General features: G+C 41.5%; 2 protein-coding genes across 8 annotated transcripts; both read right to left on the bottom strand.

Annotated features, from left to right (window-relative positions):
* Positions 1 to 3,026: 3,026 nt before the first annotated feature.
* On the bottom strand, positions 3,027 to 31,948 carry LOC128154004 (pre-mRNA 3'-end-processing factor FIP1-like). Its single transcript, XM_052814017.1, is given in 17 exon segments — positions 3,027 to 4,114; positions 7,029 to 7,187; positions 9,161 to 9,359; positions 10,745 to 10,800; positions 11,381 to 11,438; positions 13,939 to 13,965; positions 15,945 to 16,143; positions 17,591 to 17,696; positions 19,768 to 19,892; positions 20,690 to 20,820; positions 23,453 to 23,563; positions 24,630 to 24,688; positions 25,766 to 25,872; positions 27,332 to 27,416; positions 30,434 to 30,473; positions 31,392 to 31,782; positions 31,784 to 31,948. Coding segments are annotated over 17 exon segments (2,151 nt in total). The 3' UTR covers positions 3,027 to 3,981.
* Positions 31,949 to 33,066: 1,118 nt separating this feature from the next.
* On the bottom strand, positions 33,067 to 58,656 carry CHIC1 (cysteine rich hydrophobic domain 1). Of its 7 annotated transcripts, none has more exons than XM_052814020.1 (7): positions 58,483 to 58,656; positions 51,234 to 51,288; positions 44,274 to 44,429; positions 41,605 to 41,661; positions 41,308 to 41,367; positions 35,070 to 35,124; positions 33,067 to 33,140 (listed from the first exon to the last, which is right to left on the bottom strand). In XM_052814020.1, exons 1-6 carry the CDS (start codon positions 58,647 to 58,649, stop codon positions 35,092 to 35,094), a joined length of 528 nt encoding a protein of 175 aa, XP_052669980.1. In that variant the 5' UTR covers positions 58,650 to 58,656; the 3' UTR covers positions 33,067 to 33,140; positions 35,070 to 35,091. The 7 variants fall into 7 exon arrangements, 6 of the variants coding, with proteins under 6 accessions (XP_052669980.1, XP_052669982.1, XP_052669981.1 ...); XR_008239207.1 differs by lacking the exons at positions 33,067 to 33,140; positions 35,070 to 35,124 and adding exons at positions 36,260 to 38,452; positions 39,092 to 39,170; XM_052814022.1 differs by lacking the exons at positions 33,067 to 33,140; positions 35,070 to 35,124 and adding an exon at positions 36,260 to 39,170.
* Between the last annotated feature and the right edge of the window lie 2,342 nt (positions 58,657 to 60,998).

The raw sequence follows: 60,998 nt of genomic DNA, 5'->3' as shown, positions 1-60,998 counted from the left end.
GTTGTTCCTACTGACCGCTGAGAGTAAAATAATTCACAAAAGTCAGAAAGGTGCCTGTGGAAAACTAGTCACTCGACCTCCGTCTGACACAAAGGAACAGAAAAACCTGAAGCAATTTTTGTCTCTTTCCAATCAATGTGCAGACCCTGTGCCTGGTATGGAACAGTAAATATTTATGTAGATAGAGAGAGGGCAATTCCTACTGTTAGTACCAAATGTCACTTGTATAAAGCACAGTAGGAAAAAGCCATGCAGCTGGTGGTCAGACAGTTTAAGTGAAGAGGATGCTGCAGAAGGCAGCATGATTTTTACTATTACTCCAACTCTTTTGCAAGGTGCCTTCAACTTCACCAAAACGTCCTAGTAATTTAAGTATTGTTTCCAAGATCAGCTTGTTAATAGATGTTGAATTTGTTTTGATGCCTTCATAAATTATTTTAATATTACTGAAAAACATGTATTATCTGTGGTTTTTTAACCTGTCTTTCCAGTGTATCAGCTAATGCCCCCAGAACAGGTCACCTCAACAACAGCCACTCCTCCAAGAAACTGACCTTGTGAGGCAGGAAATAGAGTAATTGCCTTCTGCTTCTCCCAGGAAAGGGGCTGGACTATCCTGAAATATATTACGGCTGTGACTGGGAAAAAAACCTGAACAAAAGTAAATCCCACACAGCCCCTTCCCCTCAGCTGTGCCCCCACTCCTGTCTGTGAGACTGGCTGCAGCCCACTGGTGCCTGTGGGGCTCAGCATTGACTGGACTGAAAAGCTAACCCGGAGAAGAAATAAAGCTTTATTTAATGAGGCTTAACTCCCTGATTCGGTGTGCTGCACAGCTCAGCAGCTAAGAGGCAACGCCGCGACTGCCGCTGTTGCTCCCACAGGAACTGCGCATCCAGGCTGGGGGCTGGGTTCGCTTTTGTTGTGATTTCTACTACTGCAGCGCAGGCAGCACAAAACATCCCCGACCCTGATGGTCTGGGAGAAAGACATCATTGCCATTAACTATACGCTGCACAACCATAACGAAGTTAGCCTCTCTCCTCCTTAAAGCTGTGCCCTTTTCATACTGTCAGGAGCTGAACACCTGCCCGAGGTTCCCCAAGATGCCTTACACCTTCTCTCCACATGAAGCTGGCTCGCGCTTGCGTAGTAACGCTTGTGCAAGTGCTCCTCTCTGGCTGTGGAGTTCACCCTCTCGGCAATACTTGGCACCTGGGGCGTTCTGCACTCGGTAATGCACAGGCCCACGTCTCAGCTCCAGCTTTGGTCCAGTACAAGTACCGATGCCACCAGTCCAAGAACTGGCCTCTTTTCTGAGAATTATTAGAGTCGCCATTCAGTACCCCCAGCAAACACAACCATGACACCTGCAGTAGTTACCTGATGCAAGTAAAGATTATTTCCAAGGCCCCACCTTTAGAATTCTCTATATACGTTAAAGGCAAACATTTCACCTGTATTTATTTCATTAAAATAAAACCATTTCAAACTATTTCCCTTAAATTCACAGCCTGCTAACATCAGTGAAGGATTCGGGTCCATCTGTAAAAACATTCAAATAAAACACAAGAGGAAGTTGCAGCCCTGACTCGTCAATACAACATTCTCCGTCCCCTCTCCCACACCACCACCAATAAGCCCAGGTGCAGAGGGATGCAGACTCGATGTCATCACCATTAATTATGCCTATTTACAGCTTGAGTAGCTTCTGTCACCTCCACAAGCAGAGCAAGAGACTAGGGGAGTGGATGTAGGATAGCTCTATCCACCTGTGGAGAGGCACCACATACACCTCAGCATGCAAAAATGGAAGTAATACTACTGCCTGGGGGCCAAACCCTAGACTTACCTTAGTGTAAAACCCTACTGCCAGCATTTTCCCAATTCAAGACAGGCAAAAACCAGCCCAGACTGGTCTGGGGGGCACTGCCTGGCCTTTCCTTTGGTGCTAGCTGCCAGAGTTCATGTTTTGGAAAAAAAATATACCAGATTTCCTAATTACAGAATACAGGCTCTTTATGGAGGCACAGACAAGGATGCTTGGCCCCTCTCCCACTTGACGCTCCCATGTCGTGCAAGTGAGCCTGTGCTCTGGAAATGGGGAGTGGGCACATTTGTCATTGCACTGCAGGCAAGTGTTTCCAGGGGGCACGTACCAAGCACTCTCGAATCCTTCTCACCAGTTTTGTTTTGATTTCTCCTCCGCCCACACCATGCCACAACTGGATAAAAGCAAGTTCATCCCAAGTTCCTGAAAGTGATCGGGCAACCAATCACAGCTGAAACCCGCCACCCTGACCCCGGGAGAAGCACGCCAGGAGGTTTCCCCTCGCTCCGCCCGCTCAGTGCCAGGAGCTGGGATTCCTGCAGCTCGCCTCTCAGCGAGGCACCGCTGCCCTCGTCTGATGCCCAAACAGGCGACCGGCGAGAGATGCCGTATTCCTAAATCGTGGTGTTCTACCAGAACTGTGACATGGCTGCAGAGGGAGGAATACTCTGAAGCCCGATTCCAAGCCCTGCCCTTTAACTTGGGTTCAGTGCACACACCACCCCACTGCACGCATGTTTCCCATGATCTCAAAGCACGTATACACAGCTACATTAAAAACTAAAAACAAACAAAAATCCCACTCTTTTTTCTTCTCCCCACAGGTTTTGCAGTTAGTGACTCATCAAATGCACTGTCATAGCATATAAGCTGTTATCATAGTGCTATACTGGCTCAAGTCTCTAAGGTTGTAAGCTTCATATGACACTCGGACTTGCGAGATTACAATACAAAAAAACCCGTAACATTTCAGAACCATAAGATTTTAGGGCAAACATTTAAGACAGTTTTAAATAACAAGTCTAGCTAGTGGAAGATACTTAAAAATAAGTCACTTGTGGACTCACACAAACAGAAGTGCAGAATCCTAAGTACTAGACAGACCAAAACCCCTCAGAATTTATTTCCCCTGTTCTTCCCACCCAGAAACATCACTGTTGCCGTCCTCCCCAACCAATACTAAGTCCGAACAAACTTTGGAATTTGACTGTATTTATTTCGAGATCTAGGGGGAAGGAATGCATTGCACAGGAGTGTTGGTGATAACCAAATAGAAATAAGCCAAACCCATGAGGGCAAACTGCTAGATGGGACTTCATGTTCTCTACTGTGCTAGACTATTTAGCTCAACTCTTAAGAAAAAAGTTAGTCAAAACTAATAAAAGAGACACTCATGCTCTTACTGTGGGTCTTCCACTGATTTCCCACTTCCAGGTGTAATATATGATAGAACTATTTTTGCAATGGATAAAAAAAAAAAAGGTAGGTTTGAAGTCTTTGCATACCCTGCGTAAACACACATGACAGCTTCTCAAAGCCATCAGACCAAAGCAGGACCCTGTGACCCACCAGTAAAAGCAGTTCCTCCTCACATGCTGCCCGGCTGGCCACAGAGAGATCAGAAGATATTTTTGTAGCTATAAAGAAATTTATTTGGGGATGAGACTTTTCACTACTAGAGGCCAGACTCTAAGCTGGCTCTCAGGATCTAAATCACACTCTTCTTTGGACAATAAATTTCAAGTCACACTTACTGTCCTATTTTTCAAAAAGGAATGATGATGACAAAAAAATAAACAAAAACTATTACCTAAATGCGTTAGTTTCAGCTGAAGCCATCTTCCATCAGAAACCATAGGATCTGATACAACAAAGTTCTCCCTAGGGATGTTTATGAGTAGAGTAGCTCAGTGCTTTGTATACTAGTACTGCTGTATTTTGTCTCGTATCAAAAAAAAAAAAAAAAAGTTTAACTGCATGTGCAGCCTCAGCTCTCAAACCACTGCAACATGCTTCACTGCTCACCCAGAGTCAGCCTCTCTTCCCTTGGAAAGAAAAAAAAAAAATCAACCCCCCGAAACAAAACATCACCAATGCCACGCTGGTTCAAAAGGAGTAAGTTCCTCCTGACGGCTGACGGTGGGCCCGGGTTACTCCTTGGCATCCTGCTCCTCTCCCTCCTGGGCACCATCTTCACTGGCCTCCTTCTCCTCTTTGCTACGCTTGTTCTTTTTGTGCTTGTGACGCCGATGACTCTCCCCCTCCTCGCTCTCATGCTGCTTGCTGTGGTGGGGAACAAAGGGGAGAAGAAAGTTACATCAGAGCCTGCATCAGCACCGCTCTGCCACAGAAGAGACCCGAACGCACTGACTACGGCACGCGCGAGGACGGAGCGCTTTGATCTACAATAAACAGGAGGCCGATCAGAAGTGCTGAGGGCATCACGGTGCCAGTGAAAGGCTTCATCATGTTTATTTGGGACGATCTGATATCGCATGTGGCTGAACCAAGGGCAGGTTATGCAAGCCGCTGGAGGTGGCTGCTTTACACCACACGCTGCATCAGCACACGGCCTAGGCAGGCAGCATTCTACACAGACTGCTGTCAGAATAATTTTCGGATAGTTTTTATAAGCAACATCTCTGTGTCCTTCCCACTCCTAAGGGAGCTCTAACGATTTTGATGCATCTCAAGCTTCAATGTGAAGCACTGAGGCTGCTGAGAGAAGGAAGCGTCCTAAATCTGAGAGATGTTTGACACTCACTCCTCTGAGTATCTTGGGGAAATCCCTGGACTAGAGGCAAGAAAGGGATCAACGTAGCTAGACAAACGCGGGTTTCCTAATGAGAGGCAGGTCCTGTTTCTACTTCTGCTTACACATAAATGACCTGGCACTTCACTAGCTTTGTGCTTTAAAACTCCTCTATCTCCTCACCCAGAATTGTCTTCCAGACATAGCTGGACAGCTGTGGACATTCATGCAGGATTTCTGTGATTTGAGAGAAATCCCAGCCAGAATTAACTCTGACTAGGTTGTGCATGCCTCTGAGCCCTGCACCACCGACCACAGCCAGCTGCACCGCGTACGCACAGCATGCCGGACACAACCCCCCTGCACCGAGCTCAGCCTCTGTCTCCCATCTGGGAAAGTGGGAAGGTGGGAGCTCTGGTTTTGCCCACTCTGGTTCTCGGCCCCTCCTGGGAAAAGATTTTCTGAGTCTTCTCAAACGTGCAATTATTTCTCCTCATAGGCTGAAAATCAAGTAAGCTGCTGACCATGGTGTGAAGGTGGCGGAATTAAAACACAGCACAGAGTACAGGAAAAAGCAGATTAAATTTATCACAGGAAGACGTACAGTCACACAGTACGGACACACAGCTCCACGAGTGGGGACAGAGTCAGGTGTAGAGACAAATTCTTACCACAGCTGGAATACCAGTTTAGCAGCAGAGACACCTAACTGGCTGAACCACCGAAGCTCCGGCTGAAAAGCTCCTGGCTTCAAGTAATTTTCTGACTTGTTTAATAAATGGTTTCACAGTCATTAAAATGAAAAAAAAAACCCCAACCAAAAAAAGAAAAAAAACCCCAAAACCAATCAAAAAACCCCCAAAACCAAAACCCAAAAACCAAAGGAGGAAAAAAAAAGGCTGCTGCCTCTCCTCAACACATCTTCAGCCACCTTGTGGACAGTAACGTGGCACTGGTTTATGCTTGAACAATGCGACTGTCCTTTAATATTTAAACGAGCGTCAGTGATTTCCTTCAGACTGGACAATTTGCAGTAAACTGGAAACTACAACGGAACCCTTTCATCTTTCTGCAAATGCCTTAAACAGGCTCAAATCTCAAAGTGCCTCAAGCAGGGACTCTGATATGCACTCAAAGTGCCCTTACACAAAAAGTATTCCTCCACTTGCTTTCGCTAAAAAACACTTCCCATCCTACCACTCTGAGCAAGACAGAGAGCACCTGTGTGTGGTTTAAGGAGCAGAGGAAAAGTCAGCTCATTCCCACCTCGTGCAGTAGCCCAGTTCTATGAATCGAGCTCTCAAGCAGATTCTGACATTGTTTTGGTGAATTCCATCCTGTTCATGCAGTCAGGGATCTCATACTAGATTTCAGTTCTGATAGAGGAAGCTGAGAAATAACCCTTAAAGCTATCGGCTTGTTAGTCTGGTATCAGCTCAACTTCCATTTGTTTTGCATTCAATTTTGATTATGGTCCTGGCCTTTCTTCCCATCACTTTGTTTCCAACCCTTCAGCAATCAGTCCTTGCTTGAAAACTTATTCATCTCCTTAAGGATGAGAACAGCCTTTTACCTCCAGTCACTACGTAGGAGTTTTTCTGATACCAATTTCAAAATAAGGGCAATTACCTAGAGAGCTGACATGAATTTCATCTAAAAGAAGGAACTAAGATGAAGGACCAAAAAAAAAAAAAAAAAAAAAAAAAAGAGCAAGTCTGCTCATCATTACCAGGATGTAAACTCACACAGCAACTGGGCACTGCCTCAGACCAGAGACCAGACCTGTTACTTCGCTAGAAGAATGCTCTCACAGGAAGATCATCTGTAGCAAATACATTTTCTCCAGAAAACCTGGGATTTTAGGACATCCTGCTCTGCTCCAAAAGTTTCACCTTTGTCCAGATCATCATCAACCTCACTATCAGAAGCACTGGGCACAGAGCTCTCATCAAGCAGTGCTCAGCCTCCTGCTCCAAAAGGAAATTTCAGATTACAGGCTGAAGAGAGCTCCTGTCTTCTGCACAAGAACACATAATACTGAAAGCTGATGCTTCTGTTAGGGTTTTGCATTTTACTTTGTGCGTACCTTCTTAGCAGTGGGAGCTATGCTGTTCTGACGTGATGGTTAGCACAGGTTAACCTCTCCTTTGTCAATCAGAGCTGCAATTTTGTTGGCAGTGATTCGACATCCTGCCAGCTGCCTTACCGAGAACTTACAAACACCAAGGGCTCCTCTCCCTACTACAGATAGTTTTGTCTCCTGCCCAGGTACATGCCCGAGAGCACTTTCTCTGCCTGGGCGCCACGTCTCAGGACATCAGCAAGCAGGTCACAGGAAGCCAGTATGACCCAGGGTGACAGTTCACTCTGAGAACATCAAGCTTCTTGTCTACAGCTAAGGTGTGTTCCCATCAACAGCCCAGTTCAACCCTAGACAGCTCTTACCGTCTTGAAGACTTATGCTTGCTGCTCTCCTCTTTGTCTCTGTGCCTGCGCTCTCGGTGTCGATCCTCTCGCTCCCTGCTGCGATCTCGACTCCGGCGGTAGTCACGTTCAAAGTCGTAGCTGCGCTCTCGGCTGTAGTAGCGGTATCGTTCATCATCACTTAAGAAGAGAAAGGAGAAGTGAGGCAGAGGAACGCACCACTCGTGGACCTGAAAGTCAGGAGCTATGTTTACAGGACTGTAGAACCCCACCCTCACCAGCAAAATCTGTCACCTCTTACTCTACCAACAGGCTGAGGTATTCGTGATGCTCCTGAAAAACAACCTGTAACAATAAGTTGCTGCTGCTTATTGAACCCAAGCTGCAACCCAATCCCAGTTTCTAACCACAGTGAAATAACTTTCTCCATTTGCCTATTACATCGCTCGTAAGCCCAAAAAATTGAATATCATGGCTTTTTCCTACCCTCTCAATGCAAAGGGTTTACAAAATTTGTTCTCTGGATTTGCCAAGGGAGTACCTTAGCACCAGGCATGTGGCCAATGTCTCAGGGCTTTTGCCCTCACAATCCTTCTGGCATATGTCCAGGACATCCAGCTTCCTTGCTCAAAAACAACAGAAACGTGCTCCTCATCATTCTGCCTCCCCTGGTGCTGGATTTTACCTCACAACACTATTGTCCCAGAAAACCTGTAATTCTTTTGTGTAAGTTAGACTAAGGGACAATTTGCTTCCTCACGAGTTCAAAGACTCAAATTGCGAGTACAGCTGACATGGTCTTTCCACCTATACCTAACTATCTGCTCAAGGTAGCTCGTTCAATCCACATACAGGAGTGGGCACGATGTACCCCAAATTCAGATACACCCCACGCTCCCCTCTACATCTCATAGTCCCTATTCAACTTCTGAAAGCCCAAAATCTAAAGGGTTAACAAGTCCCACTGTGGGAAACAATATTCAGACTCAGAGAAAGGAAGTCTGAAACATCATCCTAACACAAGCTAGACAAACAAATGTCCAGTATCAATTGTCTGGGAGTGCTCCAAAGGACTCCACTGAGCACAGCTACTTGCCCTGCTTTGGCAAGCACAATCTTAGAGGTCGGCATGCTCGAAAGCACCCAGAAATGCTAACAATGTGCACAGGAGTGCTGATCACAGGACTTGGCTGCAGCATGAACCTGCTCAGGAAGTGTGGGAGTCTGAGCTCTTCAAACTGTAGCAAGTTTGTCTTCTGTCCTGTTCCTCCCCCTTCCACCCACAGTGCCCACAAGCTTGTAAGGAAAAAAAAAAGGGGGGGCGGGGGGAAGGTTAGGAAAACGTTGTCCTGTTTGCTCACCCCCTGGGAGGGGAAGTTCCCCAGCAGGCAGCACCCCTCTGCTGGGAATGCGCATTCTGATCATGTTTTGAATGACTATTGGTATTTCTGACCCTGAGGTCTGCAAAACACTGACGCTGCCTGTGACAGAACAAAAAAGTGATGGGTTTAGAAAGAGTCTTTGCAGCGTAGCCTTCACTTTAGCTCTCTAGATTAACACTGGGAGGCTGAAAGCCTCCTTTCCCAAGTGCTCCCAGCACTGCTGTCACCAGAGATCACATCAGTTCCCACCAAGGTGGTTGTCTCCAGCACTGCTCGCAGAAATGCCTGGTTAAGGATTTACATTTCATGGCTGACTCCTGGTGAAGGGCACTCCTTGCCCTGAAAGCCTCTAAAGGAGAGCTGAGCAAAGCACGGGTGGTTTTTCCTTTGATCTGACAGTTGCATTTAGAAGACAAGAAACAGCAGCTTCTATGGCCAATGTTTCACACTGAGCCGTGAAATACCTAGTAAACAAAGAGGGGCTATTTCATTTACTGGCCTCACTTTACAGGTGGGAGAGCAAGTGTAACTGGTTCTACTGGATTTAAACAAAAAAAAAAACAGACACAGGAAATCAGCCAGTGACATTGGCTCCTAGTTTGTCCTCTAGTTATTGATCCAAAGTACCTCTTCCCCAGACATTGCAGAAAATTAAACTGGTATAAATCTACAATCCCAGCCCTTGACCAAACACCTTCTTGCGCTCCAGGGCAAGGCCAGAGCTTCCTACTGGGTAGCTGTGAGCAGAAGCTGCTGAAAAACAGCACTCACTTGTTGTATTCACTAGTGGTCGGAGTGCGGTCTCTGTCTCTCTCCCTTTCCCTTTCCCGCTCACGTTCCCGCTCCCTCTCACGCCTCGAGCCTGAGTACTCCCAATGGCTGCTGCTGGAACTGCTTGTGCCTTTGTCCACCGTCGTCACCCAGGGCGTGTGGGACGTGGAGATGGGTGGGTAGCTGATGAAACCTGAATCTGCAGTGAGAGAGCGCAGAATCCTTGCTCATCTGAAGCATTAACAGCATCCTCCCTGTCCCTCCCTTCCCAAAGATACCCTTTGGAGGTACAGCTGAATCCGAGGAGACAATGGCCCAGCTCCCTCCTGTCCTCACTCTCCCGTTTTACTGCCAGCAGTTTGCTAAGAACATGTCAACACCTTTTCCCTGAGGAAGATGCAAGCAAGACCACATATTTACAGACGTCACTGCAAAATCTCCCTAGCCCCTCACACAGCACATTACTGCAAGTGCTGTGCACTCCCCCAGCTCTTGCTCTCTATAGGTCCTGCTATATAGGGCATGCTGTAAGGTCTCCACTGAGAAGTTTCAATCCATCCCTCCCAGACGTCCTGTCTTAGAGGGCAAAGGTGCCTGCATCGCTGAGGCAGCCCTCTCCTGCTGCTGAGCCAGCTGTGTTTAGTTAGCCCTAGGCCCTTGGCCACCCTTACAAGGTCTCACTTCTCACCAGGTACCTTTTCACCTAAGGTGGCAGCTGGGGAGGGCTGGGGGCACGAGCTGTTAATGACGGATGCCACCTGATGAGCGCAGAGCCACCAGCACATCCCCATACAGATGCTGGCCTGCTGGGGCCTGCTCAGCTGGGCCAGCGAGGTCATATCCCCAGGCGGTACCAGCTGCTGAAACGCTGCACGTATGACAGCACTTGAGGGTCCTGTTCCTCAGGAAGGCCTCACGCTGCCCACTCCTCCAACCACCTCCTGCAAAGGAGACAGTGCAGTGCTGCCGGCGATTCTGCCTGCTCAGCATAGCGAGGAGGTGCCACTCCAAGTGCTGGTCACTCAGAAAATGGGAAAGGACACGGATGTTGCTGGCAGGGCTACAACAGGGAAGGAAATTTGCTGAAATTCTGGCACTGCCTCTTCCATTACAAAACAAAAGGAGACAGATGCCTGCACATGCCTGTAGGCAAGGAAGACGATAAAGCGAGGGAGGAGGGCATTCAAAAGCTCAGGGAGATGTGAAGCTGAGGGTGGGGGAAAAGGAAGAGTGTGAGTGAGCATGAGCAAGTATGTGTGCAAACAAGGACAAGAACATGTTGCTGAGGCACATGGGGGAAGCTTCTCTGTTGCTGCGTATCTGCATTGAAAACGGTCATCTGTGGCTTAGCGCTCAACTACAAAATTGCATTCACCATTGCTGCAAAACATTCAGCTTTCCAAACACCTTATGATGTAGTCAAACTCAGCGTGTGTGCCTAGTGACTGGGATAGTTTGGGGCACAGGCAAGACCCTAAAGTTAAAGCAAGCATGATGTCCATCAGCTTAAGAAAAGCCCAAACTACCCAATACCAGAGAAGAGAGATATAAGCAGTCTGACTGTTTGTTATCTTCAGTGCTCACCTGCAGAGTTGTAGCCAAATGGAGGAGGCTGCCTGTTATTGTAGCTGGCTGGCTGGCTTTGGAGAGAGAGAAAAGGATGCAAGTTACTAACTCCAGTGACCCCTTGCAGGTATGTCTGTGCTGCAAGTTTACCCCATTTTTTCTGAAGGTCTGTGGAACATCCTCATGGGAAACCCATGGTTTCAGGGAATCCCTTTCACTTTGCACTGCAAACTATCAGAAATGCATACAGGTGCAGCTGCTTTGCCACAGCTTCTGAAACTTCTGTAACTCAATTGCTTGGCCTGCTTTACCCCTCCCTTCTGTAAATCAGGCAGGCTTCCTGGGCAATAACCAGTGCTTAGAAAGCACCTGGATAATCTTTACAGAAAACATCTGGAGTAACATAACACACTATCAAGTGCTCTGCACTAGACCTAAGTACATGCCAAGATTTTATTGACTCCTTCCTGCGTCATGAATATGACAAATCATGGTAAATGCACAGAGGATTCCCTACGGACTCTGCTCTCACCCCCCCCCCCCCTCCAATCCAAGACCAGACTAAGAATTACCAGCACTGGTTTTAGACCTATCCTCCACCCTTTCTCACTACAGAGGAGCTGTACCAATGCCTCAGCCCAGGTGTGGTCTTACCCATCCAAGGTTGGAATGAGGAGAGCTGGTGGTGGTGCCAGAGGAGGCGGGAACAACCCTAGACAAAGAAGCATAAGTCATCACAAAGATCTCACAGCTTGCCATGAGGCAACAAGACTTCATTGCTGTTTACAGTTAAAAGCAGTTGAAGCATCTTTTTACTCTAAACAAGGCCCTGTTTGAAATGGAATCATTTTCCTTCAGGGTTGCATCTCCTACCACAATTAAAACCCTACAGCTATGTCAGTTCTGTAGGGGCATGGGAAGAAAAATAAAGGAAGAACTACCTTCTATTTTGGCTTATTCATCTTAAACATAAGATTCATTAAAGAGTAAACATTAACCCTTACAGTCCTGTGGAAGACAGAAAAGTCTGGTTCTTGGGATGCAGACGTTGCAACTACAGCAAAGGTTTTATTGCTCCTTGATTAAAATGAGTAACTTTGTCTCCTACAAAGCACGTAACATACAATTCACCCATTTTTGTTTGTTTTTAAAGAAAGCCAATTTTCTGAGCACATATACATTTAAAAACCATGAGAAGACATAGCACCAACAATGCAGAGAGTTGTCTGAAAGGTCTGACACTTTTAAAATGGGCCCAATGTCCAACACATGAAGAGTTATTATACAAAACCACAAGGCAGCTATCTTCAAGAAAGCAGAATTAAGCAGAATTTTATGAAGGCCACTTCCAGAAGTGACATAAGCCTTGGAAGCCAAAGTCCTCAGCCTTGACCAATCTGAAAGCGAGGAGGACATGATGACTGCTCCTACAGGGAACTTCTTAAACTTGTATCCATAACTATAAGCAACCATTACTTCTATAGGCAGTTACCAATGCCAACAAGAACAGACTAACCACTCATTGGCTTAACTTTGCATAAAAATTCCTGTTTATCATTAAACAAACAAACAAAAAAAGAAGCAAACTGTATGGATACAAAGGATAGGATCTGACTAACTGCAGTCATTTACATTGAAGCTAGCCACTCCAGGTTCCTTTTCAAGTCAATGGAGATTGAGCCAGCATAGTCAGTGGAACCGTGGGACAATTCATCACCTCTTACTGTGAACACCTAAAATGGGTCAGGAGAACTTCTCCCTAGAAGCATGTCACTGCAGAAAGAGGTAGCCTGAAGTCTCCAGCTCAGCTAGTGGAGATGTAAGCTGCAAACAAGTTGGGGGACATGTCTCAGATGCTTCCCCCCCCCTCCTTTTCCTAAGATCTTCCAATAAAATGCAATGCCTAGAGCATTTCAATCACACCTGCTCACTAAGAGCGAGTACTTCAAAGCACTACTGTTATAAACGCCTAACTCTAATGGTGGTGGATCACCATCATTATCATAATTAACATGTATTCTCCCTCATCTCCCTTTCCAACCCAGTTACCTGAAGTGGAAGTTCTTTGCAACAGCCTGGTCATTTCGTCCACCTTGCTCCTCCCAGACAACTTTAATCTAAATGCACTTGACTAGCAGCTGGGCGCTGCAATGTCTACAATCAAGACCAGTTTGCATCCAGTTTCACTACGATATAGTTATTCTAAATCCAAGCTTACTACAAGGGGGTTCCTTCTAGTACAACAACAAAACCCAGCTCTACAATATTATCGTACATTGAGAGGAGCATGAAAAGCGACATTTTAACAAACACGGGAATTTTCTTGGTCTGAGGGACAGCCCAGCTAGTGTAGGTTTTCCATATTTCCATTTGGGAAGCCCAGGGCAGAGTATGAATACAAAAGCATGGACACAAAAGCTGTGAATCAAGTCCAACATGTCTGACGCATAGTAAGGACAAGCACATCAAGCCCAAAGTGCTTTGGGTACAGACCTATTCCAAGTACATGAATCAAGTATACAGTATAACACAAAGGCAGTGGCCTGACTGCATGTACATGGTCACCATCGGCCTTGGATTTTCAGATGTACAGCATACAGTCAGAACTATCGCTCCAAATGGTCTGCTACAGAAACAGCTAAATTTGTTTTCCCTGGACTAGGCAAAATTTCCAGTAGAAAAAAAAATTACAGCTAGAGGAAACTCAGTTCTATAGTAGGTCTGAATTAGTGGGGTTCTTAACTTATGCACAAGATTGGTTGTTATATTTCTTTATTAGTATTCACCATCCCTACTGCACACCAGGGAGCAAAGGCTTCTGAAGGAAATGGCATTTGTTCTGCTCAGTCTCACACTCCAAATTCCTATACAAAGCACTGATTTGTCACTCAGACTTCTGCTGTGCAAATGCCATAACAAGAACTAAACCATTTCAAATCTAATTGGCTTCTGCCATCTGAAGTTCTCCACTTTCTAGATTGGTCTTCAGAGACAAAACAAGATAGTATTAAGCAGCCATACAGATTATTATTTAGGTCCAGAATATAAGATAAGCAGCTGGAGTTCCAACCCTGCATTGGAGTTTATTAGCCTTAAAGTAACTGTGCTCTAAAATGGGTCTTGGTATCATCCTATCTCGTGGATCCAAATGCTCAGATAGGGCCATCTGTGTTCAGAATCACTGCTGTTATTAAGAGCAAGTTAACACCTACCTGGAATAGGACCGGGTGGTGGCAGACCTACAGAAATAAACAAGCAAGCAAAACAAGTGAGGACAACAGGCAAAGCATGTCATCTCTGTACCTCAAGCTAAACCTGAAAGCACACCTGTGAATAAATTTCACATATTTGCACAAACAGACCAGCAGAAAAACTGGTGCTATTAAGCAGTAACTACCCTACAAACTATATAATTTTCCCAAATGATGATCTCTTTACCTTTATTATATTATAATTTTAAATGTTGCTGCTCTCTTACACTGGAGAATTCCTTTTTCTAAGTGTCAACACACGAACAATTGATCTGGACTTCAGAACAACTGAAGGAGCTGGAGAGGAGAACCTGCTGCAGGCGCCAGTGTGCCCTTTTGCTTGTTTGTTGTTGGTTGGTTTTTTTAAAAAAAATGTCAATCATAACTGCATGGTGAAATCAGATACCCTAGTCCACAACCAAAAGAACGAGTGAATTTATCTTGATTTTGCCAATCATTTTAATGAAAGGCAGTAGGAAAAGCTACCACGGTCCACCAGCAAGTACTGCAGTAATAATCCCCCTCAGATTAAAAACCTTGACTATATTTTTTATTACGTATCTTCTGCATCCGGAGCCAGTGCAAAATATAGGAGTTACTGCATGACATGCTCCTGGTGACTTCTCAGAGTCTGGCTGCTGCCTACAGGACCAGGGAAAGCCCAGAGTGTGGCCTTCGCATCAACCTCAATGCACTATTCAAGCCCAAAGCAACAGGGGCACAGACACAACTCGTGTTGGATCAGAAGATGCGCAGACTTAGTAGGAAGTGAAGACAGAAAAGCGTGTCTTAGGCCATGGCCAGTATGTCTGTAAACTTGCACTGGAAAGGATCAACGTTAAAACGACCCTATGCCACCTGGGAAAGGCCACATGAGTGTGCATAGTCGGCCTTTTCAGTTGCAAAGTTCTTTGTTCTCTCCACCAGTATTGCCCTATTTTGCCTGGTGCCCAGAAATAGTACTACCGGCCTTCATGTTGCAGATGCATTAAGAAACCTTGTGGAAACTGAGTTATTACATGCACAGAAGAGATGAGACTGTTCTGCAACATGGTGCTCAAGACAACAAAGTAGAAAAAAATTAGAAATTTTACCTTTGCTGTCTCAATAGGTTTCAGGACTCTGTAACTGCAGGGGCAAAGGGCATTCCTGCAGACACAGGACTTATCTCGACAGCATCTCCTCAAGTGCCAAGTACTCTTAGCACAATACAAACCCATCTGGTTATTGGTAAGAGCACACAAACTTGTGAATGCTGAGGACCGACCACACCCAATGGGCTAGAAACCCATGGTAAAGATCTCATTTATGTTATTTATATTTTGCTTTTAAAATGAAGCATTGCTCTAATGTCTGCACTGGACACTAGAGTCTTCTAGGAGCAGCAAGAATCATCCTGCAGTGGCAATCAGTACAATAAAATGCACAGAAACAAACACAGAAAGATACAAATCTTGTTATTTCAAGGCACAAACCAACCGAGAACTGACCTGGATTAGGAGGAAAGTTGTTTGTTAGAGCTGCTGTTGCAGAATTGCCAATTCCAGCATCACCCTTGAAACATTTGGAATCGGTCATAGCCAGACAGGATCCTGAGCTAAACAGCCTGCTGATCTGACACAGGATAGCAATTCCTATGTTCTTAGCTTCCTCCACAGATAAACAGGAACCCATTTCTTTACATTTATCAATAAAGCAAATGGATCGGTAGCACCCAAAGGCACTCTCACAGAAACAAAGCCTCGAGGTTTTTTTCAAGGAACAGCTGCCATTTTTCAAGCATTCAAGGGCAAAAGTTAAATAGTCTGATGGAGACACTGAACAAAGATTGGCCAGGTCTAAGGACCTGTTACCCGATTGCTCAACTGTCCCATAGCATTTAACGATTAAACCTTTGATTTGCTCCAAGCCTGGGATGTCCTAACTCGCAGCTTCCGACTGCCATACATTGCTGTGTGAACACATACCTGGAGGATGCAGGGGAGGTGGAACAGAAGTAACTGGTGGAGGAGGGTGGAGGAAGTGTGGTGGAGGTGGCCCAGCGAGCGGGGGAGGCGGTGGGCCTGCTGGTGGTGCAAACGGCTGTTGCTGAGGTGGCTGTTGGGGCTGTGATGGCTGCTGGGGCTGCTGTGGGGGTTGTGGCTTACTTCCGTGGTCTCCAAGGACCTTAGAAGGCAGAGGAATGAGAAGAGAGCATTTTAATCTCTTTGCTCCTGCACCTAGGACTTCACTGTGCTGGCATAAAGGGAGCATATCACCAAAATAGGAAGCACTGCAATACCTGGAAAGACCAGGCTATGCTATACCCAGGGGATAGCATCTTTTGGAGAGGACGGAAGGTTGATCAAAGAAATCAATATGCTTAGCAAGATATCTTCTCTTACGCAGAACAGCAGCAAGACTAGATTCTAGCTGTATACGCAGCTGTGCAAGACAGCTGACATTTCAGTGTTATGAACACCTTTTGTTCGTGGGAACTGCCGCTGGTACAGGCTTCAGATTAAAAGCTGTCGTATTTGAGGGCGACACAGTAGTGCTTCCTTATTTTACTTAACCCAATTTATCTTTCCCAAGGGCAGCAAGAGGCCAAATTCTGCTCTAGATTGTGCCCACGCAGGTCAAAGGAAGACTGGATTCACATCTGTCTGACAAAAGCAGGTCACATACCCACTATGGCTGAAGGAGTGATCAATACGCAGAGATACCAGAATGACCTGGAAATACAGGTATCAATGCCTGTAAGTGGGAGGAACAACAACCATTTCTCAGCAAATTCTTTCTCTTTGGCAAACTCTTTTTTGGGCCATTGTTGGCAAAATTTGGAAAATTCACCACTACAAAAATAAGCAGACCACAAAACCACATGTAAAAACAAAACCAGGAACTGTGTCTAGGCAGGGGAAAGGTTCCATATTTGGTTTTTTTTTTTTGATGAGTTAGGAGTGGTTGGTAGGAGGAATGTGGTGAAGAGAAGAGCTCTCAGCAGATGGTCCTCAAACCCTACACATAGCACCTTCCTACCTAGAAGCTAACCAGAACATTATGGTCATACACTGGACATGCAAGATCAGAACTGAGTCCAGTTTTAAACCCCAGGCTTTTATTTCCTATAAGGAACAAGATCCAGTAACACAGGCCCACCCTAAGTCTGAAGCATGGGCTGCATCTAATGATGCTTAGACTAAATATTATTTCAAAGCAAAAAGAAACACAAGCCCCAGGTAGAAGTCCTCCACCGCAGAACTGGAGATTCCAACCTGACAGTAGAAGGGAAGGGAATAATCCACATAAGAGCCTCCCAGCTACGCACCCCAAGGAATACTTTGTGAGAGCTGACGAGAAAAGGAGCTTGGGCCTTACCATTCAGGTGGGAAGGCTAGTCTTTAAAGGACAATCCCTAGCTCCTAGCAAGATAAAGCTTTTAACACAGAAGTTAACTCAACCTGCAGAAGGGAATGATACATGCATACACCTTGATAGGGTTGATATACTACCTACTGCTTTGCAGCTAGAAACTGTGACATGGGAGGTCAGGAATGCACAGACAGTTGCTCAGGGTTCACTAGAAGTGCAATAAAATCAGAAATTTGTCAAGATGGTGCAAAACATTTACCTGAATTGGGTTTTCCTCAGAGGCATGCTTATCACGACGTCTTCCTTCTACTCTCCTAATTGTGCCTGCCTGGCCACCGATCACATCAATTGTTCCACCCAGCTTCCTGGTACAAAGCAGATGCATCTTTTTAGTCTCAAAGACATTAGAAGGAGCAGTTTTCCCCACTATTAGACAGACTTCTCTCGTACATTCTTTTCCACCAGGGAAAAGTCTCTAGAGGCAGCACTCAAATTGGACAAGAGGTGGATAAGAAGTCCTTTTTCACTTTTGAGCAATTTGAGCTCTGCTGGCAGGGGTGAATTAGGTCTCTCTGAACATCCGGAAACATGATCCAAAGAATCACCACATAAGGCTGTAATAACACGGATTGCAGGCTCTGGTTCACAGCTGAAATCCTTTACTCACTCTCCAGATTTGAATAATCATTCCCAGATCAGGCTCAGAGAAAGTGGAGAATATTTATCGGGAGAAGCCTTTAATGTTATCAGCCCAAATTTTTCCTACTTTCTGTCCAATATTCCAAGTGTTGCTGATACCACTGAAGTTATTTACAAATCAGATTCTCAGACACTTTCTAGCCCACCTCCTTGGAGTCTACTCTGTTTCTATTAAAGTCAAAAGTTTCGCCACTGCCTTCAATGAAATCAAGGCTGGATCCTTGAAAAAAAAAAATTAATGTAGCCAAAAAACAGTGCTGTCTATGCACCAGTGGAAATCAGTCACAGAACCTACAATTTTCCATGTTCTTTTATCTCCATGCCCAGGTCACTCTTAGGGGAAGAACATTTTTATAGTAGCTTGTTTTAAGGTCATCACAAGTAAAGATTTGTGAGAGAGAGAAGCACCCACAACTGAAGTTTAAGAATCCCTCATCCTATACTCATGCAACAATTGATCTGTGTAAGTATAGCCTTAGACATGTTTTCCTGCAGTTAGGACAGAAAAACATCAGCACTTTTTCAAGTTAGACTGCAGAATTTTCTATCTCAGTAGGAAATTTAGACAAAGTGGATATAAAAATGCTGGCTAGTTGTCGAGATAAAGTTTTCTCACTGAAATCTTTGTTTAACAAAAAAACCCCAAACCCAACAACTCATTGCTAAGCCCATAGTTTTGATGCTGCTGCAGTGTATGAAGATCCTCATTCTGGTCCTGACCAAAAGCTCTGCTGCAGGAACAGAATCTCGTGTGTCAATACTTTCAAAACCACACTTCAAGTTAAAATGGACAAAAATACCATATAGTTACAATAGCATCAGCTTATTTTGCAGCGGTGTAAATTTTTTAAAGTCTCAGGAGACAGGAATAACAGCTGGAAACAAACCTGACTGACCTGATGGCACTATGAAGGGGGACAGAAATGCCACCAAATGCAAACAGACTAAGTAGAGCTTTAAAGCTTATACTTGAAGCATATAGTTGGTTCTCCCTCAAAGTGGAAAGTTGGAATGCAAGACTGATTTCTGCAAGCCAGGTGTGCAAAAGATATGCGAATAAAGCAATAGAAACACCCAGATCCCAAAGCTCTGGCTCTTCTGGTTTCACATAGCTTTGTTTTTCTGAAGCTTTTGATAAAAACCCATCAACCTCATAAGGTCAAAGTGGTTTTCCCAGCAGAAGCTGCCAATCAAAATGACTCAATTGTTTTGCTTTATCCAGCTTTGTGGATCCTCTCTCTCATTGGAAAAAATAACTAATTAGCATGCATCAAGCAGCATAGCATACAGATTCAGAAACCAATAGCTCCTCTTATCAGCTGCCAAACATGTAATCCACTTCCACTTAAGGAGGCAAAGATTAAGATCGTGGGAGTAAGAATAAGCCAAGTAAGCACAAGCAGCCAGCAATATAAGCCCTCAAAGCTGAGGTATTTGCCTTTTTTTCTTCTACTCCCAGAGATGTGTCCCTTCAGCTAGGATATAGGTTTCCCTCTCTGTGCAGTACTATACTGAGGAGGTCACCAAGGAGAGCTAAATGGGTAGGTAGGGGTTGCACAACCCTCAGGAGAGCACTGCTGAACAGAACAGTTAACGAGTCACTACAGCAGCTTCCCATAAAGTTCAAAAGCTTCTTCTGTTTCAGGCTTGAGGAGATTCAGATACGGCCCAGGTGGATCCCAGCACCCCTATGCAGAACACAGTGCACCCAGGCTTTACGTCTGCATCATCCCTTACCTATTAGGAGGAGGCCCAGCCTTCATGCGCCCTCCCACCAGAGCCAAGAAGTCTGTTTTGAATTCTGTTTTGATGATGTTGTTTTCCACTTCTTTTTCAGCATTTCCTGTTCTTCCTTGCTGAACCTATGGAAGGCAATATATAACACGCAGGTTTAATGCCCTTACTTGCAACTGAATGTAGCATCAGAGATTAACCCTCAGCAAAGAATTTTCCCTTGAGGAACAATCACAGAGCTCTTGCAAACAAGCAAACCTATTCTTCAGTCAAGGCAGCAGACATTTCTGTAAACTAGTTGGCTAATCCAGCCTCAGCCTGCTGTCCACTGTTCCCATTAGAAGTCCACAAGTTTAATAATCTCATATCCTTTTTCATGTAGTCCTTAAGTCAAAACTGGAAATAGTAATACTATTACTAGTAATAGTAATACTAGTAATCCAATACAAATACTGTATTGACTCTTTGGCTGAAGTTCTGATTAACACTGGTTGGCCCCCTGATGGACTTCTGCAAAAGTTGATGGCTAAAGCAGCCTCCAAGCACAAAAGGCAGCCACACAACTGCAACAGTCAACAGCAACAAGCAAAACAGCCATGGATGCCCAGCTCCCCTCTCTACACCTCTCACATCCACAGGATCTTCCAACCAGACACCCCTATAGCTGGGTAGCCTCAAAGTCAACTGGAAATTCACTCAAGTCTTGCTAGTGTAGTGGTTGAAACCTGTCAGGCAGCTGGAACTGTTCGTTCAATAAAGATTTTTAGCAGAGAGATTTAATCATTAAAGATATATTTTTGTATTTCTCATCACTGAAAGGAACATAGAACAGTTAAGTATTAAGGTATCTTCTGCTCTTACACGCTCATCTCTGTGATTAAAAAACAGTTTTATTGTAGCCATATCCAGGAGTAACGTCACCTACTGTGATCTTATTTTCAGTGCTGATGGGAGGAGCAGGATCCAGTCCAAGCTGAAGCCGTCGCTGCTTTTCACAATAAGCTTTCCATGTTTCTTCATTGAATCCGTAATTAAAGTAATCAGAAAGATCAGCACCTGACAAAGGGAGCAGAAGTTCACATAGGGATTCTAGCAGACTTGCATTCTCTAATTGTCCTTTAACTGCTTAAATTAAGAGTTAAGAAAACAAAAATCTTCTAGAGAGCACAGCTTAATCTCAGTTTCATTCTGTCAGAAAGCTGCTGAATGCCACAGAGGAGATGGCTGCATCTTTCGGTGGGAGGGGGACTACAGCCTGAACAGCAGTGGGACCATTTGGGACATAAAATACAGCACATATGCAGGCTATTAAAAGAGATGCTTGCAACCACTTACTCACCAACCAGATTTTTTCAGACTGGTTTCTTGCAATTGTCCAAATGAGCCAAGTGCTGGGGACAGCACAGGAATGACTGTTCCAGCTACAGCCACAAAAATGGGATGGTGCCACAGAACCTTTTTCTTGGCAGAGCTAAACCAACATGTTCTGCTCCTGACCATCATTGCCTTCGCTGTTTTGAGAAGAGATTCCAGGACTTACCCAGTTTGTGAAACAGGGCTAAAGTGGAAGTTTCTTATTGATATGTCTCAGACTACACAAGTAATTACAGTTCAGTCACGATCCTAACTATAGCCTTCCAAGATTGTTACCTTACTTGACAGTCTTCTGTGAAATGTGCCAATTCAGCACGAGCACTTCTGAATAACAGAAGTGGCCACAAACTGCTTGCCAAGAAAACGTAGATGCAGAGGGACAGAGCTGCAACTAACTCTGTAAGGCATACCTCACAACAGGAAGCATTACAAAGCATCTCCTAGCCCTGCTGAGGTGTCCCTCAAACATCCCCCTCGCAAAGGTATTCCTAGACAGACCAATTCTTAAACAAGGAGCTGATACGTAACGGCTAAGCAAAACACTGTGACCATGCCGAGCTTGGATCTACATAGCGAGGTTTAAGTTTATCTTCTAGGTAGGCCGCTCTTCCTGTTGTACCACCCAAATATGCAAATTGCACCAACACAGACTCAGCAACATGACATTTGCACATCTATTTTATCAGCCTATATTTCAGCCCTCTATCAGTTCTTCCACACCGTATTTCTTCTTCCTCTCCCTCACTCAAAGAGATACCAACTTGCAATTAACTGTAAAGGATATAAACCCGAAAGGCTGTTGAGTAACAAGCTGCTTGCCATCTAAAATAAACTTAAAGGCCATACACCTCTGTGGACATCTTTCCTCTATTTGTACTTCAACACCGTTTTAAGGCTAGCTGGCTTCATTCTGGTCCAGGGATGTCAGCATGACCACAACGATTTCTACGCTTCATCTCTGAACTTCATTGTTTTCCTTCTAACTTATTTTCTTCCCAGACCCCTCTTTCTCACTTCACAAACAATGGGAAATCCCCTGCAGGAGAAAGGCTACATTTTCTGTTATGTCTGTACTAGCTACTGTTCATCACAAGAGTGCTTTAGTGCTGGTTTGATACCATGACACATCCATGTAGTTATCAGCACTGTTATGTACTCTGATGCCCTTCATTTCAGGTGGGCAAGAGATCCCAAAACCACACCGCAGACCACCTTATAAAAGCACTGCTTAGCATAGCAGTATTTCTGGAAGATAAATAAAGTACAGGGGCTGGTAGGGAGAATTATTTCTGAGAAGAGGCAACTGGATTTTTTGCTTCAGTTAACGTTTCATCATAGCATATTTTGTGAGAGTAGCACAACAAAAATTTGTATCTCTTTGGTTCCTTCATTTACTTTTGTATCAAATTCAGATGAAAAACAGAAGTTTATTCGCAGCATCCTACAGCTGTCATGCAAAAATGGCTTCCGAGTAGAAATCTCCCTAATACTAATCAGGAAGACAAAAGAGACCATGTACATATTAAAACCTGCTGTGCAAGTACTATTTGTCCGGACACAGTCTAGATAATACTGTCCAGAAGAAATAAGTGGGGGACTGCTCACTCACAGTTACGCACCTAGGGGCAGAATCTAGCAAAGGATTAGGCAATGCAGCTTTTCTAAAAGAAAAATCCTAGCCTTTCTTGTAAGACTAGCCAGTGTTTTCCACCCTTTTATTCAACTGTTTGCAGCCGGAGATTTCAACACAAAAAGATGGCTTTCCTATCATGACATGCACTCAAGTGGTAATTCCCACCATCGTTGCCCTCTGCAAGTGGTACTTTCCTGCAGAAGTGTGGACATCCCCAGGACCCAAATGAGAAGGGTGCATGGGGATGACTCTGAGCTTGGCCATGGTGAGACAGAATAAGCAAGCTGCTGCACATGAAGAGGAGACCACACGTTGTCAACAACGAAATCTTGATCCTACTCAATTGACTTAAAGGCCAACAAACATTATTGTATTGATATCAGTGCAATATTTTCCGGAACTAGGGAATTAATAAAATAGAACATTAAAGAAAAGGAGTTGTTCCCTTTAGGGAAGTGAAATTAATAGAGTAAATGCAACCCAATTTTAGGTAGAAGCATGGCTTGATCAATCGGTAAATGTCACTGGTTGTCTAGACAAGCATTAGAAGCTGAGCAATAAGCATTGTTCTGACTTTCCTGTTGCCTGGCAGCAATAAATGGACAGAAATTACACGTGAAATTAAAGAGAGAGAACTAAAACTGCAGAAAATATTTACCACAAGAAACTGTGAGGCCCCACCTGGTTTCCTCCACGGTTTGTCTTCAAATGAATCTAAATCCACTTCTATAACAGGCAATCCATTTATATTCCCTGCGGCATCCAAGTCAATACCTTTGGGCTGCAACTTGGCTTTGGAGAGAAAGAAACCGTTACTACTTTTAATGCAATGCCTTTAATCCACTAATTTGCTGAGCAAATTATTCCAGTCAAAAATAAAGCGCTACTGTGAATTCATTGCTGGCTTTATAGCATGTAGGTAACCACAATCAACTTCTTAATAAAAATTACTTCAGTCACTCTACAAATAAATAGCCAGGGTATACAGCACTTGCAGTTGAACAGCAGAGAAGCAAATTCAACCCAGATTGGTACTACAGACAGACAGAGTAAATTATTAGAGCATGCATGAAATTTACCCCAAATGAAAAAAATTTATTTTTCTCCCCAGGCAAAATAGTAATTTTTCCCTCCCAAGATACACACATTTTCTCATAACACAAGATGTTTTCAGGATCAGTCTTAAGTGGACCGTGTACTAACTGGAGTCAGCAAAAATCTGTTGCGTACAGCATCTTCAAGGGGAATTTGTTCTTATTTTCCCAATCAGAAGATAAGTCATTTCCATAAAGAAATTAACGGAAGGAAGTATATGAAGCCCATGAAAGGACAGTCTCACACATGAGGAAGGACAGAATCCAAGTCTCAATACATAGTATAAACTAAACTGAACAGTGGGGAAAATTTCATCTGCAGAAATATGCATAGCTTATACGCAAGGCCAGAGTTTGTTTCTTTTAGTATCTTACACTGCAAGTAGCTCAGTGTACTGACCACGGAGTTAAAGTTCTTCTCCAGGCAATTTACAAAGTTTGGCCCCAGTGCAACAATATAGTTCAGAAATATTCTGGTTTTTTACTATGAAAGTAATAATCAATGTATATTTTTTTCTAGTTTAAACAGAATTATAATCAACTTGTTCAGTGATGGGTAATTAAATCATTCCATTGCACCCTGGACCCCCAGACTGTCCCAGGAGCGCTTATCTTTAAGAAATGCACTTACTAATCCTAGTTTAAATAAGATGCACTAATTTTATATCCTTCCAAACAGAGACCAAGACTCGCAGCTGCTCCAGCTGTCAGTGCCAGATAAGTGAAATACTGCAAAAGGTGAAGGATAAAAATAACAGCAATACCTGAAGCAGATGCTCCATAGCCTCTACCCGTTTTTAAGTTTAGATTCATAGGAGTTCCCCTATATGGAAAAGAATCACTACATTGGTATTTGAACAAATTACTTGGTGAGGATTTTCATGCAAAATATATTCAAGCCCTGACACCCTTCAGAAGATACTTACTTCACTTGGGTTTATTCGTGCCTCTCTACGATTTTTAGTACTAAGTTTCAACACCTCAAAAGTGAGATTCATCTGCCACGTAAGTTTCTCTAACCCTACAGAAACCCAGCAAACAAACTTACTGACCAACAACAGAATACAAGAGGATTGTCTTGAATATGAAGGGAAAGGTTATTTCAAAGAGTGGTAGTTACCATTCTGCCCAGGAAGGTACTCAGTATTTAAATGGAACTGAACAACATGGAAAGCATAGCTGCACATAGATCACAGAATGAGGAAAGGTGAAAGCAGCAGATTTTGAAAAGGATAGCAGGTCTACTAGATTTTGCAGACAACGGATGGAGCATTGCTATTCAGAGTAATCCATCAGACTGAAACCACCTCTACAACAAGAGGAGGAAATTATCCATAAAGTGGAAAAATTAGAATATGCTGCAACGCACATGCAAGTCATTTCCTTAAGAGGAAGGCTGCTAGCAGCAAGCAAAAACGCTGTCTTATTATTTTTATTCAATGCAAATTAGGTAGAATTTTGAGTCAGTGACATAATTTCCTGGTTTGCAAATCCAGCCTCACCATTTCTGAATCATGAAAAATCAGACAGCTGAAAATTAGTAAATTCACAGCTTATGCAAATTCTTATAAATACAGATTTTGGTTCTTGAAGTTTTCACAGATGAGTAGTTAAATGTAACTTCACACCTTTGATTTTGCCCAATGAAGCACAGTAATTATTTGATTAATTTTTCCAACAGCAGATCCATGAATTATCGCTCCAATTTTATAGATGGATTCTCCAACAAGCAATCACAGGACAGAGCTGCCCATCAGCTTCTAATCCCATTTCGGTGTTCTAGCCATTACTCCCATGTCTCCCAGAAGAGAGATCAGCTCTCATCCCCATTTTCAATCCCTATCACCGTGCCAGAGCTACCTCAGATCAAAACATCAACGCCATAATCAGCAACACATACATGTACGATGGTGCTCCCGTTTTAATGTTGCCAATAGTAACTTTCACGTCATCATCATCACTGTCGCTATCGCTGTCATCTTCATCATCTTCACCACTTGGAAGGGCCTAGCAACAATAAAAGCACACAGGAGCTCATTAATACATAAAACTGATAAATTCCCCAGGACAGTAAGCCAAATCTTACAAAGCTTGTATGATGAAGGACTATTAGAAAGAATGATTCTGATATAAAGACATAACTTTCTACGGCACTCCAAGGCTATACAAAGTTGTCTCTGGAGGCAAAAAACCATGGAAGTAACAAGCCTTCAGCACAAATGGACAGGTGCCTACAAAGAAACTGCTAGGTCCTTTGAAGAAGTGACCCTGAGAATCAGGATAAGATTTCCGAAGGTGGGGAAGGTTTAGCTCAGTTCTAAGAATTTCATCATGTCCCACAGTTCCTCTTCCCTACTCTCTCTGAAAGAGCTAGGGCTTTTCTGACACATCTCCTTCACAGGTCCATGGTGAAAGTACACAATCACAAATAAAAACCACCAAAATACATTCACCAGGCTTCACCTAAGAACCTTGGAGCAAATATTCTCTCACCACAACTTTTGTGGTAGGAAGCTGCTGAGGAGCTCGGCTTGGCTTATTTAGCACAATCAGTCCCCAAGTCACTTAACTTTACGTAAGAACTTTACAACTGCTGATTTGACTCCAGTGTAGCACCACTGCTGGGGCACAAAAGCAAAGGAAGTCTTCCAGGTATCCAGCAGTGCAGTTTTGCAAGACACATAAGCTGAATTAACACCTTACCACCTCAAAAAAGTATGAGGAAGGTGTTCTTAACCCTCTCTCCTTCTCCACAGCACTCGTGTTTGTCAGAACTCTACGTGAGCCCTCCTGACATACCACGGTGCCAGAAAATAAACCCATCAAAAAGACTAGAGGAAGAGGGGGTGGAGAAACAAGCCTCTTCCTACTCTTTCAGCACTGAGCCATGAGATTACATTCTAAGAGGTCTGAGCCTGAATCAAAACTGGTTCCAAGCACTTTGGGCTTTCTATCCCAGTGTTTCCCATATTTTACTGACCCTTGAGAAGTCATACTAAACATTGAGCTAGAGGTAACACCATGTTCTGCTTTTCCTGCCAGACTGCAGCATCAGAGGCCCTCATGTGCCTCTTCAGTGGGCATAAGCAATAGAATCATAGAATCATTTAGGTTGGAAAAGACCTTCAAGATCAAGTCCAACCATCATCCATGCCCACTAAACCATGTTATGGAGTACCCCGTCTACACGCTTTCTTAATACCTCCAGGGATGGTGACTCAACCACTTCCCTCCTGGGCAGCCTGTTCCAATACTTAGATCAGGGTTCGCTACCTACTACACAAGGTAGGCTGAGAAGAGAAGCCTGTTGCTGTAGTTAGCATTAGGAATTGACTATCAGTACAGTCCTGCAGTACAAATGTAACACGTTAGGTAGTACCGGCATCTTTACACTTACATCTTTTTATCCATGAGTACTGAGAAGCACAAAAACAACTATGTCTACCATTTGCAGTGGAACACTTACATGTTGCGACATCTCTCGGTCTTCATTGCTGACAGGCCGGTTCTCCTGAGGAGCATCTTGCAAAGGATGAGAAGATTCTGCGTGTCTAGTAAATGTGACAGATAAAAGAAAGTGGACAAGCCCAATCTAGAGGTTCACCTATAAACATTTCTAAAGCATTCGTCCAGGTGACTTTCATATAATGGCTTTATTCATATAGTGTGTTTATTCTGCTGGCAGTTAGCTCAACTATATGACAAAAAATTAATCACCCTTGCTTGGCTTTGCTTTTGTTGGAAAGAATCAGTTTGGTGCTTTCAAAGAGTGCCTGACAGACAGCATGGCTGCCTAGCCAAACACACTCAACAGCTAATATATAAGCGACAGCCATAAGAGCTTTCAGCTTTGGTTCGGCACAATCACAACTGATAGGAATAAGACCATAATAAGCAAAACTTCACCTTGTCCTTAAAGATGCTAATAATTATACATATATTTAGTAAGCATCTATCCCGTAGAAATTAAGGAAGAAGTGATTTCAGTGTTTCTACAAATAGCTTACATATTGATGAGTAGTTAAAATTCAAAGAAGAAAAGACAGATAATTATCCATCCAATCTTCTCATTCATTACAAATTAGTTCTAATGCAACAGTGGTCAGGTTCAGATTTACCTCCAATTAAAGAGTTTGTACAAATGGTAACATTGTTTATTGCATTAGCCAAGCAAGAAAGTCAATTGGTATACATGTGCTAGAGAAGAGTATGCTAAGTGTTACAAAACTAAAATACAAAGAGAGATAATTTTTTCTCTAATGTCATAGGTAAAACCTAGTAGAACTTCAAAATAATTCCGGCTTTTCGAAAGAGACAATTAGAATAGCCCAGGTCCAGGAAACCCAATTCTCCATCAGTACTTTGTGGAAATGTTGCTATTAATTTAAAACCCCACCTCAGATAATAAACATACACAAGATTATCTTCAAAAAGAAACATACGTAACACCTAACAGAATCCAAACACTGGTCAGATTAAAGCCATTTCAGAGGTGGCAGGAAAGGAAACACCAAACAAGTAAGCCAAAAGATCACACTAATGCAACTCAGAAAGCAGTTACTGAGCATAAAAAAGAACAAATGAACAAGAACAATTTGAGCAGTTCCTGAAGCTCCCATATTAGAAAAGCCCCATATACAAAGAAATTCAACAATCAAGCCAAGATCAAAAAGAAGGGATGAAGGTTCAGCAGCTAACCAAGGAAGCACAGGTCCCATTTTTGCCAAGTTCCTGAGGTGACAGCTGAAGACACTTTAAGTTATAAAAAGTAGCCAAGATGTCTAAGGGAAAATCAGCTTCTAAAAGTATTTCAAAGTTGCAGACATAGGCTATTACATAAGGACCAAAAGACGTACCACTGGAGAAAATCTCACAGATGGCTCCAAAACCTTTTGCATTTTGTTTGCCAAATCCAAGCAACTTGTAACATTGACCTCAACCCCAGAATTTTCTTAAGAATCCAGGATGACTGAATTAAGGAAGAGTGACAAGTATTACCTTCAGCTTCAAGTCACATGAAGTATCCGTGGGTGTGCATTAAAATTTATGAATCGGAGTTCAAATAAACATTTGCTAAGTAACAGTCTTTCCCTAACCTGTTTGCTTCCCAGGAATGAACAATCTGACAGGTCCACAGCCATCATCTGCATGCAAAAAAATGTCGCAGCTATTTAATTTCCCCAGAATGTCACCATAACTCTGTGCATTGTGGGCATAACAACATCCTGCACAGACTGCTGGTATTTAATACATCCTTTAGGCTAAGGAATGTTAATGGATACTGCATCCCGCACTACACTGATTTCTGCTTCATGGGTAGAGACAAATACTCCAGACAAGCCAGCAATGTATCCCTGGAGCTGCAGCCGTCAACAACATAGCAAACAAAGAGTCATTTTTCTTAAAATGCCCCACAGCTCATCGTTTAGGAAGATTCTCATTGTGCAAGAAAGAAAAGGAAAAAAAAAAAAAAACCCAAACAAAGGGGAGGGGGGGGAGAGCTAGCATGACCACTAATACTTTTCCTTCATGCATCTTGCGGTTATTGGAGACAGTTGGTGGAAATTCAGATTTTTAATCCTGCTTGTAAAGTAAAATTACATTCAGATGAAAATGGCAAGGAACAACAGATTTATGCAAGTTAGCAGTAAATGTCTATCTAAACTAAAAGTTGTTCCTTCTCGCAAAGCACATTTGATGTTTTTGGGTAACAATTTACCAAGTCTGCCTAAAACTTGTTTTTGAACAAGTTTTCATATTCCCTAAGCACAGGATACTTACTACAGAAGTAGGACAGCATCCGTAACAATCTCAGAAATTCCAGATGCTGAATTCACAATGACCTTAAAGGACAATAAATATTAAACTGAACTTTTGAAGGTGCTGAGGACACAGAAGTCCAGTGAAGATCAAGTCTTCTGAAAACCATGTTACATTTGAAAATGGCAAACAGGTAATATTTCTGCTGAGAGAAAACTCTGCTGGTGCAAAACACACTCCTACAAATATAGTGAGGGGAGTTATGATCAAGGACAGACGACACTTTCCATACATGGAAAGCAAAACTGATCACTGAGTTGTCCCCAATGCTTTTATCTGAAAGTCTTACCCAAACCACATACTTTGCAGATCTCATATAATGTGTTGATTTGATCATGTCAAGATTTTAACCTACGCTCAAAGTTTTTAGCTCTTCCAGGCTAAAGGACAGGCCACAGTTTTACCAATCCCAGGCCAGCACAAAGACCAATCCTTTAGGCATCTTTTTTCCCCAAGAATTAAACCGGAAAACAGATCTGATTTAAAACTAATCAGGGAGGGGAAAAAAAGGGGTTAAAAGTTAGTTTTAAGTCAAATCAGTTGACTGATCCAGTTCACCTGCCGAATCCATAAATGCTGTGCCAGCCCAAGCCTGGCAGCTGAGGATGACCCCACAGGATGGGAAAAGGATAGGCTGCTGCTTCTGACAACAGCATTGGTCTGAAGTATTCATGAAGCTATGCTTAACGTGACTTGATCTTCTTTGCAGCATATATTGTTATAACAAATAAATAGTCTCTGGACTTACCCAGAAATTGGTCCATCTTCTTGCTTACCAGTGGTGTCATCTGCAAAAAACAGTAATAATAAAATTATTCAAGTGAAACGAAAAACAAGTGCTAAATTTAAGCACAAAATGCGTCACAGCTACAGAAATACCTAGTAGTGCCAAGGCACTATAACCCCAATGTTCTCTTTTCAACAAAGATCAACTAGAAATGGAGCAACTAAGAAAAAAAACAAAACCACCAAACCAACAAACAAAACCTATCTGCAGAAGTGAAGTCTCACACCACCGACACACACCAAAATTCAAAATACGTATCCAATGTCTCCGAGCAGAAGGAGTAAAGGCAAACATCACATAAGGAACTGAAGTCAGCTGTGAAGGTCTTTATATAGACTTTTAACATGCCAGGGAAGAAGAAACATAAAAGTATTCAGCTGGAAAGTCTATGCGGAGGACAAAGACATTTAAATAAAGTCCTACGCTTTTTCCTAAACACACGCACACCAGCCCCCTGTTAGCCCAGGGGTTCACCTGCATCAATCAGGTTAGTAAGATCTGGATGACTAGGAAACTGAAATCGTACCAAAGCATCACGTTAACCTCTTTGCGTCACGGTGTTATCGGTAAAAGGCCAATAACCCGCCTGCCCCCCCCCCCCAAAAGAAACAAAAAAAAAGCAGCCGCCCTGGGGGAGCTGCCGGCCCCCTCCCTAGCGCATCCCGCCGGGAGCCGGGCAGCGCCGGCGGGTGACACGGCCCGGTCCCCGCACACCGGGGGCTGGTGGGGACAGCCCCCCCCGTTCCTCCCGCGGCCCGGGGGCGGCCCGTAAGGCGGGGTCGGGGGAGATGCTGTGGGGGCGGCCGGTTCCTCTCCATCGCCTCACACCCCCCCCTCCTCCCCTTTCCCGCCCCCCCCCCCCCCTCCAACCACCGCCGGCCCGGGGGCGAGGCCCGGCAGCGCGGCCGGCGGTACCTACCCCCGTAGAGCCAGTGCTCCTCGTCCTCCTCCGCCTCCAGCGGAGCCGCGCCCGGCACGGCGCCAGCCGCCGGCGGCTCCAGCTCGGTGGCCATGGCCGCCGCGCCGCGGGGCTGAGGGGAGCGGGGCGCCCCGAGCTGCCCGCCCTCCCCCGCGGCCGCAGCAGCAGCAGGAGGAGGAGGAGGAGGAGGAGGAGAAGCGGAGGCGGCCGCCGGAGCCCCGCTAGGCTCCCGCCGGGGCCTGAGGCGAGGCGCGCATCCGCCGCGGTCGGCACTGGGCGGGGAAGGTCCGCAGCCGCCGGGCCGCGCCGAGGACGCCTCGCTAACGCGCCGCCATTGCTCTTTCTTTGGCTCCCGCGGGCGGGGAGGTGGGCGGGTGGGCGTGGGGGGGGGGGGAGGGAGGCGCGGAGGAGGGCGAGACCCCCCGGCGTGGGAGCGGAGGCCGCCGCCGGGCCTTAGCGCCGCCCGCTCCGCCGTTACAAAAGGAGCCGGGCCCTGAGAGACCCGCCGCGGCGGCGGAGGGAGCGGCGGGGAACGCATGCGCGGCGCCGAGGCGCATGCGCCATGGGAGCGGCGGCGGCGCTGCCCGAGGCGGGCGGGAAGGGCGGGAGCGGCTTCCCTCAGGCCGCGCTTGGCGGGAGGGGCCGCCCGCTGTACCGCAGCCCCGGCGGGCAGGGCAGGGCGGAGAGGAGCGGGTGGTTACCCGGGTCGCTGCCCCGCAGCCACACCAGACGCTTGTCAGCTGGACGAGCGGGTTTCCATCTCCCCATCAAAGAGCCGAGCCTCGTCCCGGGAGCCCACCGGCACACGAACAGCGACGGCTTTCCCCGTCACGAACAACCCAATCTTTTGCATCGCAAATCTCGCTGACAGGAGCTGGCGTGCTGCTCCGCAGCCGCAGCCACATCCCGTACAGGGCTCGACCCACACCACGGGCTGGGTTTAACAACTGCTTCCCAAGCAGAGCCACGCACCCGCATTTTACGTCTGGCAACATGGATGTCACCTTTAGACTGTTCTAGAACACCAAAATTTTCTTCAGTGTTTTACAATGAGGCTGGTAAGACCGAGACTCCAGAGAGTTTCAGCTGCTGAAATTAGCTCAACATGGAGAGTGGAAGAGCACAAACAGCCATTGTGGCTCTTGTGCCTGAGGCTCGCTCGTGGGCCTCCTGCGAGGAGCTCCCCACAGGGCTCGAGGAGCCCAGCACCGTTTCCAGAGAGGTTTCTGGAAGTGACTGGAGGCAAGTAACACTGCTATTTGTGTTCGCTTCACAAGTCCTAACAGCTGTACTGCCAACACAGCGGTATTCACAAAACAGCTGGTGACACTATGAAAGAGTTCAGTATTTTTGGGGTGGGATTTACACGACCCATTTCTGGCTTTGCAGCTCGTAAGTGGATTTCACATTTTACACCCTGAAGGTGTAGCGCCTGATGCTTATTCTTCTGCAATTCAAAGCCATCTGGTAGCTTCTGCTTTAGAGTAGCTGTACCAGTTAGTATCACCCTTTCTGAGTTTCAAAGCTCTTAATTCCATCAGTACTACATGGAAACTTACAGCAATGTGATTTCCAGCACTACTCAATGCTACCGAAAATTATAAAGAGTCATAAAGCAAGTTACTATTTCCATATGCTCAACAATGACAAAAAAATACCATTATCAAAAAGTTACCTCGGAAGCGTCTCTTCTCTTTGTGGTCCAAGTGTGGCTAGGATCCATTCCTCCTCCTTGTCCCCTGCTTTCTGCTACGGGTGGAAAGAAATGCTGAACAAACACTCACCGTAGCAACTGGAATAGGAATTAGACAACTGTTCCACAGGACCCACAAAATATATTGAGAGTCGACCCCTGAGATCCCCTTGTTACACACTACCAGTGGTTTCAGATTAACTCGCACAGAGGTGGAAAATTGCCACTCATACAAAGAGCCTCAGCAGTGGCCAACAACTCTTGCTGCCTATTAACAGATTTACAATAGTTTTGTGGTTTTTTTCCAGATGGTCCCAAAACAGCACCTTACAAACACTTGAGAATTACCTAAAAAAAAACCCCAAACCAAACCAAACCAACAAAACAAAAAAACCCCACCACCAAAACCAACCCAATAGGAATTAAATTATATTGGAAAGTAACTTATTTGTACTTTGATAGAAGCAGCGGTTAGGATAACTGGCTTCTTAGTTTTCAATTTACAACTTCGCACTTCAAAATCTGGTTCAGATTAAGATGTGGAGTGACCCTCTGGGGCTATGGATTTCACCACCCAATAGACTGGCATTTTAAGGTCAAAATAAACTCATCTTTGATGAAGGATGAAACGTTCAGGTATGTACGAAACTTGTGTGGAATTAAGTTCATGAGCTGTACCATATTGCTGTGGTTTCTCCTAGCCATTCCCATTATTATTTGGGCACTCTGAGCCATTTTATGTGCTCAACCTTAGGGCTATTGTTTGCAGAAAGTCCTAACAGACCATATTCTGCAAGTCATACAGCTTCAAAGCATCTCAAACAGGGCACCTGTCACAACCACTACGCATGTTAGCGCATTGTCTACAATACTGCCAAAATGAGAACTCCTTTTTACTTTTGCTGCCCTATTCAGGCACTTCATTGTCATCAATGTCCAAGGGCATCCCTGTAGGTACTATCTGGAGAGCCAGTAATTTTCAATTACTTATTTAGGCTTGTACATCACATAATTTACACTAAATACGCATCAGTCATTACCTTTTGTTTAATATATACCTTTTAGTTTAATTTTAAATTCTTTTTACTCTGAGACTACTGTAATACCTCCTCCCAAATTTATTACAATTTTGGATATCCCATGTTACCTGGAGTGTTCTTAAAAAGTGGGGTTTTTTTTCTAGCAGGAATGTCAGGTTGTATTTGTTATCAGTGAACTTAGATATACAAATCTCTTTCCTGCAGAAATTTTGGTTTACTGTTCAAAAGGCTACCATGGATCATACAGTTTTATATAAAAGAATGTGAAATAAAATGTGAATATATTAAAAGGACAATCCTCTAAACAGATCCAGTGATTACAAAAAATGCCAAAAATTTAGTAGTTTAGCCTAGACCCCAAATCTGTCCTGTTCACATGTTTACAAAATAAACAAGTGTAAATCAACAAAGTCCAAATAGGTTAGATCTACCAGACAAACTACAGCAAGGAAATTACTGGTTCAGTCTGATGGAGAAATAACAGAAAAATTCAGATCGGGTAAGGGACTAAGTAAAAGGGCTTTTAGAAAATTACAAGCAGAATTCAGGCATCAACCTTGGAGCTAATCTTTTTAGTAAAAACATTTTTCTTAACTTTGTAGATGGAATCAGTCAGTGACAAAGATTTTTTTTTACAGGAGGAATGGGAGTGCATATACAAGAAGAGTTGGAGGATTAGGAGAACTACTGTAATATAAATATCAAGAAATTCAACAGTACAAAGTGTCAAATGATGAGTCTGGACTGATGGGACCAGTAATGAGAGTGTCTGTTGGGAGCTTGTATAAACTAGAAGTGACTGAAGAGAAAAAGTCCCAAATTTATCACAGAATGGCTATGAATCAGAAGTACAATATGGCCATTAAGGAGACAAATGTGATCCTTTTAAATTTAATGGATCACATTATTTTCACAGAACAGAGGGAACTATCTACATGGAAATACCTGGTGCCTTAGCCATGAGCCGTTATCTGGAATATCCGATTGCTTCTGGCCACCCCTATTCAAGGAAAATTAATTTAAACTGGAATAAATGCAAGCAAATGCAAGTAGGATGATCAGAAACAGAGAACTTTGCTTTTGAGAGGAGACTAACATATTTCATTTTGTCTAGCAAATGAAGACTAAAGGGTTTAAATCTCTATAAGCTTAAGCAGAAAAAGAAACTCAGCTGGAATGCTTCAGCTATTTATGCTGAAGAACGATACTGACATAACAGACATATAGCATTATAAATACACTGGCACAGACATTATAGTAAGCTTCACTACCAAACAGTTCTAAAACTACCTTCCAATCGGAGAAGTCAGGGCCAAATCCCAAATATTCTTAAAATGGACCTTTGCTAGTAGTCTAGGCAATTACATCTCATAAACCCTAACAGGGTATTAGCTTCATTAGTCAGCCCAATGTTCCTATATTTGGCCTAACACCACAGCAACATTCTCTAAATTTCTCAAACAATATTCAGTAACAGTTTCATGCTTAAACAGCACATCAGCCCAGATGCTCCTATATTTGTCCAAAACAACTGAGGACACCAACTTTCAACAAAAACATTGCACATGCCCATTTCAGGAATGCAGTATTTTTCCCTCAGGGATGAGCCAAAGGCTTTAATTTTAAGTCCTGCTTTCACAGCTACAAAGCTAGCCTGTTAACACACACAAAAGGCTGCATTGTCCTACGTTCACAATCCTCTATATAAGCTAATGATTTATTTCACTAACACACACTATCCATGCTCAGGTTAGGCTCCCTTTGAGGTGCAACTACCATAGCATAGGAGAAAACCCTCTGCTTTTTGGAGAGGAACGCTGCAGCAAGAGACTCCTACAAGAAGTCCTTAAGTTTGGTAAGTCAACCAACCAAATTATCTGGAAGAGTAAATGTGATGATCATTCTGCAGTTTTCTTTTCTGGAAAGCCTTTCTAAGCTTTCCAAGTCTTGTTCTTTAAACCTGCCAAACCATACTTAAAAGTCCCAATACAAGCACCTGATCTGGCCGTACCAGGAATGTGTCTCATTTAAAGAAAACCCACCACTATTGCCATTCCATTTGCAGCTGATCAGCACACTGCTACAGGAAGAGACGCAAAAGATTTTTCTTCTCCATAAACACACTGCACTATTCAAAGGTTTTCATCTTTAAATTTAATTAAAGAAAAATGTCTCAAAGTGATTAAGCATGTCTGACTTCCAGCTTCTTTTAATGGCACAAGCCAGTGCAGTGAATTGTAGAAATCGAGCTCAGTTAGAATTTTATTTTAATTAAAAAAAAAGTCTCAAGATGTGAGGTCCTATTAAAAAAGTGGCTGTTCACTTGTAAACAGAATAAAAATGTTAAGAACACAAAGTTTCATACAGCTTAAACAAAACGACTTTTCTTAAGCAGTACAAGTAATGTTACAACACCATAAGAACACCAAAAACAGAAAAGGCAGAAGAATCACACAACACTACTTACTAAAATGATAAATTATTTACATTGACTATTAATAGCTTGACATTTTTATTGCTCCAATGGTAGTGTGTTGACAAGTGAATGTAGTAAAAACTGTCATAGTGGGACAATCATATACATATATTTATGTTTTTGCATATGGAGTTTTGTACCTATCAAGAAAAGCATAGGAACTTTTTTTTATTTATCAAGACCACACCAGATTTAGCAAAAATGTTTCCTGTTTTAAAGTCACCCATCTACAACTCAATCCACACTTTCTAGACTTGTCTGTGCATGCCTTGGAACACTTTTTTTCCTCCTATGGTAAAACAACTTCACAGATGCAGGTGGGGAAACGGTAGGTAAGAGCTTTGATGCTCTGCCAGTATTCTTTAATACTTCAATACTCCTTAGATAGAAAACTTACTAGATAGAAACCCAAATTTTTCCTAGATAAAAACTAGAAAGGAAAGTTAGTGTCAACATCTTTATATGAAAAATTAAACACTGATTTGGTAGACAGTAACTGCTTTTAAAGATCTGCTGCAAACTCACACTACTGATAACTTACTAGTTCCCTTTTCTCCTCACTCTCTGCACAATGCTTTCTCTTTTGTTAGAACCAGTCAAGGCACTTTCTTTACCACTTCCACTACACTTTGCTAACATTAATCCCTGTTATATTGCTACAAATTCTTTCTCCAATTAACAAGTATCCTCCATAAATAGGTTTACCAATTAATGCTGACTTATTGTCAAAAATGAGATTTTCAGTCTCGTGAGATACAATTACACCTGAATGTCTTTATATTAAAGCAAAGGATAGCCCAGGCAAAAAAGAACCTGTAGGCAGAGCAGAAGTGCACAGAGTTCAGAGCAGTACTTACAGCTGCCTTCATCTTTAAATGAGCTACAGAACCTGTGTCTTTCAGATGCAAATATAATACTGCTTGCTGGTTTTGCATTTTAATGCAAATTTATCTACTTATTAAAACGTTACAGCTTACTGTAAATGGCAGTTTTGGCACTCTCATTCTTTACTAGTTGCTTTATGGCCACATACTTAAATGTCTATTAAAACACAAAAAGAATAGACCCTTTCATGGTTTGAAGACTATATAATTAACAATTAAGGACAAAGTAAAATGTATAGAATTTACATACTTAAAATGTAAACTTTAAAAACTAATTATTCTGTGCTTTAGTGCCCAGGAGACACTCACAGGCAGACAATCTGCTGCAGGCAGAGCAGCCTGTGGCACTGGACGTGGCCAGGCCCACAGGAAGGGAACAAAGGGATGAGGGTGGGAAAGCAAAAGCGGCGATCTTGTTCTGCCTTGGATCTCTGGTCATATCACAGCACGGGGTGGCCAGCGAACAGCCCAGAGGGACTAGGGGCTCCTGTAGCTCAGGGTATTCTCTCAGTTTGGCACAGCATTTCACAGAAACAAGACAAATCAGTTTGAGAAATTTTCAACTGAATACGATGGAAGTCAGCACAGACTGAAGAGGATTTCTTTTAGCAGCGAGACTGAAGACTGCTCAACATTCACCACTGGCAATTACTAGAGCTCTCATTCAGCTTGCCTGTTCTCTCAGTTGGAAAAGAACGTTTTGAAAATATAGTCACATAAAGAAGAAAATAAGAACCTTCTGAGATTTCTTGAGTTTCTTACACACAAAAAAAGAAAATTACTAACAAAGTTCTGGCATAACAGTAAGAAACTTCCATTGTTCTGTTAATTAAGCCAAGCTCCCTTCATTTACTCCAGAAACTGATTTGTAAGGGAAATACATAGAATTGGATGTGCTATTTCAGTTTTGGTTTACACTGCATTTTTCTGCCATTAAGTATTTTCTCTGCTTCCAGTTAACACTCATCCTAAAAAAAAAAAAAAAATAAATTGGAGAGAACACTTTGCTTGGTTCTGCGATAGAAATCTGAGTTGCAAGGTGTAGCTAATGTTAAATTCAAACACAGTAGGTTTTTATTCATTATAATACAAATGCAATTACACAGTTAGTCGTCACCAATCTACCAGTCAAATGAAACCTCTGCACTAAGTATACAGATTTCAGAATCTGAAGCATCAGTCTGTGATTGGAAACTACTGTCAGCACTGGAGTCTGACACTCCTCAGCTGTACAGTAAGAATAGCACGAAATTTGAGTCGAAGTAATAACTTGCATAAAACTGGCCTTCTGTAAACACTGCATACAAGAAATCTGGCCTACTATGATTATTAGAACGCAATGGTCTTACAAATACTATTATTTTCAGACAATATTGCATACTGAAAAGATGCAAATACATTCAGAGGAAATCCCAAGTCACCTTGAAACTAAAAAGCAACTTGGAATGATGTCACAAGGAGTCAAGTTGCTGCAAAGAAATGCCTGGACACTTACGATGATATTCATCAGAACTTGCAGATACTCAAGTCATCTGCTGTTTTTTTCTCCGATTTCTTATTTCTAGTTAGGAAGGGGAGGGAACTTGCATCAGTTTTCATTTGCTTACTATTATCAAGTGGTCTTGCTACGGCCAGCCATTACAGGAAGTTTTTCTACAATTACTTCCCTTCCTGAGATCAGGCAAACTGGGAAGAATCCAAAAATACTTGTGAATTCCACAAGGCATTTGTGACTCTTCAGACTGTACCTGAATGCCAAAACATATGCATGAACCCTTTCAACTGGTCCACTTCCTCCCATCAGCATATTTTGAAACACTACTCTGATTTAGATAAAATTTATTTCCACTGGAAAGGATGCCATGTCACTTAACTGTTAAAATGTTTAAGTACTATCACACTACAAAAACACTGAAAGTGTTACTTCAGCTTTGATTTGGCTGTTCCAAATTTTTCTCCTTAGTAATGAAGGTCTCCCAATTATGAAACATTTTTTGCCTTACTTAAAAACAAAACTTGGCATCCATATATTCCTAACTTAGAAAGAAGCTTTGGGATATTTGGCAGCTGCCATCTACCCCACAAATGCAACTTTTCCAAAGGTGAACAGTATTTAAACTTCCTATTTCAGGTGCTACAAACACCACCTGAAATACTTAAAAAAAAAAAAAAAAAAAAAAAAAAAAGACAGAAATGCTATGCATTTTTCATCCATTTACTAAAGAAAGTGCAACTGAGCCCTACACATTTGATAGTATGTACAAACTTATTATGGCTTTACCATAAAAACAGCATGTGGATGGGTCTATACAATCAGAGGGATATTAGCAAATGTAATGAATAAAACGATGTCAGACTGTTGGCAATAGAATAAGAGCTATATTACATTCTGTAAACCTTGGCATACCACACTTTACATTATGCAAAGAGTCAATATTTACAAATCCATAGTGGGTAAAATAATTAACCCCCTAATGTAAATGATGATTTTGCAAAGTGCAGGACAAAACCAGTGCTGTTGATTGCAAGTCCTATGCAAGCAAGTTATACTAAAATCATTACTACTAGACGCTTACCTGGACATTTCTACTGAGGGTTTATAGGATTGCGACATTTAGAATGAAATATAGTATGACATGGCATTAGGATGCATGTTTGAGGACAGCAAATATAGAAATTAATAAGGCAGCATGCTCAGAACAATTTAAGCAGCACTGATGTTAGATCCCTAGTGGCAACTATATCAGTTATTGTTAATGTTAAAAATTCAGAGTGCAACATAGAAGCCTCATTTAACATAAAAAAATGTGCAAATTGTTCTCTTCTTAATGAAAAAAAGTAACATAGCAAGGAAGATACTCTACTGAAGAACATTTTTGTCACAGCAAAGTAGACCATCTTCTTTCCAAAATCATCTACAAGGCACTAAGGGTAGAAAATGACAGGTAACATGAAAGACCAAATGCTGTTCCTCAGTCAGGTCGAAATATGGGATATTTTGGTAAGAACTCTATTAATATTACCTGTTGAAGAAGGGAAAAAGACAAGAACAGAACACAGTAACCAAAAAGTTCAGACCTTCAGCACAATTTCCATGCAACGTTAGCTAGTACATAAGACTAAACACATCTGAGATACTCTATAAGGAGGGAATGTTTCCCAGAATAACAAAGCAGAGATTTCAGTCATTTTGAAATACAGGGCTTCTGGACGCTTCACTTTTTCAGGGGTGACTATCTCTTTTCTTCAAGCCTACACAATCTTCACAGCTATACGTGAAAGTGTATGGGGAATAGTAGGACCACAGAAATATTTTGAATTCTGCTTTCCTAAATGGACTGTCTTGGTTAAAACTTTATGAAATTCAGAGCTAGCAAAAAGAAAAAAAAAATCCAGACAAAAACCATACTACTATAAAAATGCAATATTCCTGCACATAGAATTTGAATCAAAGCAATTATGAATACCAATGGAAAAGGTGGGTAAGCATTAAACAACTACGGCCTGGCTGGTGTGGGAATCACACCAATGCACAAAGTCACAGTAGATCTCCCTCATTACAAATTAGAGATCAAAACAAGTGTACCTGCAGTGCAAATGCAGGATTGTTGTGAAAAGACGACATGTTTAGTGGTGACAATTTCCAAGTCTCAATATATGCCATGGCTGCTCCTGTTAAAAGTGGCCTTCATGGGTGTATGTCAAACACAACTGCACGTTTTTCTGAGAGATTTTTTTGGATAGGTGACAGTCTAGTAAGTTAAGGATTTTCTCTATAAAATCATAGGTATGTTGAATACCAAATAAGTAACAGAATACTTACATATTCCATCATATTGCTAGTTTCGCATTTCCTTTTACTCAGCTTCCAGTGCAAACCAAGCTAAGAAAGTAATTAGCAAAGGATTAATGCATACCACAGCATTGTTTTGATGAGTAAGATAACAGGCATTAGCAATATCAAATTATTAGGATCTGGAACACTTCAGATACAGGTTTAAGATCAGTATAAACTATGGAATTATAACAAGACTGTAAAATTCCTACATGCCAATTACACAAAAAAAAAATATTTACTATTCTTAAAACTGAAAAAACCAAGCACTCTAACTTTTCTTACCTTATGATACAGTCTGTTATTTTCCCATTCTAATAACTTCTGAATTGATCTTCTAGTCTAAAAAGTAAGTCAAAACTGTATTATAAAAGGTTCAGTAGCCAGCCTCAACCAGAAGAATCTTACTATTGCATTTCTGGCTTAAGATTAATCTAAAATAAGCTAGTTCTATAAAAGTAGAACCAAGCAAAAGAGAAATTATGAATGGAAGTCCTACCACTTCAACTCCCCACTCCTCAACATCAGATCTTCTTCAGAAAAAAACCCACCCATGTATATGTGTTTTTTGTTAACTTAGGACTGTAACTTTCCCAGAATTCATTTACTTAGTAAGAGATCCTTTTGAATGTAGTATTTTTACTGGCCATAGCCAAGCCAAAACAGAATCTCCCACGTTCTCTTGGCCAAATACTGCACTTGCTACAGGTGGTCTACCGACAACACAATTTACATACATGTAATTTCCAGATTTTGCTAATGTAATTGTTATCTGAATCCTGACAAAAATCTCAATGCTACAGAACTCCAGCTCACAACAAACAGTGCCTGTATTTTCAACTCTTGGATACCAAAGTGCATATGACCTTCATATTCTGCTCTTTCCACAATTGTGGGAAAGGAGAAGATTTTTTGAGTTTCAGTGATTTTTAAGGTCACAAAAATACCACTGTGATGATCTACTCCAGTTCCTGCATGGTATGCCACAGAATTCCATCCACCAATTTCTTTGCTAAAGCTAATAATGGTAGGTGAGCTACACAATCTCATTAAAAAAAGATACAGTGCTATCCAATTCTGAGTCAAAGACTTAATGGTGGAGAATCCACCACTTCTTTGTAATTTTTTCCAGGGACAAAGCTATCCTTGGAATTAAAAAGTACATGTTGTTTCCTGTTTCAATAGTCTTAGTTTCATATTCCAACCTTTGGATCTCATAATGCCTTTTGTTGCTAGATGGATGTATGGGGACTGGCTGGGCTGGATTTTTCCTAATTTTCTTCATAGCAACTTGTATGTGCTGTGTTTTAGATCTATGACTAAAATAGTGTTGATATCACATCAATGTTTTAGCTATTGCTGAACACCATTGACCAAAGGGTTCCATGCCATGTAACATCATGCTCAGCAATAAAACTGGGGGCTATTCTTTCCAAAGTAGCCCACTGCCCAAGGACAGGCTGCACATCGGTCTGCTGGTGGGAGGTGGCAACCAATTTGCCTTTGCATCTCTTGGGTCTTCTTCCCTTTTTCTCCTTCACTTATTCAACTGTCTTTATCTGAACACATGAGTTTTTCTTACTTTTGCTCTTCTGATTCTCTCCTCGATCCTGCTTGGGGGCAGGGGGAAGGTGCTGAGTAAGCAAGTGGCTGGTGGGTGCTTAGTTGCTGGCCAGGTTCAACCCACCACAAGAGAAAATTAAGAACCATCTCATACTTGTGATTGTTAGAGTGATCAAATCGCTCTAATATATAGACACACACATACCCACAGAAGTTAACATGAGCCTCCCTACTCCTACTTGGTACATATTGTTTGTACCCTTGAGAATTACATTAATGCTACAACATCACATGGGCATTTAGTTAGATTTTCACTAGCACAAGAATATTAAATATGGTTTTAAAACTGCAAATATTCCATCAGTATACCTCAAGCCTATTCCTCTGCAATAACAATGTTTATAAAGGCAGATAAAATGAGCTAAAACAAGTCCTTTAACTTTTTAGTGATATAGGCTTCAGCAATCAGCAGCTCAACAAGTTAACATATTATGCCTTTAGTGCATTTCATTTTTTTTAACCAAAAACTCGATACCAGTCAATGCAACTGTTATTTTTTTGAGCAAGTTGGAAAGTTTGGCAAAATGATACTGTTTTATTTTCTCTGAAAAGCAATGCCTATTCCTTGTTTTTGCTTTCAGATTATTTTATTAAAGATCATAAACTTTCAAAAGCCAGAAGTATTACTTTTGAACAGATTTTTTACTTAAGATCTTTTACTATAATTAAATTGACAAGTGTGAGAGTTTTTTTCCCTAGTGCACCTACATACTATTTACATTTTTGGATAATAAGATTTTATGGCTACAAGTCTTACAAACTATGTAGCTGCAAAGAATATCATTATACTATATCTGTTTATGTATTTCCTAAACATTTACTGCTGTGATAAATCAATTCTAAATGTAAACCATAGAGGTAATTAGGATCATGTTTACTTGATATTGCTAAAGCTCTTTTCAGAATTATTACTTTGGACCTGATTACAAGAATTGTCAACTTTCTGTCAAAAGAAAATAAATACATAAATAAATAAATGGGAAATCTTTAAACTTCCCAAATAGAAAACAAATTTGTGTTTGTTTCATTTAATTCAATTCTTAGACCTTTAGAAATCCTGGAAATTTAGGTTGTCATATACTCCATCCTGTTCTTCGAACTGAGATGGGATTAGCTATTCCTAAAACTATTAATTCAATTGGTAATTTGGTATAATTTACTTCATTAACAAACATTTTTTCTACTTTCTAAGGAATGGAAAACAGAATAACCTTTTGAATGCAAGTGAGACAAAAAAGGGTTTTGAAATGGGGATGATACTATTAAACGTTATTTAATGTTATCAGTAATTGCAAAATAAATAGAATAAGAAGAATGCAACATGTACTTACTCTTTTGTTAAGACAGACTACAGGCCACAGGCTACAGCCCAGTGTGCAGCAGCAGCACAGACAGCCACAAAGCAGCCATTTTACATTGACGGGGAGATTCTTTCTTAAACAGGCATTCACACGACTGATGCTGGTCTTGAATTCTTCTGGGGCAACCTGCAAAAGAAGTGCTGAACTTCAGTGGAAAGCCATTACAGGTGTATTTTCTCAATAACTGCCTGTACAGATTAAAATGTAAATGAACCATAATACCACTATACAACATGACCCCATCTTCTAAAACACTGCCCACTCAGTGAACATGAAAAAGTCACATTCCTGTAACAAATTCATTTATGGTGCATGCTTTGCAAAAACTTGCATTAAAAAGCTAAACATCACTTAGATGAACAGCCTCATCCTTATTTATTGCACCATTAATAAATCAATTGTCCTGATAATATAGTGGCCCCAAACAAAACTAGAAATTGGAGACAGCTGTGCAACATACACACTGGCTATGGTGACCAAAAAAAAAGTAGGAATGACAAATATCTGGTTTCCAAGGGAATGCGGGGCAGCTTTGTAGTAAAAACACCTGTGTGTCACATAGAAAAAAGGATAATATTGTCCAAATTCACTTCATACCAATGCAAGTCTACACTGTGCCTGGGTGAAGGTGGACCTCTGTCCACAGATAAATTCCTGAAGTGGTCCATATTGACATGAGGCCACAACTTCACTTGTGGCCACTTCCTAAAATAGGGAAGGCTGGAGAGACATATACGGGATTATATTCAAGGCAAAGAAATGCATCTTGTACAGGGTTATGAATAAAGGCTAGCTGTTGAAAAACAACTTAGTTAAATTAAGGAATATTCAGCAGAGCTTACTCAATATTTTCTGTATATTGCCACTGCAGAGTCACAGTGGAAAACCACATTTTCTATGAGAAATAAGCTCCCTCCTCTGATAGCAGCATGTTTCTTACGAACAAGTGAGTGCACTTACCTATTTACATACCCCAAATCCCTCATCTCTCTACAGAATCTAAGTAACTTATACTTGACAAGTCAAATATGGATTCGTGGTATTGACTCCAAGATGGCACTCTTAACTGCAACACAATCCAGCATTCAAACGCACAAAGCAGCACAATTGGATCCAACTTCAATAGACTTGACCAGTCAGGCTCAACAACTTAAAAAAAAAAATATATATAAAATCTTTCCTAACTACTTGTCATGTTGAAGAAAAAAAATCCCTAGAATTAGTCTGTATAAAAAGCTGTGCAACTACTACATAATCCTTCCAACCAAGCAAGCCCAACTCTGTTCATTTGATTCTGCAAACAGGGGCAACAACAACAACAAAAGCATTAATTTAATGACAAAGACTCCTTTCACCAAAGGAGCAAAACTATGGGACAGGAAATGGAGAGGACCTGATTCTGCTACCTCCTCCTATTCACAAGACCTAAATTCATTAAAACATTGCAGGAAAGGGAGTAAATAAATACAACATCTGTTTCCTGGCTATTCAGATCACCACGCAGTATAGAGTCAGAGGTCATCTGGGTTTGTACACAAGCCAGGCCTACAGTTAGTAATATAAGAACATAATTTAACATTGTGATTATTTTATAGCAGGAATTAATAAGTACACAGAAAGCATTTCTTTTGCAATTATACAGGCACCCTCCTCCCCATATTGAATAGACTGTCTTATAATTCTTTTTACATATACAAACAGAGCAAGTAAGAAAATTTTCTTTAGACTGACTGGAACATCAACATTTAAATATATTTTACAATAGACACCTTAGTTTGGAAAAAAAAAAGAAAGAAAGAAAATGGCAAAAAGAAACAGATCCCACATATCGGGACATTTTCAATGAACAGAAAAAAAAAAATCGCATTGTAACATGGAAAACTAGCCTGTACTTGCATGTATCTGAAACAGGAGGTTTTACAGATCTCTTTGCCAACACTGGCTCTTGTATTTAGGCTCTAACAAATATCAGATGCACGTGAGCAAGACCATTTAATCTTCAGTGTGGGAAAACGTTTTGTAGTAAAGTACAGTTGGGGTGGTTGTATGCAGCATGGGTAACGTTGTACAGCTTCTGCAGTCAGACACGCTTCAAAGTAAATTCAGATTACGTACATTAACAAATTAGCACTCTCAACTCTTAAGGAAGTTTACATGCTCCTAACATTTAGATATATACAAATGGCACTTTCTTTGAGAAGTCTTTTGAAATTTGTACATGTATCATTCTATCTGTTTATTTGAAAGATAAAAATAAGTAGGTTTTTTTCTTGAGCCCATTAGTACTTCTGCAATGAATCCCACTAAGAAAAGAGAGTGTTTCCTTTTCTATTAGGCACAAAGTTTACCGGACCTTGACAACAACACACCCCAACCCCAAAATACAGCTGTAGAAAGCTACCAAAGACAACGGAATCGCACAGTCTAGAATTTACTTTACCATGAAGAAACCTTATCATCAGTGATAACATCCAACATGAGAAGTCAACCAGATTCTTAGATCACAGCTGGCAGAAAAATTTGGGACCTAATAAGAAAGCACTGGGATGATGAGATTCCATATTTCTGTGCTACTTTTAAGGGAGTCACTGTTCACATCAGGTTCAGTTTGATGCTACTTTACAAGAACAATGTTGAAGTACTCTCCTTTCTGTACAGCATAGCACTGCAAATGGCTAAACTAGAAACCAACTTGGGATGCCACCAAGAAAGAGAAAATTTCTATTTCAGAAATTTTGGTATGATGTTTACCTTAACGTAGTATTATAAAAGCACCACTACTACCTGCTAATGCACCAAATACTTTCATGTAAAGGTGAATCTCTTAGCTGCAACATAAGATGAAATTATTTAAGACGGTTTTGCCTAACCCAAACTATTGGATATATTTCTCCCTTTAGGAAATGTAATCACAGTAAGTATTTCTGTCAGTCAATTACACATCTTCATTTGAAACTAAAGGAACCGGTGACCAAGATAAGGCTTATTCTGTGATAAATAGAAGCAAAACACAGTTTTGTTGCTCTCAGTTTACAGCTCAGTAACAGTTAAGCATTGTTACACAGTGACAAAGAACAAAATATCTCTAAATAAAATAACTGTTCTAATTTAATAATAAAACGGTATCCAAATGAAACAGTTACCAAAGAATTTTGTTGATTTTCTGGCATAATTTTAAATCTTGCCTTTCTCGCAGGTACAGATATTGAAAGGTTAATATGAAATGACTAATGTATTTCAAACAAACAGAGAATTAACAGCACCTCCTGCACAAAGAAAGCTCCCTAAGAAAGTCTAGTTTTAAGTAATTTTGGAAAGTCTCTTGGAGAGTTTCTGTCTGGGTCTTGAAAAGAATGAGATAAGTACATAGCTCCTGGCTGTGCAGTACACCTTGTAAAGTGACATTAGTTCCTTTTAGGTCTTTAAGGGGGGGGGGGGGGAACCCAAACCAACATAAAAGGAAAGGAGGGGGTGTCATAATATTTTACAACAGGATGCAAGAGAATCTACAAACACAGGAAGAGAGCAAGTAAAGCCCAGCAGGCCTGATCTTTCTCCTTCAATCATCGTGATCACAAACCCTATCAATCACATGTTGCATTTGGATCACAATACCAAGACCACATTTTATGGCTTACATTTCCCTGCATTGCACAGTAGTCTCTGTATAGGACCCTTGTTGTTTTAAGATCAGGGCAGGAAACTCCACTTTCTTCCTTAAGGTTCACTGCCTCCATCATTTTCTTGTCACCTGGAACAGTGTGTGCTATTTTGCCATATATCATGAAGAGTATTTTGTTAAAAGCTTTTAAATGCTTGTTTTAAAATAATTAACAATCCTATAAAACTGTAGCCCACAGAATTTAAATTTAACCAGAATTTAAATTTAGGTCAAAGTTCAATCACGTCATTAAAAGTTAAATATCACCTCTGTATTAAGTGTAGTCAAATCTTTTCTCAAAATATTCCGTTTAAAAGAATGCACTGTTTGAAAGCCTAGCTCAGTATTTATAAACCAGCTGAAGCTTGTATCTCATCCTGCAAGATGCATATTAAGTCAATCTAGTTGAATTAGCTAGGCCCAACACCTGACCCACCTGGTATTTTCCTTTTCTTTATTGTTTTATTGCCCATGTTTTATCCTCAAATATACACATTTACCTCTCCCCAAAAAAGCAACAAACACACCTCAATTAAATATCTAAGATGTAATTACATGCATCTTAGGTCTAGGTTAATTTACAATAACTATCCAGACTCTGTAAAAACTGGGGGATGAGGAGGCAGGGGAGATGGGTGAAGAAGGAGGGGTATTTCAGATTTTAAAAAAAGAAAATTAGCAGAAGGTTTACTATCATCATCATGTAGATGGGCAAACTGAGGGTCAGGAATCTTAAGTAAATTCCTAAGACTACACAGTGGCATAAAACCAAAAAGTTAGTGCTTCTGGGAGAAAGGTGTAGCCAGATAGTTTTTATCTATTTAGGGTTTTTATTGTGCATTGGATAGATTTTCATCCTGTGCTTAAAAAGCTAGCGCTCCATCTGTATTTATTAAAAAGAAAAACAATACCATAGAGAAGTCTATCAACCCCACCTAATGGCTTCATCTTTTACACTCCATTGATATTATTAGTATCAATTCACAATGGACAACAAAGCCATTAAACTTAGTGTTACACAGACATTCTGAATAAAGTATGACATTGCCTTATACTAGCAGCGTACTAATGCAAGTTCATAGTAAACATTTTAATCACAAATTGTTAATATAAAAAGTCACTATGCTATTCATAAATTGTGACTCCATAAAAAGTAAAAATTTGTATTTTAAGAACAGTAAAAGATCTTAAAGTGGTGTATCAATTGACTACAAGGCTTATTATTGTGAATTATTTATCAGGGTATTTGAAGAAAACCTTCTTACTGGAAAAACCTGACTGATTTTTCATTTTCAATAGGGATAAACATGATTGACTGCCACAACCAGAGGAAGAAGCAGATTATTTATTTCTTGCAACTCATGAAAGCATTAAAAACCAAAAAACCCACAACTGTGGTTTTTAATGTCTTTCATGGCAGTGTGTGGCAGGCAGTAAGAAAAATGTGTTTACTATCTCATTTGATCAGTTTTCCCCTCACAAAAGGGAACTAATTTATTTTCAAGGTCTTCTTACTCAGAAAGCCCCTCAAGTCCACATGAGAAAAAGATAACAGGATATCAAGATTCTCAACAGAAGCAGCGTACCTATATAGAGCAAATCCCTGCTCATGTGACTTACATTGTCACTGATTAGATCTATAGAACAAGAAGGGTAAATGCCAAGTAGAACTTCCTTTTTCCTTTCTTGGCTAAATTAAGTCCAACCAGTCAACTGAACTTTAAATTAAACTTTTGTTCGCTGTCTATTTAACAAGAGGAGGACAATCAAGTGGAAAATGTGGTAGGCATTGATGCTCGTATTAAAACGTGCAGGTTTGGGTGTTGGGTTTGTTTTGGTTTTTTAATACACACCAATGTATTTTAGAGAGACAGAAAAAGATGAAATTATATAATCAAGTCGAGTTTTAACACTTCCTGCTAGGTATTTTCTGTAGGCTTATTTATAACAAACTACAACTTGACTAAAATAACATAAAAATTGTTATTTCCCAAAAGTATTCTATGGCTTTTTGGTGATCAGAAAGAGCTTCACAGAAAAGAATAAACCTTAGACATGCAAGGTAGTGAAATGCAAATGGTGTTATCGCCAGCCCTCACATTAGACTGTGTGGAATCAGTAAGACTTTTCATTTTGAGCTCAGTGAGATTCTGAAGCAAGGCCAGAGTTCCCAGGCTGTCTTTTAACAACCAAAAACTCCAAATAGCAACCTGCTTTTCAATTGTACTGCTGTCAAAAAAGCTGGACAAATTCAACGTAACTATTTTATTCATTATATTCTGGGGTGAAAACAAAGGAGAAAAAACCCAGATGGATTTGGCAGAACCAGGAGATGCCATCCAGCTGCATTTTAGTGTATTGTTAATATGACTCAACAGCTACTGCAAGAGGCTGCAGAGATAGTGTAGCTGTATGGTATGACATTAGAGAAAGTAGTAAGAGCCAAATAAACTTTTTCCTCACAACTTCTGGAAAGGATACACAAGGGGGATATAAAATGAAGCAAAAGAAAAGCACCAGAGAGTGAAACAGCAGAAAGAAAAAAAAAACCCTAAGAGAAAAAGAATTCAAAATTTTAAAATCTAAAAAAAAAAAAAAAAAAAAAAAAAATTTAAAACCATAACCAAGAATTTTGCTACAAGTTTTCATTAATAGCTACAAATGAGTATTTATTAAACTTGCATTTAGTAAGACAGGACTCCAGAGAAAGCAAGAGACCTGTCACCACTAATTTTCAGACCTAAACAATTATTGTATTTCTGAAAATGTACTAAAAAAGCTACTTGATCTGTAGATTTAACACTATAATGTTTTGTTCCTTAAAGCTTCAGATAAAATAGATTCTCTTCCAGAGATCTGTCTAAATATAAACTCAAGGCTTGACAAACATATTAAAAAGACAAGTCTAGTATTTGAAATAATTTAATTCACACAGGAGGTAGCACAAACTCCAGATATCTATAAAGCAAGGTTAAGTGAGTCTTGCTTTCATGTAGATTGCCTGCATGAAAACAGTATGATGTCATGTTGAGCTTTTCTGTGTTTAGAATGTCAATAATGATAGCAATCACTGCATATCATTTTTTCTTCTTTCAAAGTACACTGTAGGGACTGGTCATCAACCAGCTAGTTCATACAGTTCAAACAGTCTCCAATGCAGTGCTGGCCTGGACTGCACTGTGGATTCATGAGCATGTTATTTGTAACACAGAAACCACTGGATGCACTGGATCTTTCCGTTTAAAAGAACAGTTTAATCTCACACTTACCTTCCCTGTCAGAACAGAAGGAAATTCTGTATCAAACTTGTTGCTCAAGCCAAACCTTGAAAACAAAAGAGACAAACAAAATATATTCCACCTAACTTATTTTGTTTCCCTTAATAAAAAAATGTAATAGATTTTGTACTTTAAAAAAAAACCCTATTAATTTCTTTTGCCCTTACATTTACATTATTTCATGAGCTTTCAGCCTAAATTTGTATAAGGTCTCGTGTATCATTCATAAGGTCATTTACAAGGCAGAGAAATATAGCTTGTTGCCTTACTTCAATACCTTGAAGTTGCTAAAAGCACAAAAATTCTTTTATGATTGGATGGCAGTAAGTTTCAATCTTTGCCTTCTTCAAGAAAAAAAAACTCCAGCTATTAAATTCCCATTTTACTAGGTTCAATAATCCTTTTACTGCTAGTTTTCTTACTCATGCAATTTATTCACATGCAACAGATAAAGCTAGTTATAAGGAACCCATTCATCATCATCTTAGAAATTTATAACCACATAGTTTTAAAAAATTGCTTTGGGCTGAGTTAAACTCTCTCATCCAAAACATGTAAGAGCCCCCACAAAGAACAGTTTTAAAACAACTATGAACTTCAATAAAATTAAGCCTTAGGTATCACTGTGACTATTCTTCATTGAAGTGTTCTTGTTTCTGAGCAAGAGGTAAGTCTTCATTATAACCAGCGAAACCTACAGGGAGCTAGACTTTGCTTGTAGACCTGTGTTACCACTAGTTCCAAAACTACTGAACCAACTGAAATTTCCAAAAAGCTAGTGTTGTAGATCAGCAGGACACCAACAATGCAGGCTGACTTGACTTTTTTATTATTAAAGCATGTAAGTAGGCAAGAAGCTAACTAAGCTCTGATGCTAAACCTGCTAGCTTCTGCAGAACAAGAACTCTGATCTTCCATCCCCTCTACCTTAACTGAAATCTTTAACCTTTACAATTCAGTAATTTAACAACCTTTACAAACTTAACATTAAGCTCTGTTCAAACATAAAGTTAAATGTACTGTACATCAAGTTCACTGTCAGCTCTGCTAAACTATCTCCTGAGTATTTTTGTTTCAAAAAAAGAAAAAAACCCAAAGGATCTCAGCCAAAAAGACAAGCACAAATACATTTGGTACTGTAATAGCCATTGTAGAAACAAACTTTATGGAGAGACAGAATTTGCTTTGAGTCAAACTGACACCTGAAGTACTCCTTACTCGTCACTTGTACAAATACTAGTCTTGCTGAAATGTCATCAGTGCCCTATCGTTATATAATACATACACACTCACGTGCACAGTGTAGTAACTCACATATCCAAACTTGGCAATGTAACTTGTTTATAAGTATACAAAAATGTAAAATAAACCTTAACGAAGAGAGAAGCATAATAAAATAACTTGTGGTGTCTCTAGAAATCCAGTAAGCTAATTAAAATGTTTGTCAACAATACTGGTGAAGTCCAATCAAGTTCTTCAATGGCTAATTTAAGTCAGAGCTTTGACTCTTGTAAAGAGCAGCATATTGGAGCACTAGTTGTATAAAACATTAAAAAAAAAAAAGAAAGTAGATCTTAATTGAAGTATTTCTCAACCTTTGTCTCTTAAGCTATTCTAAGCTCTATAACCAATTGCCACCTATTTGTGTTTGTTTCATTCAACATATTTTCACAGAAAAGTTTCTAGACGTGAATGTGAGTGAACTGAACATCAGCACGGCATGAGCTACTACATATTCAAGTGAACTGGAAAGCCATGCTGTTAAATTAATGCTACAAAAACAAAGAATAAAACCAGTAAGATTTTAGGCAAGCACAAAGGTTACTAATAAAAGTGCATTTCCATTCTCTGTGAATGTAATCTGGCAAGTCAGCCTCCGCATTTTGTAGCTTTTCTTTTTAAACTGAAATCTTCCAAGTGTTATTATACTATATATTTATTTTTAAGGAGACATAAAGAGAAATGAGGTAGTCTTTTCAGTCTTTACAAAATCCTCTAAAGACTAACGATATGAAGCACATACACAAGCTTGTTTAGAGGAATATGGACTTTTCTGTATATCAGCAATGAAACTACCTAAAATGATCACGAAGTTGTAGCAATGAGACAACATAAGAAATTAACTACTGGAAAGTTCAGGCAATACTGCAGAATTATTTACTCTACCCATACAACAGACTAATTCCACTAAACCATGCCAAAGGTCCACCTAGCCCAGAACACTGACTCTTGCAGTGCCCAGTAGCAGATGCCTAGGAAACAGCAAAAGAAAAAAAAAAAAAAAAGCAAACATGTACTAGCATTTCCCCAGAACACTCTTCTGACCTTCAACAATTAATTCATAGTTCAAAAACTTCCTAAGCCATAGGTAGTGTCTTTTATCTCATTGGTCACACATACTCATTAAAATTCCCATTGCACCACCAATTTCCATAAAGAATAACATAAATTAGTGCTTTCTGATTTAGATCTATTAAGAATACAAGACCACAATGTATTTTATTACATTAAATTTGAAGGCTGATGTCATGAAACGTATTTAAACCCCCAAACTTTTATCAGTTGCCAAAACATTCCATTGTTATAACACATCCAAGAAACCTCAGTTACAGAAATGCATCTCTTTTACACAGACACCTGCAAATGGCTAAAATAAAGGTTTTGACTATACTGAAAACAGGACTATGCTGCATCATAAAACTATGTTTAGTCAGCATCACTGATGGCCTTTAGCACAGTTTTACTAAAGCATCTCTGCAAATTTTACAGACTATCCTCGTGATGATTTACCACACTGTTCAGAAACACTGAACTCCTATTAGACAGGGAGCAGGGGGTGGAATTCAAGAACCAAATAAAAAAATAATTATTTTTAGAAATGTTAAAGCAGAATGTTGTATAGTTCTACAGCTTCGCGAGCAACTTTGTTAAAGTACTGAAGTGTTATTAGGGGAAAAAAAAAGTTAAGACCTGAAGTCTTGATTAAGAGATAAGTAACTTCATTAGACCTTTTACAACGGACTAATGATCTAGCATGATTTGGCCTATGAAGTCTTCTAAAATTCAGTATATTTAAAAATCACTATGTAAAATAAATTCCAGTACCTGTCCTTTAAATCATTTAAAACATCAGTTGGTGGCGACTTATTTCTGGGCTAGTTCTCTGGCTCCTCAGTGAAAGCTGCCCAAACTCTAACCTTTAGAAATTCAGGTAAGTCACCCATATTACTTCAGTTGCAATTTTCTCACTGGATGACATATATCTCTAAAAGCAAGGCACTGTTTCCTATAGGAAATAACACTGGAATAGAATTAGGATGACCTCACTTTCTAGTTCTTGTGTCTCTCTTTCCCTGTTTTAATGTATAGCATCATACAAGTCCCATTATCTCTTCTTCCCCCATCTGTAAAGTGGGGAGAATGCAACTTCTCATAGGGAGCTGTAATAAGATATATTCTTAAATCCCTCAAATTCAAGACTGAAACAAGCACCCTGAATCATCACTTACAAACCCCACCTGCAACAGGTATCACATTATAAAAATCTTTCCCTTAGTTTACAAAGCATAGGGAAGTAACATTTCCCGTTCCCAGAACTGAAAGAGGAAGATTTTTTAAAAACACCTTCTCATATCTAGAACAGATATACTTACAAGTGCTTACCTTTTTTTTCTTTTGACTTAAATAGCACTTCGTTCTCATTTATCCAGCTACTGTATTTATAGATAGTAATCAGTCTTACTCGACTACACAAGCTAAACCCGTTTAGTCAACTCTCTTACAATAGGCTCTCCAAACTCCTTTCAGCATGGCTCCTTTCCCCACACCTAATCCAAGTTAGGTTTAACCTATGTTGAACAGATGAACTCAAATCCTACATATTATTCTTTATGAGGTATCATCTAAGCTTTGTCCAGCATTAGAGAATAAAGAAGACATTCATCAAGAGCCCTGAGCTGAAATCTCTTTGAACACTTAACATGTCTCTTCCTCGTCTAGGACCTTTTCCTATGAAGCTAACAGAACTATTGAAGAACACTCTTACCTGTGGATGATGTTTTGGAAAACTAAGTTTTTGGTAACTAGTGGAAGCCTGAGGTCATTTGCTATTTTAAACATGTGGAATCTGCTATTTTAAATATGCAGAAGGTGAAGTAATATCAGACAATAATCAAATGTCATCTTATCACAACTGAGAGCACCTGGCTCTTCCCTGCCTTCCCTGATTGATGACAATATGCTTTTCATTGGCACCTGGATTGCAGACCCCTGGGCCACTCCTATAGAAAATACAATGGAATAACAAAAGTTAACTTGTATCCAAAACTAGGAGGTTTGCAGACTTAAGCAGGAATCACAAGCTGCATACTAAGGTCAAGAATATGCTTAATGGCTATTTCATTACCTCATTACTATCCATCTACACGGACTTAATGATATGGAAAAATTACATCAGATAAATAAAAACTTATAACCAAGTTAAGAGTTTGTTTACTGCTCTGTTTTTGAAAGTTATTGCCGTTGCTTTGGTAGGCATATGACTCAGTCTTCACTAAAAATGTTTATGTTGAGATATTTGGATACACCAACCAGAGTCACACTGACTATGCAAGAAACAGCGAACAATGGGTTTATAACTCATTCAAATGGAATTTCAGAAGCAAAGAAAAGGCATTTACTAGGTCCTAGCAATTTCTCCGTACTAAAATCCAAAAGCCTTCTGAAAACAATAAATATGACTGATGGTTAATTGTTTCAAAGTAAGAATCTTCTAGAGTGAAAGAGCATTGAACAAGATGAGCATAAATTTTGCTAACTGCTTTCACGTACATTTTGTCTCTCTGAGTAAAATAAAACAAATATACTTTACATGATCACTCTTACCATGCACAGGGGTAAAAGGGTTAGCAAAACAGTCAGTGGAAAAAGCAAGATCCTGCTAAAAACCCTCAGAAGATTCTTGGAATTTATATTTAGTACTGTTGGATACTGCAGTAGAACTCTGTTAGGGTCAGCAGCTCACTGACAAGGTCATAAGAATAAAAACTCTCATGCAAGAAACTAATACATAGTTTGAATCTACTAACATAGGAGTTTTATAAGAGGACTGCACGTGAAAAGCTGGACCAGAAGATGACCCTGGAATTAGAGAATTATCCCTTCTCTATACACCAAAAGTATCCAAGAAGGCCAGTATCAGATGAGGAACAGAAGGCATCTGAAACAAAATCAAAGGAAAACAATGGCTTTTTAAAAATAACTGGTTTTCTTTTCTTTCCCCCCCCCCCTTTTTTTTTTCCATAAAGTGTCTGACTTGTCAGGACAGAAATTTTTATCAGCAATATTCCAGACAGGTTCAGAAAACAAACACAAGTTTTACTCAATGATGTATCTCACTTCAGTAACTAGAGCAGGCTGCTTCTGAAGCCAACTGATTTCAAAAGCAGCAGCATCTGAGTGATCAAAAAGTGACAGAATTTCAGAGCTGATACATACTAACCAGAAACTCTAGGAAGCAAAATATTTCCCATTTAATAAGGAGGTTAGGACTACATACTGTAGTGTCCAGAGTTTATTTGCATTTTACTGGTAACATCCACTGGTTTTGTTAATATAAGGTGATTTAAAAATATGTCATGAACTGATAAAAGCTGCCTTCTACCATTCAGGTAGGTAGACTTGTTACAGGAAGAAAGCTGGGAGGAGCAGAAGAAAGGGAAAATAAGGCGGATGGGAATTCAGTTCAAGAAGTTACAAGGGCATGTATGCTAGCTCATGATTTCCACATCACTTACAAGTATTGTTTTCTTTTGATGTAGACATGACTAGCTGACAGAGTTCTTGGAGATGCTCCTGCCCATCCCTAAAAGATGCTGGAGCCAAGAAGGAGCTTTAAGGAACATCACTAATACACAAAAAGCATCACAGCAGACAAAGCAAATAAGAGCATAACATTTTTTCCAGTTTAGTGCTTAAAACCAGATAACTAATAAGATGGGTATGTGGTATTCTGATCATTTTGCTTGTGTTACATCCCTCCTTTAGTCAGGCCACATGCTATTTCGGGTCAGGACAGAAAGAAATGCCATCAACACAAGCAAGTACACTGCGGTGCAGCAGAGCAACTATTCACTGGCACTAGCTCAATGCAAACCTGATTTAGACTTACATGACGGACACAGAATCAAATCCAACATTAGTTCTCTTAGGATGAGAGCCTTCCCCACCCAGTGTTTTTGCTGCAGATAGCTAGATCACACTGCACCTATTTACAGAAAAAAATGTGCATTCTTTTATGCAATCCAAAGGCAGACTCAAAGCAACACAAGCTTGATGGATCTCTGCAATACAAAAATTTCAATACCTCCCTCCCTGCCATGAAAATGACTGCAACAACCAACAGCTTGTTATGGATGTACTTTGTTATATTAATCCCTCCACTTGCAGGAGTAGGCATATTAAGAAAATCCCTACGAGTAAACATTACATATAAGATCACACAGTTTGCTCATCTTCTGTTCCAACTGTTTAAGTGAGCAGCAAACATTCTGGCTCACGTTGCCTTCTAATGATAAAAACACTTAGCCTAAACCAAACTCACGACTAAGTTTGGAGCAGATAAACTACAACACAGCCATGTACCTCCTCTGCAGTGCAGGGGGGGGAGCTCCATGGCTCAGCTGAGACAGAGAAGGGTCATAGTGAAATCGTCTGAACAGACTGCTCATCCTCGCACCGTGTGGCGTTTACTTTTTATCTAACAGATTGTTTGGAAAAAGAAGTATACCCAGGACTGCCAGGACTGATTAGCTGCTGTTTCTGCACGGAACAGCCAGCTGAACTTCAGTTGTTCCTTCGTGACTTTGGGCTGCCTTGAGCTACTGGAAAACACGAAGTTTCCCGTTTTAACAAGTTAAAAGCAAAACTCCCCTCACAAACCAGGTGACGGGGGGTGTGTGTGGGGGGGAGGAGGCGGAGAGGGAGCAGGGCTGCAAGACCGCGGCAAGGCGGGCAGCTCGCCTCCGCGGGGGAAGAGGGGCTCGGGGCAAAAAGGGATGGGGCACAGTCCTCCTCGTGTCCTTACCCCCTCCCGGCACCGCCAGCGGGCAGCCGTGTCCCCGGCAGCACGGCACCGCCGGCAGCACAGTGCTCCGGCCCGGCCGCCGCCTCCCCCGCCACACACCACACCGGCCTGTCACGCTGCCTCCTGCCCGCCGCCAGCCCCCCCCCGACTCCTTACACGGTGATGTGCCCGGCACCCCGTACCGCTACGGGATCCGGCGCATCGCGGGGCCGGGGCAGCTCCTGGCTCCGCACCACAGGTTCGGACTCCTCCTCCTCCTCTTCCTCCTCCTCCAGCTCATAGATAGTGTCGAAGTCCGCCATATTGGGGAGTAGTACGCTCATCTCAACCCCTCCCCCCCCGCGCGGCCTCGCCGCGCGCCTGCGCACTGCGCACCGGAGGTGGGGGGGCGGAGCGTCGTGCGCTAGCGGCGGCGGGAGGCCGGCGCACAAGCGCAGTGGAGTCCGGTAGGCGGCGTGTACGTGTGTGCGCGCCTGTGGCTGTGAGAGCGTTGAGGGGAGCGCGCCCCGGCGGGGGCGGAGGGCGAGCGGCGGGCTGCCTTCCTACCCGCCCATCCCGCGGCGGGAGCGTCTGTTTGAGGGGACGTGGGTATCCCCTGCAGCTGCCGCGGTCTCTCGGGTGGCGGTGCCCGCGGGGGAGGAGTTGATGCCGGCCCCGCTGACAGGAACCCGCTGCCGCGCCGCAGGTGCGCGCGCCCCTTCCCGCCGAGCCCTCCGCCCCGCCCCCGGGGCGGTGGTCGCGAGCCGGCGTGAGGGGGCTGCTGAGGGGAGATGGGGGAGCGGGTACTCCTCTCGATTTTACCCCTTTTCCAGGTGTATTTCTGTGGCGTTTTTAATAAAACCAGCCGGGTAGAGACCTTCCCCATGTCACTTCTCGGTTTTAGCCGCCTGCGGGCTTAGGTTTTACTCTGGACGCTCACCGCGGTGGCGGGGTTGTAGGCAGGGAGGGGCGCGAAGACTGAAGTGAAGGAAGAGGGGGTGGTTTTAACGACGAGGCCAGTGGTTGTTGAATTTTCCTGAAGCTTTACACGACTGTCTGGGGGTTGTTGGTTGGTTTGGAAATCGAGTTGAGTCCTGTGCGGGGTAATGGGGTGGTGAATGGGAAGAAAATCCACATAGGAGCCCCAAAATTGGGGAAGAAAAGCAGGATAGGTTAGAGCAGAGGAATGCCGCCCACCCTCCGCTTCCCCCCCTACCCCCCAAGTGCAATGAATAATTAGTGAGGTAAGTTTAAGCACTATGTTAGTCACCTGCAAATGGAAGGTGAGCCAAAAAAGTACTGCTCTTCTTAATGGCAATACAGGAATTGGAAATAAAATTCTGAGAGAGTTTTTGGGTGGGGTGTTGGCTTTGGGTTTTTGGGAGGTGAGATGGGTGGGTGGGGGTGTTTGTTTTGTTTTATTGTTAGTGTAGCTACTATGAAGTGATGTGTTTGGTCTGGTGTGTGGCCAAATCTGAATTCCTGACCCACAGCTACTGTAAGGAAGGGAGCTTATCTCCTAAAAGAGGAAGAATGGGTCTCCATCCCTGTCTGCTGTTCTTAATTGTCTTTGCTGTTTTTTCAGGACTTTCTAGACTGCAGCAAAATGCAGATGGCTTGATTGTGAAAATTTTTGCTGCTTCTGAAAGCAAAATTGTATGAACTACAGTTTTATCAGTGCCGCATACTCTTTACTTCAGCACATTATCCACCTTATGTGGAGTTGCAGGTAAATCCCACTGTAATGACTTGAGAAAAAAATCATAACTAAGGGACGAGATATTGTTATAAAATGAAATTAAAATACATGTTCTATGTTCTATTTTTGTCAAATTTTTTGTTTGTTTAGTGATGAATATTGTCGATAAATTGCAGAGAAAGTAAGTCTGGGATGCTATATATCTCACTGTCATTGACCAAATATTAAAAAGATGTCCTATTTAGAAATGAAAGTGAATTAAAATTTAAAAAGTGAAAATAATTCTATAATTGAGGAGCTAATATCTTTTCCAGTCATCTTCATTTGTATATACATGATTGCCATTTATAACCCATGGAAAGAAAGTCTTGAAACCACTGGAATAAATTTATATATGGAGTTGCTAGTAAGGTACTGGCCTTTATTTTATTCTCAGTTAAATTCAGGATGTCTGCTTTAACTGATGTGAAAGTCAAAATGATAAAACTTATAATCAGACCTGAGAACACTTTAAGAAATGATAGGTCTGATGCAGTGCATTGAGATTACAAGCTTTAATATTTAGTTGAGATTCTCTTAGTTCTTGGCAGCTTTGGTGAACTGTCCATGAGAAAAGTAATTGTATTTGAAATATAACTGCAGGGGATGTAACCTGCTGTCCTTTTGGCCAGTATTTCCTATGAGAAAGAGCTAAACGCAAGCTCTTTGGTTCAAGGCTATGTGCTGCTGCTGAGCAGAAGTCAGACAGCTCTGGGACTGTTCCAGAGCAATCCTTGAAACATGTTCTTAGTTTATTATGGAAGCATTTTCCAGCACTGTCCCTGTAGAATAAAATAGTGAAAACTTAATTGCTTTATCTTCTTCACAGTGCTACACCACTTCTTGTTTTCTTAAAGCTTTGTATGGCCACTGATTTTTGTAAACCTTGCAGTATTGTTTCCATTTCTTAGAATACTTTAAGCTGACAAGTGAAGAGTTTTTGCAGGTGCTTCCC

Source organism: Harpia harpyja, chromosome 18, assembly GCF_026419915.1.
Source record: "Harpia harpyja isolate bHarHar1 chromosome 18, bHarHar1 primary haplotype, whole genome shotgun sequence".
Lineage (NCBI taxonomy): Eukaryota > Metazoa > Chordata > Aves > Accipitriformes > Accipitridae > Harpia > Harpia harpyja.
The sequence above is the reverse complement of the archived record's forward strand: the minus strand, read 5'-3'. Positions and strand labels throughout refer to the sequence as shown.

Bases quoted from the DNA above. Each gene is read 5' to 3' on its own strand.
- CHIC1 (XM_052814019.1), bottom strand. From the start codon at position 58,649: ATGAGCGTACTACTCCCCAATATGGCGGACTTCGACACTATCTATGAG. The intron at 41,662-44,273 runs GTAAGTACATGT...CTTACTTTTTAG, and splicing joins TAGTCTGTCTTAACAAAAGA to ACTAGAAGATCAATTCAGAA. The intron at 40,508-41,307 runs GTAAGTATTCTG...CTTCTTCAACAG, and splicing joins CTAGCAATATGATGGAATAT to GTAATATTAATAGAGTTCTT.